Source organism: Symphalangus syndactylus, chromosome 18 (assembly GCF_028878055.3).
Source record: "Symphalangus syndactylus isolate Jambi chromosome 18, NHGRI_mSymSyn1-v2.1_pri, whole genome shotgun sequence".
Lineage (NCBI taxonomy): Eukaryota > Metazoa > Chordata > Mammalia > Primates > Hylobatidae > Symphalangus > Symphalangus syndactylus.
Genome location: NC_072440.2, coordinates 91,810,128 through 91,879,758, shown reverse-complemented (window position 1 = coordinate 91,879,758; position 69,631 = coordinate 91,810,128). Strand labels below are relative to the sequence as shown.

Here is a 69,631-nt window from a genome sequence, read left to right as displayed (position 1 = left end):
CTTTCAAAAGAGGCCATGAATTTGTCTGAACATTCACCAGGAAAGGCTCTGGGGTCTCCAGCAGGAATAGTCCTTTCCTCCTTTGGCCTCCCATAAAACTGCTCCTGTGCCATTTGTGAGCTTTTCTGGGTCCTGGACGCTGGGTTTGGCTGTGTGTCATATTGCCCTCTGGGCTGAAGGTTTGGTGAGTGTGGGGGCTCGTTCTTAGACTCGTTTGTACATCCCTCAGTTCCCATCATGGTTCTGGGCTCCTTGCTGATCAATAATACTTGGTGAATCAAAATAATGAAATATTTGTTGAATGATGAGAGAATGACTCACATTTCTATTTTTAAGACTTGCACTCACGCTCATTTTCCCTATGGCCCTGGCTCCAAGGCCTTGTCCTGAGAAGGTTCTCTAAGGAGGAAGCACATCTTCCATGTCTTGAGCAGTCCCCTCTAGGTGTCATGGACTCATGCCTGGAAGTGGGAGGCAGAGTGGGTGGCTTAACCAGGCACAGGCTAGGTTCTGGGTCATGCACCTGTTAGACCGAGTCTCGCTTTGTTATTCAATCTTCCTATCCTTCCCCAAATCAACTGCCTTTCGGCTCCCACTCCTCTTGTGTGGAAGAAAGCACCAAGGTGGAAGAAAGTACCCAAAGCAGGACTCTGTGATGGCGGCTTCTTATCCCCTCAAATTACCTGTCACACCTTCCCCGAGCTCCTGTCCTACCCCCAGCCCTTTCGTGGGCCCCAGGATGGTAGTGGGGGGTGATCCCAGATGGGCATCTGAGACTTCTCAGGGAATTAATATGTTGGGCTTTCTTGCCCCAAGTCAAGATCATGGTCTCCATAGTTATTTCTCTGCTATAACATCAGGGATGACATAGTAAATGTCATGGTTCTGGCCTTTGGTCTGGAAAAAAATGTTCTGAATCTTGGGGACAAGATTGGTGGATCACCTGAAGTCAGGAGTTTGAGACTAGTCCGGCCAACATGGCAAAAAACCCATCTCTACTAAAAATACAAAAGTTAGCCAGGCATGGGGACACACACACCTGTAATCCCAACTACTTGAGAGGCTCAGGCAGGAGAATCATTTGAACCCGGGAGGTGGAGGTTTTAGTGAATCAAGATCATGCCACTGCACTCCATCCTGGGCGAAAGAGCGAGACTCTGCCTTCAAAAAAATGAATGACGTGGAGTAGAGCCAGCCCCCAGCTAACCCTTTATGGGCATACAGTGTGAGCAAAATTAACCTTTTGTGATATCGTGATGTAATAAGAAATATGTATTTGGTGTTAGTCCCTAGTTCCCTTGTAACTTCCTGAGTGGTACTGGTAGGAGGAGCATCTTTTTCTATTCATAATAAGCCCTTTCAACCATAAGCTTATGCTAATGGGGTGACTCTAGGAGGAGAGGGGCTGGTTGCCAGAGGAAGCAACCATGTGATTAGAGGGTTGGAACTTTCAGCTCTAGGCACCCCACCTCCAGGGAGAGGAGAGGGGATGGGAATTGAGCCTGATCACCAGTGGCCAATGATTGACTCAATCATGTTTACATAATGGAAACTCCATAAAAACCCTAAATGAAGGGGTTTGGAGGGCTTCCAGGCTGGTAATCGCATGGAGGTGCTGGGAGGGTGGTGTATCTGGAGAGGGCAGGGAAGCTCTATGCCTCTTTCCCACCTTGCCCTGTGTACCTCTTCATCTGGACTGTTCATTTGTATCTTTTATAATACACTAGTAATCTTAAGTTAGGAGCTGGGAGTGGTAGTGCGCACCTGTAGTCCCAGCTACTCATGAGGCTGAGGTGGAAGGATCCCTTGAATTCAGGAGTTCGAGACTAGCCTGGGTGATACAGTGAGACCCTGGCTCTGCAAAATTTAAGTAAATAAATAAAAGCACACATAAATCAGGTGTTTTCTTGAGTTCTGTGAGTCATTAAAGCAGATTATCAAACATGAGGAGGGGGCTGCGGAAACCCCTGATTTTTAGCCAAGTTGGTCAGAAGTACCAGAGGCCCGGGACTTGTGTAATTGAGCCTGTAATGTGTGGCGTCTGTGCCTACTCTGTGTGGATAATATCAGAATTGAATTGTAGGACATCCAGTTGGTGTCAGGAGAGTTGGAGAATTGCTTGGTGTGGAAAATCCACACATTTGATGTTGTGAGTGGAGATATACAGGGTTTTCTTTTCTTTCATTGTTTTAAACCACTGAGAGTTGGAGGGTGTTACTGCGGCATAATCTAGTTAGTTCATCCCAACTGTTCATTTCTCCTCTGTTCGGGAGTCTTAGAAGTGCCTAGAGCTGTTGACTATCTGGTGGATGTCAGCTAAGGAGTTAGTGATGGAGCCACACTTGATGGAAGCTCATCCTCTCCCTGGTCTCCTCCCTCACACTTCATCGATTCCTCATCCATCTTCTCTGCCCTTCATCTGGCACCACTCTGCCTTTTTCTTCCTTTCCACAGGCACAGTCTTACATTACCTCTGGGAGAGGAAAAACTAGTTCTACAAATATGCATAAAGGAAATTTTCTATAGTGAGAGCTTTTAAATCATTGTTCCTGCTTAGGCATGGGCTGAAGGAGAAAACACTGCCACCCAGCCCTTGGGGCACCATTGAGAGAGGAGGCAAACACACAGAAAAAACAAGCAGATTACTATTTCCATCCAAGTACTAACCAGGCACGACTCTGCTTAGTTTCCAAGATCAGATGAGATTGGGCACGTTCAGGGTGGTATGGCCATAGGCCAGATTATTACTTCGACCTACAACCCTGGTGCCCACAGATAAACACACACAACAGCCCTTTTAAAATAGAAATGGGTGATATTCTGGATTTTTCTTTTTTTTTTCTTTTTTTTTTTGAGATGGAGTCTCGTTCTGTTGCCAGGTTCTGGTGTGCCATGGCACAATCTCAGCTCACTGCAACCTCTGCCTCCCAGGTTCAAGCGATACCTCTTGCCTCAGCCTCCCGAGTAGCTAGGACTACAGGTGCTTTGCCTATAGAATAGATTTATGTGTGCTTTTATTTATTTACTTAAATTAGAATAGAGATGCTCTTCAATTATTTTTTTAAATTATATAAACTCTAAGATAAAATTTTTGTGAAATGAATCTTCCAGGCCGGGTGCGGTGGTTCACGCCTGTAATCCTAGCACTTTGGGAGGCTAAGGCGGGTGGATCACTTGAGGCCAGGAGTTCTAGACTAGCCTGGCTAACATGGTGAAAGTGCATCTCTACAAAAAATACAAAAACTAGCCGGGCGTGCTGGCACCTGTAGTCCCAGCTACTTGGGAGGCTGAGGCAGGAGAATCGCTTGAACCCAGGAGGTGGAGGTTGTAGGGAGCTGTGATCACGCTTTTGCACTCCAGCCTGGGTGACAGAGCCAGACTCTATCTCAAAACAAAACAAAACAAAACACAACACAACAAAAACAAAGAAAAGAAAAAGCTTCTAACTTAATTTTTTTTTTTCACTGACCCCACAATCTATCATGTAATGAGAAATCGAGTATAAATCATTTGGGAATCACTAAAATAGCTAAATACATTGAAGAAGAAAATAGTATTTAAAACAACATTTTTATTTTAGGTTTAGGGGTACATGTGAGGGTTTGTTCCATAGACAGACACCTATCACGGGGCTTTGGTGTACATATTACATCACCCAGGTATTAAGCTCAGTACCCGATAGTTACCTGTTCTGTTCCTCTCCCTCCTGCCACCCTCCCACCTCAAGTAAGCCCCAGTATCTGTTGTTTCCTTCTCTGTGTCCATAAGTTCCTATCATTTAGCTCCCTAAAAATAGCATTTTGTAACCTGAATATATTCCCTTAGGAAACATCCTTTTTGGGAATAAAGCTTAGGTTTGTGTACCTATGCTTTTTATTTTAGAATAAAAAACGTTATACAATTTTTAAAGGTAGAAAATTATGTGATATAATCTTTTTTAAAGGTCAGAATTTTATTGCTTTGGTCCAAAGGCTTCTTAAGGCCCTTCAGAAAGAAGGCCATACAATGTTATCTTTAAAACATAACACAAAAGCAAAACAGTAAATGATGTGAATTTCTGACTGTAATAGTAAATAGCATCTTTAGAGCTAGTTTCCCATTAGAGGTGATCAGAACAGAATATTACCAATGCCAGGTGACTCTGTTTCAGAGATGAAAAGGCAGAGAAACACTTAGATCATGAGACAAGAACCAGATGGAAAGAGCTACTTGGCAGGGTTAAAAGAAAAACTTTAGACAAATTAGATTTAACAGAATTTAATTGAGCAAGAAAAAGAAAAAAAAATGATTCATGAATCTGGCAGTCCTGAGAAACGGAACAGATTCAGAGAGACTTCAGGGCTGCTGTATGGGCAGATAAATTTATGGCAGAAGAAGAAGAAAAGCAAAGGACAGAAAATACAAGTGAGGGAGAGAAACAGCTGCATTGGTTACAGCACAGTATTCGCCTTATTTGAACATGGTCTGAACAGGTGGCCGCCTGTGATTGACTAATGCATGGCCATTGTGATTGGCTGAGACTTAGCTATTGTTACAGAAGCTCACTCCTAAATTAGGTTTTCAGTTTGTTTAATACTAAGTTAGTTTGCAGTTCATACATAAGAACTTAAGTGGCTGGGTGCAGTGGCTCACGCCTGTAATCCCAGCACTTTGGGAGGCTGAGGCGGGTGGATTATTTGAAGTCAGAAGTTCAAGACCAGCCTGAGCAACATGGTGAAACCCTGTCTCTACTAAAAATACAAAAATTAGCCGGGTATGGTGGTACACACCTGTAATCCCAGCTACTCAAGAGGCTGAGGCAGGAGAATTGCTTGAACCTGGAAGGCGGAGGTTGCAGTGAGCCGAGATCGAGCCATTGTACTCTAGCCTGGGCGACTGAGCGAGACTCTGTCTCAAAAAAAAAAAAAAGAAAAAGAAAACAAAAGAAAACATTTAAGACTTGAGATGTTGCTGTGCACCGGGGGATATATTAGTCAGTTCTCACAGTGCTAATAAGGACATACCCAAGACTGGATAATTTATAAAGGAAAGAAGTTTAATGGACTCACAGCTCCACATGGCTGGGGAGGGATCACAAACATGTAGGAAGATGAAGGAAGAGCAAAGGGACATCTTACATGGTGGCAGGCAAGAAAGCTTGTGCGGGAGAACATGAGACTTGTTCACTATCAATGGAATAGCACGGGAAAAACCTGCCCCTATGATTCAATTACCTCCCGCCAGGTTCCTCTCACAACATGTGGGGATTATAACAATTCAAGGTGAGATTTGGGTGGGAATACAGAGCCAAACCATATCAGGGGACTATTATGACGATCAAGAAAATAATAGGAAAAGACCAGCTGGTTGCTGTGGTATGAGCCTGTAGTCCCAGTTACTTGAGAGGCTGAGGCAGGAGGATCTTTTAAGCCCAGGAGTTTGAATTCAGCCTGGGCAGCATACACAGACACTACCTCTTAAAACAAACAAGCAAACAAACAAGCCCAAAGTATACTCCTCAAAAAATTCTAAGAAATGAACTTAACGAACCTAACCAAATCAAACAGGTCAAAGTTCAGACAATATAGGCAGTTTAACAATATTTGACTCTAATTGGGCATACTCCTTCGTTCAGGATTTGGTGATGATTTTTGCTGTAAAACGGCCTGATTTTAAAAGGCCATTTTTGTTGTTACCTGGTAATAGAAGTCACAATAACCTGGAGACCTAATGGAAGAAATTTATACTTTAGAAAACCTTGGAAAAAGCCAAGCTTGCCATTCACCATTCAGGATGCTTACAAACCAACTGTCACGTCATCTGTTCCTTTCTCTTGAGAGATTTCCTTCATGTATCTGGTGGCAGTATCTAAGAAAACAGATGCTTGGGAGGCTAAGGTGGGAGGATCACTTGAGCCCAGGAGTTCAAGCTTGAAGTGTGCTATGATCATGCCTTTGAATGGCAACTGCACTCCAGCTTGGGAAACATAGCAAGACCCCATCTCTTAAAACAAAAAAAGAATATCGTTTCACTTCTTTTAAATTTTTGGAGACTTGTTTTGTGACCTAACATGTGGTCTATCCTGGAAAATGTCTTGTATTCTCTTACTGAATTGGTTATGTTATTATTATATAGTGACCTAGTCTCTTTCTACAGTTTTTTTATTTAAAGTTTGTTTTTTTCTGATATAATTACTACTGGTTGCTTTTGACTTTTGTTCGCATGGAATATCTTTTTCCATTCCTTCACTTTCAATCTATATGTGTCTATGCAGGTAAAGTGAGTTTTTTTGTAGGCAGCATATAGTTGGATCATTTAAAAAATCTATTCAGCCAGTCTATATCTTTTTTTTTTTTTTTTTTTTTTTTTTGAGACGGAGTCTTGCTCTGTTGCCCAGGCTGGAGTGCAGTGGCGCGATCTCGGCTCACTGCAAGCTCCGCCTCCCGGGTTCACGCCATTCTCCTGCCTCAGCCTCTCCGAGTAGCTGGGACTACAGGCGCCCGCCACCACGCCCGGCTAGTTTTTTTTTTTTGTATTTTTAGTAGAGACGGGGTTTCACTGTGGTCTCGATCTCCTGACCTCGTGATCCGCCTGCCTCGGCCTCCCAAAGTGCTGGGATTACAAGCGTGAGCCACCGCGCCCGGCCCAGTCTATATCTTTTAAGTGGGGAATTTAATGCATTTACATTCAAGGTTGTTATTGATAGGTGAGGATTTATTCTTATCATTTTCTATATTGTTTTCTGATTGTTTTGTATATCCTTTTTTCCTTTCTTCCTCTTATTTTCATTGCAGTTTGGTGATTTTCTATAGTGGTAACAGTTGACTCTAACAGCTGACTCCTTTCTCTTTCTCATTTGTGCATCTCCTCTACCAATGAGTTTTACACACTTTTGTATGTTTTCATGATGGTAGGTATCATTTTTTCATTTCCAGATGTAGGAGTCCTTTAAACATTTATTGTAGGGCCAGCATAGTGGTGATTAATTCCCTTAGTTATTGCTTTTTTGGGAGAGACTATTTCTTCCTCATTTCTGCAGGATAGCTTTGCTGGGTATAGTATTCTTGGTAGGTATTTTTTTTTTTCTACCAGAAAAGAAACTATATCATCCCATTCTCTCCTGACCTACAAGGTTGTCTGCAGAGAAATCTGCTTCAGTCTTGTATATGATGACACTTTTCTCTTACTGTTTTTAGAATTCTTTTGTCTTTGACTTAAGATAGTTTGACTACAATGTACCTTAGAGAGGATCTTTTTGAGTTGAATCTATTTGGGGACCTTTGAGCTTCTTGGGTCTGGATGTTCATATTTGTTCCCAGACTTGGGAAGTTTTCAGCTATTGTTTAATTAAACAAATTTTCTACACCTTTTATCTTCTCCTTCTGGTATTCTAATAAAATGCATATTTGTTCATTTAATGCTATTGTATAAGTCTTGTAGGTTTTCTACATTCTTTTTCATTTTAACTTCTTTTTCTGGATAATTTCAAATGACCTATCTTCAAGTTAAGGGATTCTTTCTTCTGCTTGATCAAGTCTGCTGTTGAAACACTTTATTATATTTTTTTATTTCACTCTTTGAATTCTTTAGCTGCAAGATTTCTGTTTGGTTCTTTTTTATGATTTTCATCTCTTTTTTGAGTTTCTCATGTGTATTGTGAATTGTTTTTCTGATTTCATCGAATCATCTATATTTTCTTGTATCTCATTGAGTTTCCTAAAGATTGTTATTTTGGATTCTTTTATCCCAACAATTTGTTGATTTCCTTTTCATTGGGGTCTGTTGGTAGATTGTCATGCTACTTTAGTGGTGTCATATTTCTGTATCGTTTCATGATTCTTTTGTCCCTACATTGACGTCTGTGCTTCTGGTGGAAAAATCAGCTCTTCCAAACTTCCTAATGTGGCTTTTGTAGAGAAGGACTTTCACTTGCAGTTTTGGGTTTTAGTGTGCCAGTTGGGAAAGGTGTGGTGACTCTAATTCTAGATAGGTGCAGTGGTTTAGCTTCTGTGGAGTTTCTTCAGCTGCGTTCTATGACAGCAATGGCTGTGGGTACCTTAGTAGCCTGTGCTGTAGAAGTTTTTGGCAGCAGCAGTGTAGGTTGTGAATGTCCTTGGTGTCAAGGGCTTTCAGGGTCCTCCTAGTCTAATTTTCTCCACAATGGAGAGACTTAGCTGAGGAGATCACTCTTAGTATCAGGTCTGACATAGTCTACAGGCAGGTGCAGAGTCACTGGGTTCTAGCTGCATGTGCTCTGAGTGGCTGTGGAGTCAGGGTACTAGGCTCAGGGTCTCACAAACCTATTGTGGCACCCAGGTCTTGGGGTGCAGGTTTGTTTTCTGAGGCAGAGTTGGATGTAGATTGCCCGTAGAGTCAGGATATCTGACTTTCAGTAACTCCCTGGCAGCTCAGGTCCAGGCAGGCAAGTTATGCCTGTGATTCTACCCCTGGGGGGAAGGGCATAGCACTGGCCTGACTCCAGGGAAGAAGAGTTGCTCTGGCGGTATGGGCCTGGGGAGTAGAGTAGGGCTGCAATTCAGGAACCAGAGTCAATAAGCTCAGTGACGACTCAGGTTCCAGGGGATGAAGCACCATATAGTAGTGACTCTAGATCCCAGGATGGTGGGGCTTGGCAGTATCCCAGACTCTGTGAGGGCAGGGGCAGTGGCAGCAAGGGCTCCAGAATGGTAAAGCACATCTGTCATTTGGGCTCTGGAGGGGCAGGGAACAACACGGAGATGACTCCACTCCTCAGGGAAAGGACTGTCTCAGCAGCTCAGGCTCTAAGGAACTAGTCTCACTGCAGGAAAACAGGCTACTAAAGTTGTTTGGCCTGTAGAATAGGGTGTCTCTGCTCAGCCACTGATCTGTTTCCCTGGGATGTAGGGTACCACATCAGCTCAGCCCTGGGATATGCAGCTGTTCAGCTTGACCAAGGCACGTACTCTCCAGGGGACTATGTCATTTCAGCTCAAGCCTGGGGTGATGGGAGCATAACTGTTCTGGGAAGCCTAGGCACTGTTTCCCTGAGATGCAGGGCATCACTTCAGCTTAGGTACTGGGGTGTGTGACCACTCCAGGTGGCTAGGGCACCATTTCGTGGGATGTGGGACACTGCTTTAACTTAGGCACTGGGGAGATGTGACTTCTCTATGTGGCCCAGCTACTGTTTGCCCAGGAGGAAGGTTACTGCTTCAATTCTGGCCCAAGGGGCTGGAGGGAGGGGTAGGTGGAACAGCTGCATTTCTACTTAGCTTCCTTGGGAAGAGTATAACAGCTGCCTGCAGCTCAGCATGGGGCTGTTGGGTCAGTGGCCAGGGATAGTTCATTGTCAGCTTAGCCTCAGGGATAAAGGGAAGCCATGGCTACTATCTACCCCTGCAGCATAATACTCCAGCTGTAGTCCCAGTTCCAAGATGGCATAGTGCAGTAGCTGCATGGGCCACACGGGGGCGAGTACAGTATCAGCTCTTTCTCTGGGAGGAAGCACAGCTATGTGAACTCCAGGCAGCTCCTTGAGCTGGGCTTAGCGCCTGTGAGGAATGCAAGGGACTCCAGTGGTGAGGTTTGTAGGTGTCAAAGGTGGTGATGAGGGTTGCTGGGATCCTATGCTTAACTCCTCACCACAGAAAGAAGTTCCTCCTGGTTTTCAGCTGACCCCAGCTGGGAGATGCGGTGGTGGAGGCTTGGCATTTCCTTCCATTCTTTTTTTTTTTTGAGACAGAGTCTCACTCTGTCACCCAGGCTGGAGTGCAGTGGCACGATCTCCGCTCACTGCAGGCTCCGCCTCCTGGGTTCATGCCATTCTCCTGACTCAGCCTCCAGAGTAGCTAGGACTACAGGCGCCTGCCACCACACCTGGCTAATTTTTTGTATTTTTAGTAGGGATGGGGTTTCAGTGTGTTAGCCAGGATGGTCTGGATCTCCTGAGCTCGTGATCAGCCTCTCAAAGTGCTGGGATTACAGGCGTGAGCCACCATGCCTGGCCTCCTTCCATTCTTCATGTGGCCATCTCAAGTTTCTGAGCTCACCGGGGTTTCTACTACTCCTCTGATGCGCTCCAGCACTCTCTCTCAGTTGTTTTCACTAACATGTAGTTGTTTATTTGTTGTTCTGGTCGTCTTCATGAAGGGGACCAGTGCTAGGGGATACTAGTTGGCCATCTTGCTCTGGACTCTGGTTTTTCAGCTGGTAGGATTGTAGAATTACCAGCACTGGTACGTACAATTGTAAGTCCTTGTTTAATTAAATCTTCCACAATCGGTGAGAGCCCTTGAAACGCTTTGGGTTTTAGTGACTATTGGAGTAATTTAGGCAAAGGTTTAGAATAATCTTTTGGATTTTTGTAGGTTCCACATTTTCAATCCTTCCTGTATCAGTTGAGGAAGAGGCCCATAAACATTCATGTATTTTAGAAACATCAGGGGCATTACAGTCCTGATTTTTAATCTTATCAATTTCTTCCCATAGAGAGCATAACAATTCTGGTGCTGAAGAGTCGGGAAACTCTAAGATTATTTCTCTTTCTGACAAGAATGTATACATTCTTTTAGCTTTGGAGAATGTTCCATGTTCTGATGAATAGAATGTATATTCTGCAATTGTTGCGTAGAATGTTCTGTAAATATCTGTTAAGTCCATTTGTTGTAGAGTATAGTATAAGTCCATTGTTTCTTTGTTGACTTTCTGTCTTGATGACCTGTCTAGTGCTGTCAGTGGAGTATTAAAGTCTCTCACTATTGTGTTGCGGTATATCTCATTTCTTAGGTCTAGTAGTAATTGTTTTATAAATTTGGGAGCTTTAGTGTTTGGTGCATGTATATTTAGAATTGTGATATTTTCCTATTGGACTAGTCCTGTTATCATTATATAATGTCCCTCTTTGTCTTTTTTAACTGCTGTTGCTTTAAAGGTTCTTTTGTCTGATATAAGAATAGCTACTCCTACTCGCTGTTGGGGTCCATTTGCATGGAATATCTTTTTCCACTTCTTTACCTTAAGTTTATGTGAGTCTTTATGTGCTAGGTGAGTCTCCCAAAAACAGCAGAAACTTGGTTGGTAAATTCTTATCCATTCTACCATTCTGTATCTTTTAAGTGGAGCATTTAGGCTGTTTACATTCAATGTTAGCATTGGGATGTGAGGTACTATTCTATTCATTGTGCTATTTGTTGCCTGAATACTTCTTTTTTTCATTGTCATTGTTTCACTGTAATTGTTATATAGGTCTGTGAGATTTATGCTTTAAGGAAGTTCTATTTTGGTGTGTTTTGAGGATTTGTTTCAAGATTTAGAGCTCCTTTTAGCAGTTCTTGTAGTGCTGGCTTGATAGTGGCAAATTTTCTCAGCATTTGTTTATCTGGAAAAGACAGTACTTTCCTTTATTTATGTAGCTTAGTTTTGCTGTATATAAAATTCTTGGCTGATAATTGTTTTGTTTAAGGAAGCTAAAAATAGGACCCCAATCCCTTCTAGCTTGTAGGGTTTCTGCTGAGAAATCTGCTATTTATCTGATAGGTTTTCCTTTATAGGTTACCTGGTGCTTTTGCCTCACAGCTCTCAAGATTCTTTCCTTCATATTGACTTTAGATAATCTGATGATTATGTGCCTAGGCAATGGTTTTTTTTTTTTCTTTTTTTTTCTTTTTTTGTAGACATAGTTTTGCTCTTTCACCCAGGTTGGAATGCAGTGGCACAATCTTGGCTCACTCCAACCTCTGCTCCCTGGGTTCAAGCAATTCTCCTGCCTCAGCCTCCCAAGTAGCTGGGATTATAGGTGCCCGCCATCATGCCCAGCTAATTTTTGTATTTTTAGTAGAGACAGAGTTTCACCATGTTGGCCAAGCTGGTCTTGAACTCCTCACCTCAGGTGATCCACCCGCCTCGGCCCCCAAAGTGCTAGGATTACAGGCATGAGCTACTGCGCTTGGCCTAGTGATGATCTTTTTGTGATGAATTTCCCAGGTGTTCTTTGAGCTTCTTGTATTTGGGTGTCTAGATCTCTAGCAAGGCCAGGGGAGTTTTCCTTGATTATTCCCTCAAATATGTTTTCCAGACTTTTAGATTTTTCTTCTTCCTTGGGAACACCAAGAAATTATTCTTAGGTTTGGGCATTTAACATAGTCCCAAACTTCTTGGAGGCTTTGTTCATTTTTTAAAATTCTTTTTTTTTTTTTTTTTTTTTTGTATTTGATGGACTGGGTTAATTTGAAAGCCTAGTCTTTGAGCTCTGAAATTCTTTCTTCTGCTTGCTTAATTCTATTGCTGAGACTTTCTAGTGCATTTTGCATTTCTCTAAGTGTGTCATTGATTTTCAGAAGTTGTGATTGTTTTTTATTTATGCTATCTATTTCATTGAAGAATTTTTATTTTATATCCTGCATCATATTTTTGATTTCTTTAAGTTGGAGTTCACCTTTCTTTGGTGCCTTCTTGATTAGCTTAATAATTAACATTCTGAATTCTTTTTCTGGCAATTCAGATATTTCATCTTGGTTTGGATCCATTGCTGGTGAGCTGGTTTGATCTTTTGGGGGTGCTAAAGAACCTTGTTTTTTCATATTACCAGAATTGTTTTTCTGGTTCCTTTTCATTTGGGTTGACTATGTCAGAGGGAAGATCTGGGACTCAAGGCCTGCTGTTCAGATTCTTTTGTCCCACTGGGTGCCCTCTTGATGCAGTATTCTCCCCCTTCCCCTAGGAATGGGGCTTCCTGAGGGCTGAACTGCAATGATTGCTTTTGCTCTTCTGGTTCTAGCCACCCAGCGGAGCTGCTGGGCTCCGGGCTGGCACTGGGGAGTGTCTGCAGAGTCCTGTGATGTGATCCTCTCTCAGCCATAGATACCAGCATCTGCTCCAGTGGAGGTAGCAGGGCAGTGACGTGGACCCTGTGTAGGTCTTTCATTGTGTTTTTCTTTAGTGCACTGGTTTTGTGTTGGTTGGCCAGGAAGTGGGTCTTTCTTTTTTTTTTTTTTTGAGACGGAGTCTCTCTTTGTCGCCCAGGCTGGAGTGCAGTGGTGCGATCTCGGCTCACTGCGAGCTCCGCCTCCCGGGTTCACACCATTCTCTTGCCTCAGCCTCCTGAGTAGCTGGGACTACAGGCGCCCGCCACTGCGCCTGGCTAATTTTTTGTATTTTTAGTAGAGATGGGGTTTCACCGTGTTAGCCAAGATGGTCTGGATCTCCTGACCTTGTGATCCGCCCACCTCGGCCTCCGGAGGTGGGGCTTTCAAGAGCACGTCAGCTGCAATCGTATAGGAAGGTTGTAAACTTGCCCTAGAGACACATGGTTAAGTATTCAGGTTTCTCAGGCAGTGGGCAGGGCCATAGAGCTCCCAAAGAGATTATGATCTTTGTCTTCTGCTACCAGCTGGGTGGAGAAAGACCACCGGGTGGGGGCAGGGATAGGCATGTCTGAGCTTAGACTCTCCTTGGGTGGGGCATGCTGTGGCTGGTGTGGGAGACGGGGGTGTGGTTCCCAGTCCAGTGGATTTGTATTCCCATGGGGAGTATGTCTGCCTCTGCTGAGTCATACTGGTCGCCAGGGAAGTGGGGGAAAGCCAGCAATCACAGACCTCGCCCCACTCCCATGAAGCCTGCAGTCCTAAAGGCTGGTCTCACTCCCACTGTGGCCCCCCAACAGCATGGAGTCTATTAACAGGCAGCTGGTGACCAGGGCTGAGAACTTGCCCTAGACCACCAGCTTCCCCATTGAGAAAGCAAGCTGACTCACAGTTTTCCGGCGTCTCAGGGGCCCTGCAGCAGTGATCTAGTTCCTTCAAAGGGTCTGTGGATTCTCTGAGCTTTTCTGGTATGTTCCTGCAGTAGTTCTTGGAGAAAAAGTTCACGATGTGAGTCTCCGCACGCTGCTCAGTCAGTCCCAGCGGGAGCTGCAAGCTAGTCCTGCCTTCTATCCGCCATCTTGCCCGCATTCTTTTAGCGTTGAAAGTAAGTCTTGCCCTAGCAAGTTTACTGGAGCAGTATCCCATAGTACAAAAGTATGTTTTTTCTGAAAATGGCCCCAAAGTCAATTGAACGAGTTCAAACATAGGAACCTCTTGAACTTCATTCAAAACCCCTACCAAAAAATATGACGATTTTACTCTGAGGGGTTTGTTGATCTATTAAAGTGGCTTTATGGTAGATAGGAGGCTTTGGCATCCACCAGGATTGTCCAAGATTTCCTTTATTCTAACTCTTGTTTCTCTATGTTTATTTAGAGGTATTATGGGCAGCACTTTATCAGGGGACTCTCTTAGAGGCTGGTCAATTATCATGAGAGCTAAAATCTCTTGGGCTCTCTCTGGCCTAAAGGAAAGAGGCTTATTGGTGGACTGACAGAAAAATGGAGAATTTCTTTTCCAGTGTCTCTTTTCTAGTCATTTGCAATAAAGGCAGATACTTTGGGACCTCTTGTTTTAGGATCTCTTGGTTGAAAAAGCTTCACAGGTTGCAGCTTTTTGAAGGTTGAAGGGACATAGGCTTGTTAATCTTTGGGTTTTTTCTTCCTGTAGAGTCCCTTCAAAATGTTCAGCTACAGCCACCAATTCAGTCATATTTGTCACTTCCCATCTAGGTTTATGTTTTTTAATTAAACTGCTAAGTTCAGGACAAAGTCCGTTTATAAATAGAACAGTTAATGCCGTTTCAGTCTTTGCAGGAAATGCTCCTTGCCATATGTTGAGCCCAGAATGTTTCTGAAATAGTGTTTCTAAGTGAGTTCTATAATCTGAAACTGGTTCATCTTTTTTTTTTTTTTCTTGTCTGCAGGATTGCATCATGGACCAATCAATTTTCGGTGAATGTGATTGGTCCATCATGCAAACCAGCAGACAAAAATGTGCGAAAAATCTTAGAAATTGAATCTAGAAGGGGTTCAGCATTTTTTCATGCTCCTTTTGGCCCTTCCCATGAGGAGGTCTTGGAGGTCTTTAATATCCTCCTCATGTGTGTTCCATTCTGTTGCTGGCATCCATTTGCCAGGTCCCAATATCATGTGAATAAATTGGTAAAGGTCAAGGAGTCCTGGATCCTACTTTCCTAGGAACATTCTAAATTCCTCAATAAATTTTTGAGGATTTCTCCTTGCATCCCGGAAGTCCTTTACAATGGCTCTAAGCTCAATTTTAGATCATGGAGTTAAAGTGATTACAGCAGGAAGGCCTGGCTGATCAGAGGTCTTACTTTGTGAAGACATCTGTTTGCCTTCTCTTTTGTCAATCTTCTTCAGGGTGAAAGGGTAATTTAGCAAGCAAGGTTAGTGGACTCATAATATTTAATTAGGGACGGATAAAGAGAATAAACAGTTGTGGTTAGTTCAGTAAGAGCATAGTCCTTATTTTTTTCAAAGTATCTTACCGGTGGACATTTTAAAAATTAATTTATTATAGGCCATGCATGGTGGCTCATGCCTGTAATCCCAACAATTTGGGAGGCTGAGGCAGGCGTATCACCTGAGGTTGGGAGTTTGAGACCAGCCTGACCAACATGGTGAAACCCTATCTCTACTAAAAATACAAATTTAGCTAGGCATGGTGGCATGCACCTGTAATCCCAGCCCACTCGGGAGGCTGAGGCAGGAGAATTGCTTGAACCCAGGAGGCGGAGGTTGTGGCAAACTGAGATCGCGCCATTGCACTCCATCCAGCCTGGGCAACAAAAGCAAAACTCCGTCTCAAAAAAACAAAAACAAAAATAATTTATTATAATTTATTGTTATTACTATTTATGATTATTTTGAGACAGGGTCTCACTCTGTTGCTCAGACTGGAGTGTAGTGGTGCAATCTTGGCTCACCGAAGCCTCAACCTCCTGGGCTCAAGCAATCTTCCCACCTCAGCCTCCCAAGTAGCTAGGACTAAGGTGTAAACCACTATGCCTGGCTAATTTTGTTTATTGTTTTGTAGAGATGAGGTCTCACTATGTTGCCCAAGCTGGTCTCGAACTCCTCAACTCAAGCAATTTTCCCACCTTGACCTTCCAAATTGCTGGGATTACAGGCATGAGCCACTGTGCTCGGCCTTAGTCCTCTTTCATGATGTCCTTAGTCTGTTGTTTAAGATTTTCACTTGCTTTTTGCAAAGAATCTTTTAGGGATGCAATTTTTGATTTGTTTAGTCTTTTAGATCTTCCCATACTAATTAAAGAATACATACTATTGTTTTTGTGTGGGATGCTGATTCCTTTTTTCTCATATGACTTGCAAATAAATAATTTTAACCAAATTAAAACTTCCCCATTATCTTTTCTAAGTTGTCTCAGTGAGGTTAACCCATTTTTCTGAAAATGCACATGTTCTGCGCCCATAATTTTATACATAAAAGTAGCTGGAGTCTCAGAATGTGGAGTCTCAGACTCTTTGAATTGAGATGAACTCATTACCAAAAAGGTACCCACCTGAGGCCTTCAGCCTCTAACCGAATCTAATCCGGTTGATTATCGAATCCAATCCAATCCCAAACCCAGCCCAGTCCAGAGATTGCTCAAACAAACTTGGAGAGCTGAGAACACAAATTCTTGGATCTTGGAATCTGAGAGAAAATTCAGCCACGACCTCCAGTTACAAACAAGAGATCAATGGGCACAGCTGGCGTTGCAGGTATCTGGTCTGGTTCCCTGGTGTTCCTGGGGGTTGCTGAAGTTTTACTCTGTATTCTCACTTCTGACACCAAATCTGTTAAAAGAAAAACTTTAGACATATTAAATTTAACAGAGTTTAATTGAAAAAAAAAAAGAGGAAAAAAAAACAACCAAAATGATTTCTTAATTTGATAGCCCCCAGAATCAGAAGAGATTCAGAGACTTCAGGGCTGCTACATGGTCAGATGAGATTTATGGACAGAAAAAAGGAAGGTGACATGCAGAAATTGTGAGCTACAGAAACAGCTGGGTTAGTTATAGCTCAGCATTTTCCTCATTGGTACAAGGTCTGAACAGCTGGCTGCCTGCGATTGGCTGAGACTCAGCTATGTTACAGAAGCATACTGCTGAGTTGAGTTTTCAGTTTGTTTAGGTACTAAGTTAGCTTGTTGTTCATAAGTAAGAACTCAAGTATGTGAGTACAGAGGCTTTCTCAGGCCAAATTTAATTTGATTTAACAGAAGTGAGGAGCAACCAGCCTCATTCTCACTGTGACTGGGTGTGGGCATGTCCTGGGCCCTCCCACAGCTCTAGGAATTGCCTGAGAGACAAACGAAGTGGACAAAGTCGCTGACAGACCTGAGTTACTGCCTTGGTCCTGGTGACCCTGCTCCAGGCAGTCCATCTCTGTCTGCTATCCTGGCACCACTCCCAGTGGTTCATTATCTCCCAGAGGGGCCTCTGGAGTGCAAGCCTCAAACAGGGAGACAAAACTGGGAAGACTCCATGCGGCTCCACAGCAACCAGCCAGTTCTAAAGTCAGCGTCCCTGGCTTCCAGCTCCAACACCGGACATTCCCCCATGGCTCCCCTGCCTGGGAATCTGGTGGAGGCTGATTGGGCAGCCCAGGGGATGCCGGTGGGGTGCGGGGAAGAAAGGCTGCAAGAGCAGCTTGGCTGGATCATGGAGGCCCGGGTGAGGCATTCAGACTTACTCTAAGGGCAAGAGAGCGAGAGACTGCAGCTTGGAGAGGACAGCGGTGCTTTGGAAGATGAATCTGGCTCGTTGTGCTGTAAGAAAAGGAGGGAGGAGAGCAGCTCTGTAGGTGACCTGGGGCAGTGGCAATAGGTATGAGGGCCGTGAGGGGTCTGAGACAAGCAGTGAGGGTGCACTACCCAGCCTTCCTGCTTGTGGGTGAGGAGCTGTTGGTGAGGATTCTAAGGGTGTGATCTTTGATGATTAGGTGAATGTGTTATGGCTCACAGGAACAGGGAAGATGGGAGGAGGAGTGGGCTTACAGCAAAGAGTGGCGTTTTATTTTATTCAGCTTGGAAGGCCGTGAGACTTCTCTGTGGAGATAGGTGAGTTTGCCAAATCTGGAGCTCGAGAACCAAGTCAAGGCTGTAGCTGCATATTTAGGAGTAAAGGTAGAAATTGAAGTAATGGGAGGGAATAAGGGTGTTGAAGACGGAAGTTTTTGATGCCAGAAATAAGCTGTTTAAGGAAATGACCAATCTTCTAGAAATCTCCAAGGCTTGTGTTAAAACCATCCCTTACCCCTGCACAGATACCATATGCACGTACCTCTAACATCGCCTGGTTTATGTCATGTGCACCTAACCATTGCCCTGGCAGGTGGGCCTCTGTACAAAGGGAAGTAAATATTTGTTCCTGTAGAACCTTTGGTTTTGGATAATATAAATATTAACTTTGGCCAGGTGCAGTGGCTCGCACCTGTAATCCCAGCACTTTGGGAGGCCAAGGCGGGGAGGATCACCTGATGTCAGAAGTTCGAGATCAGCCTGGCCAATATGGTGAAACCCCGTCTCTACTATCAAAAATAAATAAATAAATAAATAAATAGTAACTTTCTAGTACTTTGGGCACATCTGCTTGTAATGCCCCCGAGGTGACTATGGTAGCAGTCTATCCCAAACTTCTTGGCAATGCCAGTGGCTGGCAATGTGTCACATGCCTGGAATGACCAGAGAATAAGTGTCTGATGATCTGCTCGGTAGTCATTGGAAGCCACCCCCATGAGGTGGTGACAAAAGAGGACTTTGGAAGGCTCTGACAGTGCCTTGGAGCTGGGGCTTCTTGGGTAATTTTTTTTTTTTTTCGAGATGGAGTTTTGCTTTTGTTGTCCAGGCAGGAATGCAATGGCATGATCTCGGTTCATCACAACCTCTGCCTCCCAGATTCAAGCGATTCTCCTGCCTCAGCCTCCTAAGTAGCTGGGATTACAGGCATGTGCCACCATGCCTGGCTAATTTTGTATTTTTAGTAGAGATGGGGTTTCTCCATGTTGGTCAGGCTGATCTCGAACTCCCGACCTCAGGTGATCCACCTGCCTTTGCCTCCCAAAGTGCTGGGATTACAGATGTGAACCACCGTGCCTGGCCTGCTTCTTGAGTATTTTTGTTGTAAGTTTTAATCCCTACAGTGAAAAAGAACAGCTCCCTCTTGTTGGAGTGGCAGGGGGTTGGCAACGCTCCCTTGCCTTTAGAGCAGAAGTCCATCCCCATGAGCTGGAGGCAGTGAAAGGTCAACCCCCAAGTCCATGGGTAGTCCCTCGGCAGCTGGGCGGAAACCAGCGAGGAGGGTGATATTTTGGAATGGCCGACGGCTCTGCAGGTCCCAGGAAGATGAGCTAACCTGCTCACAGTGGGGCCACCAGGTCTGCTGCTTGCCTCGGTGGCTTCAGATGCTCTTTGAGCAGGCTGTGGCTCCCAGAGCTGAATTGGAGTGTAGGACTGACTCCCTTGGACGGACTCACAGAGACTGAAGTGCAAGCCAGGTGCCATATGAGGAATTCCCAGAGAAGTGGAGCTGCCCGAGGGAGGGCACACGCGCTCGGCCTCAGAGGCATTAGTATGCCTTGATGGACTCCTCAGCTGTCCGTTTCTGTCCGTAACCTGGATGTCAGTGTGACTCCTCTCCCCCACCTCCCTGTCTCCCTCCCTTCCTCCTTCCCTCACTTATCCCCCTCTCCCATCTCTCCATCCATCCTTCCCCTCCACCACCCCCAGGTCCAGTGGAGGGTGACAGCTCACAGCCTGGGTCCTCCGTGTCCATGATCTGTTCTTTGTGCCCCCCTCTCCATCTGGGAGCAACACTAGGAGGAAGGTCCTCAGCTCTTCAGGGACATTCCTCTCCTGGAGCCAAGGCCAGCACTGGCAGGGGTCCACGAACCTTGGCTGACTAGTCCTTGTGGTCAGCCTTGCCCTGCGGAGGCACAGAGCCAGAGGCCCTTGCTTCTGACTGGCTGCATTCCCATTGCACATGTGGGAATTGGGAAAGGCTGGGGACCTGCTCAGGCTCGCCTGGATGGCACTTCCCCAGCTCTCTGATGGGTTGTGGGGACACTGCACTTCTGGTCCAGAGAAGTGGGGCCTGGTCCAGGAATTCCCACATCTGGGGCACAATGCTCCCATCCCACACTGGAGAATCAAGAGTGCACTGCACGGAGGAATTTTTAAAGAATTTTCCTAATATGGGAGTGGGACCTTGATCCATGATGGCTCCCAGATACTCAGAGGATACAGCCAACCCCTTGTTGTCAGCACCAACTTCCATCCTTAGAGCTGCCCCCTCTCCTAACCCCCCACTCAGAGTCCTGGCCCTGAGTCTGGCTTCCCGGGGCTGGAAGCCACGTTGATCTCTGAAAACACCATCAGTGCTGGGAACTCAGAGGAGGTTTTGGGTGCTTTAGTTCCATGCATCTGCACCAGAGCTCCCTGGGCCCAGGCCCCACCTGATGGTCCCCATTCTCCCACAGCATGGGGTCTTGGTTCTGAACCTGCCCTGGGGCTGGCCCCTGCCCCTAGCTGCCTCTTTCTGGTCCCCAGCCCTGCACAGGAAGGCCGTCTGCACACCAGATCTTACCTATCATCCATCGGAAAGCTTTCTGATGCTACATGCTCACTGGTTTAAGCTGTTGCTCCCCCCACAGCAGGCATCTCAGCCTCCAGCTGTTTGTCAGCTGCTTCACATGGCTTCCAGCTGCTAAGGCTGAAGAAAGCTGGAGGCTTCAGTGGATGCTTCTGCAGCAAAAAGCTTGCTGGGGAGAAGCAAGCAAACATGAAAGAGCAAGTCCCTTCTCTCCTCCTGACCTCAGTCTCCCAGTGCCCCTTATTGGAAGAACTTGTCAGAACCAGCTGACCTGGGGACATGTAATTTGCACAGATCAAGCCCCAGTGGCACCAACCTGACAAGTGGAGATCTGGAGCTGAGACCGAATAGCTAATGGGCAGCACAACGCCCTGCCCTTCTTTCCTTGCTTGGCAAGCTCTTGCCCCTGCTCCGGGCCTTAGCTCAGGTGTCATTTCTTCCAGGCAGCTCTCTCTGGACCTGTTGTCCCGCTGTGGCTTCCCACAGAGACCTACACATGCTTCTATCCAGCACAGGATAGAAATGATCTCTTCATGCCTCTGTCTCCCTTACTTGGCAATGAGCTTCTGGAGAAAAAGCGACTTTGCCTGCCAACTTTGTAATTCTCAGGGCTTACTGCATAGCTCTGTACATCTTTGCTGAGCCACAGCACCTGCAGTTGTCAGCTCTCCCTGGAAGAAGGTTGAGGAGTAGGTGGAGCAGGATGGTTGTTCTTCAGGCTGTCTCTCATCCTGGGATTCCCAGGCACTGCCCCTTTTTTCTCCGACAATAATAATGATTAACATTTGTTGAACCCCTGGCCGGCACCAGGCACAATTCTTCATACTTCCCATGTATCAACTCATTTAATTTTCACAAACTTATGAACTGAGGTGCAGAGAAGTTAAGCGACTTGCCCAATGTTACACAGTGAGAAAATGGCAGAACCAGAACTTGAATCCAGGTAATCTGGGTTCCAGAGCCTGTGCCCTTAGTCCCTATGTTATTTTGTCCAAGGAGGATAGGAATCAGGAAAATGTGGCAAACTTATAATGCCGATGCCAACAATCAAAATAAGAAGATGGATAAAATATTACCTTGACAATGGATGTCTTCCCAGCACATTCCCCCTCTCTAGGGAAAAACACCTCTCTTATTTTGGGAAAACCCAGCTTCCCAGCTCTCCAATATGGACTTCCAGAAGGAGCTGCATAAGATAGTGTCTCACAGCCATGGGTGGACATGTGACACAATTCAGGGCCCTCCCCGTGGTTGTTCAAGTTGGTAGTGACAGAACAGAGAAGCTCCTCTTAGGAGGTGAAGTTGGCTCCAGGCTTGCGGAAGGAGACTGACTGGCAGATAGATGCAGGGGTGAGAGGGAATGAGAGCGCCTCCTTTCCCTGCCCTGGGTTTGGGCCTCTGAGCTGGTGAATCCCCCTTTTGCATTGCCTCATTTAATGTCAGTTTCTCACATTTGTGACTAAAGAGCCCTAACTAATACCAACTTATAATTTACAAAGTCCTGTCACAGGTCATTGATTCTTATGCCAGCATGAGGGGGCAGGCAGGGGGTCATATCCCCATTTCCAGAAGTGAAAACTGAGGCTTGGAACAGTTAAGTGACTTGCCAAGCAGCAAGTCAGTGGCAGAGCTGGCTGAGAAGCTGGTGCTTGGCCCCTCAGGCCAGGAGTCTATCCTCTCCTCCACTTTGTGTTCTCATGGGCTCTATGGAGAGGGGGTCTGGGTGCCACCACCTGCCTCAGTACTCGTGGCTTGGAGCTTGGACCCGGCTGTGCTTCCTCTCATTCCTCTTGCTTTGTCTTGGAGCCTATGGGGCTGGGGGAAACAGGCGCAGAGCTGGAGATGGCAGATTCTAGTACTACACACTCCACACCCCCACTTCCCATCCATGAAGCCCACAGGGAAAGAGAGGTTCCTGCAGCAGCTACAAGAACACCTCCCCCCCATACCAGCAACCAGGAAATCCCCCGGACAAACTGTGTGCCCAGACTGTGGCGGCCACCCACCCCGCACCTCACCCACTCCTGGCACCTCCAGGGCCTGTAGGGAAGCTCCCTGCCCCCAAACCGGCTTTGGGGCTCGCTGTCTGGCCTGGGCCCGAGCTTCGTGGGGGAAGTGGGTGTAGGGGCCTCCTCTGGCCTGGGGGCTGGGAAACCTAAGGCACCTCTGCCTCCACAGCTGGTCTCCAGCTTGGGGTTGCCAGAGGCCAGTCAGCTCCTCTTCTGAATCTGGATTAGAATCTTCTCGACCCTGGCAGGAAGAGCAGGAAGTCTGTGGTTGGAGGGCGTTTCCTGTTTACTGCTGGTGTCAGCGTTGGTCTGAGAGGTCCACCCTTCTGTGGTTAAGTGAGGCCGGACATCTCCCACCCTCCCTTCAGGCCGACTCACATCCCTCACCTGGTCCTCATGAGAAGGTCTCTGCTTCCTCTGGCCCAGGGGAGCAGGTTACCATCTTCGGGTTTGCTCTCCTCCCCTTGCCTGGGCTGAAAGTAGTCTTTCTAATGACAGCAGCAGTGGCCTGCCCTGTTGCCAAATTTAGCAAAAAAAGAAGAAGAAGAGAGAAAAAAGAGAAAGAGGATGCAGGTTAAATTTGAATTTCAGATAAATAGCAAATAATGTTTTAGTGTTAGTAGTTCCTGTGTATTATCTGCGGATCCTAAACGAAGCTCGAGCCCAGGGAGATGAAGTGGCTTTTGGGATCTGATGACAGGCAACACAGGATTCCAGCCACTCAGCCGAGGACTCTACGCCCCCCACAGTCGGCCAGCCAGTCGAGCTTGGCCACTGTGGCTGGCTGTGTCTATCCTGCTGTGACTCCTGTCCTGTGATCATAGGTGCTCCGCCTGTAGGTTGTGAGATGGGGGGATAATGATTTAACCCCACGTCAAAGAGAGGCAGCCACTCCCAAGCAGTGATTTTCAAAGTTTGGTCAAACAGCAGCAGCAGCAGCAGCAGCATCTGTGATAATTAATTTTATGAGTCAACCTGACTGGGCAATGGGGTGCTTGGATATCTGGCCAAATGTTATTCTAGGTGTGTCTGTGAAGATGTTTCCGGTGATGTTAACATTTTTTTTTTTTAAGAGAGCTCACTGCAACCTCCACTTCCCAGGTTCAAGCGATTCTCGTGCCTCAGCCTGCCGAGTAGCTGGGACTACAGACGCACACTACCATGCTCAGCTAATTTTTTGTATTTTTAGTAGAGAAGGGTTTCACCATGTTACCCAGGCTGGTCTTGAACTCCTGGCCTCAGGCAGTCTGCCTCCTCAGCCTTCCAAAGTGCTGGGATCATAGGCGTGAGCCACCACGCCTGGCTGATGTTAACATTTGAATTGGCAGGCTGAATAAAAATTGTCCTCCCCAGTGTGGGTGGGCGCCATCCAATCAGTTGAAGGCCTGAATAGAACAAAGAGCTGACCCTGCTGCAAGTAAGGGAGAATGCCTCCTGCTTGACTGCTTTTGAGCTGGGACATCATTTTTTTTTTAAGTTCTCAGACTCAAACTGAAACATTAGCTCCTCCTAGGTCTTCAGCCTGCAGACTTCTAGACTAGAACTACACCCGTAGCTCTCCTGGGTCTCCATCTTCCTGACTGCAGATTTAGGATTTGTCAGCCTCCATAATTGTGAGCCAATTTTTTTCTGGAAAGCCTGACTTTCCAAGGAAATATATATATACATATTTTTGAGGCAAGGTCTCACGCTGTTGCCCAGGATGGAGTGCAGTGGTGCCATCATGGCTCACTACAACCCTGACTTTCTGGGCTTAGGTGATTCTCTCACCTCAGCCTCCTGAGTGGCTGGGCCTACAGGCACACACCACTATGCCCAGCTAATTTTTGTGTATTTTTTTGTAGAGATGGGGTTTTGCCGTGTTGTCCAGGCTGGTCTTAAACTCCTGGGCTCAAGTGATCCTCCCGCCTCAGCCTCCCAAAGTGCTGGGATTACAGTCATGAAACACTGCACCGGGCTCAATTTCTTATAACTAATCTTTTTACACACACACACACGCATCTATTCGTTGTGCTCCTCTGGTGATGCTGACCATGGCGTCACCTTGGACCTTGTGAGAAAAGTGCATTTTCTTGGGCCCTGATCAGACCTACTGGATCAGAAACCCTGGGAGCGAGGCCCAGAATCTGAATTTGAGAAAACCCTGCAGGTGATTCTGCTAAAAGCTAAGTTTGCTGCTTTTAAAATGAACATTAGAGAAAAGGGAGTTCAAAGTCCTTGACTTAGTTCTCTTATCTTTTATTGGAATATTTTTGGGTTTCATTGAGCACCTAATTTGGTTTCATCTACTATAAGTGGCTGTCAAACACTTGGTCTTCTAAATAGCCTGGATTTTGGGGTGAGGGGGAGTGTAGAGGGAGATGAGGGTTGAGGCAGAGTCTTGAGGATTGTCCAGGCCACACCATCCACTTCCATGTGCTAAGGGATGACTGCTATGGTTTGGCTCTGTGTCCACACCCAAATCTCACCTTGAGCTGTAATAATCCCCATGTGTCAAGGGTGGAACCAGGTGGAGATAATTCAGTCATGGGGGTGGTTTTCCCCATGCTGTTCTCATGATAGCGAGTTCTCACGGGATCTGATGGTTTTACAAGGGGCATCCCCCCTTAGCTCAGCACTCATGCTCCCTCCTGCTGCCCTGTGAAGAGGTGCGTTCCACTGTGACTGTATAAGTTTTCTGAGGCCTCCGCAGCCAGCCATGTGGAACTGTGAGTCAATGAAAACTCTTTTCTTTATAAATTACCAAGTCTCAGGTATTTCTTCCTAGTAGCATGATAACTGACTAATACAATGACCTTGGTTTAATCAGGCAACTTTTAGAGCCTGATATCTTCCTCTAGTCACCCAGGCTGGAGCTGGCTGTTAATCTACTTGGGCACCTGCTACCATGCTCTCCTCCACTCTACCCGACTTTCCCTGTTTCTAAAACATTTTACTGCTCTGCCCAAGGCTCCTGGTTTTCTTGCTGGTTCTGTCTCCCACTGTATAGCATTCATAAACAAGTCTCTACCTCTCTAGGCCTCAGTTTCCTCATCTGGAAGACAAAAAGCTTAAGCCTGGGCTTCCAGGGAAATTGCAAGGATGGAATACGAATTGGGCGGGGGGGTGAGTGGTTGTTAAAATTATATATTTACTCCCTTTTTGTGGCCATGGACATCTGGAAATCATGTGTCACCAGAAGGGTGGGACAGGCTGAGCAGACTGTGCCAGGCCCATCCACTGGACGACATGAAAGGGCTCTGGGGCAGGGCCCGGCTGCAGCTGCCAGCACCTCTGCCTCTTGGGGCATGTGATCCTTTAGACCTATGGACGGGGAGGTGTCAGTGATGGGAAAAGCTGCCATGTGAAGTTTGCTGCCAGTCCCAATGGAGAATCACAGTGCAGGCCCTTGGGTACTGGAGAGAAGCCATGGCCTCTGCAGTGGAGAACTAAATGCCTCTTGAACAACTGGCATGCTTCTGGGCCCTACAATAGACTGATCACCTGAGCATGGGACACCAAGTGACCATGAAGCTGAACTGCCCATTGTGAACTGAGTCATATCAGAACCACCAAATCAGAGTGGAGCAGGCTCAGCTACAGGCCGTAGTGAAACAGAAGAGGCACGCCTGGAACTGGGCATGAACAGGACTGGAGGGCACAAGCAAGCAGGCTCCCTTAGCTCATGCCCATGGCCATGTGGGGCATCAGAAACATCCAGCTGAAGGAGGAGGAAAGAGCCCAAGCTGCTTTATGAATAGGTTCACTGAGTAGGTGATGTACACTCAAAATGGATGGCTGCTGCATTGCAGCCTCTAACTAACAATATAGTTTAGTGCATACAGGAAGGTGCTATTCATTCATTCATTCTCTCGTTTATATATTACTTTCTTTCCTTCATTCCCTCCCTCATAAAGCACATGCAGTTTGGACCTGATCCCTCCTATGTTGTCGGGTGGGACCTGACACTTTTATTCAAGTCTTCTTTCTAGCCACCCTTTCCAGCGGCATTTAAAATGCTTATATGGGGTTGGGCATGGTGGCTCATGCCTGTAATCCCAGCACTTTGGGAAGTCGGGGCAAGATGACTGCTTGGGGCCGGGAGTCCAACACCAGCCTGGGCAACATGGCGAGACCCTGCCTCTACAAAAATTTTAAAAATTAGCTGGGTGTGGTGACGTGCAACTGTGGTCCCAGCTACTTGGGAGGCTGGGACCACAGCCTCCTGGCAGGAGGGTCACTTGAGCCGGGGAGTTTGAGGCTGCAGTGAGCTATAATCACACCACTGCACTCCAGTCTGGGTGGCAGAGTGAGACCCTGTCTCAAAAACAAATTCTTATGTGTCATTCGTTTTATAAGAAAACAAAACTCTACTCCACCACATCCTCTATCTATTGCCCATCTCTCTTCTCTTTGCAGCCAAACTGAAGAGCACTGACATTCCTCCCCCAGAACTCCTCAATGGATCTCCTCCAATCAGGCCTCCACCCCGTCCTCCCTCTAAATGGTCCCTGCCTCCCCTCTCGGTCATGCCTCCATTCTCTCCATCCTCACTGCAGCCAGCCTACTGCAGGCCAGCCCTACTCTTGCACAGATATTTGCTACGGCCTCCTAGCTTATCTTCCTGTGACAATTTTTGTTTCTTGGGTCCATCCCCGTGAGACAACCAGGGTGATTTCTTGGAAGCATAAATCTCAGTATTTCACAGGCTGTATTAGTCTCCTAGGGCTGCCATAACAAAGTATCTGAGATTGGGTGGCTTAAACAACAGAAATTTATTTTCTTACAACCTGGAGGCTAGAAGTCCATGATCAAGGTGCCAGCAGGTTGGTTTATCCTATGGCTTTTCTTCTTGGCTTGCAGAAGGCCATTTTCTTGCTATGTCCTCACACGGCTTTGCCTCTGTGCCACGGCTGTCCTGGTGTCTATTCCTCTTGTTATGAGAACACCAGTCTTATTGAGTTAGGGCCCCAACCTACGACCTCATTTAACTTTAATTATCTCCTTAAAGGCTCTGTCTCCAAATACAGTCACACTGGGAGATAGAGCTTCAACATATAAATTTGGGGGCACACAGTTCAGTCCATAACACATGCCTTCACATTTCTGTTACTCTCAGGATAGAACAAAACCATTTATTTACATGGTCCATAAAGCCCTGCACGACCTGGCGCTTGGCTGTTTTCTGATCTCATCTGGACAATTCTCGCCTTTCTTCTGTTTAATTCTCAGTTCCTCAGACATACAGGCTTCTTGCCTCTCTAGGACCCTACTACATAATGTTTCTCTTGCCTGAAGTATTCCCTTTTATCTCCCTCCGCACTCCCTCAGCTTGCATAATGCCTATTTATTCTTCAAAATCTAGCTCACATATCTTCCTTGGGAAGTTTCCCATGGCATGAGGTCAGAGCACCCACTTACATTTCCTCTGCACACCTGTTTTGTTCACTGCTGTGTGCCAGGCACCGAGCACAATGCACTGTATACACGAAGTGCCTAATAAATAAGTATCCAAAGAATTCACAAAGGTTGAAGGTAGATGCCTTGTTGGACTTCTAATAAAGAGGAGGACCAGCAGTCCTGTGAACCACCTTCTAGCCAGGAAAGCCAGGCTGATGAGAGTTATATCATCCTGATCTATTTAGGAAATTGCATAGAAGACTCTAGCTAAAATCTCAAGGGTAAATGTTAAAGTTCCATCTCTGCCCAAATTGCTCAACCATGGGAGATTGTTTTCAAAGATGGCAGAAGCAATTCATCCCATGCTTCTTTGCAATGTGTCTTTCCTGCTCCTTCCAACAAGAGGGGACATCCACTTGTCTTCTCCTTAAATCTGGACTGGACTTGTGACTTGCTTGGGCCAATAGAATTTGGTGGAAGTGATGCTATTTAGTATGTGAGTTTTAGGCCCCGCCTTCATCTGCTTCTGCTCGATTGGAATACTGACCTGAGACCATCGTGTAAGGCAGCTGGGTTTACTTCTTGGAGGGTGAGAGGCCACGGGCAGTGGCATCACAGTGACCCAGCCAACAGCCAGCACCAACTTCTAGACATGGGAGTGAGACCTTATGGGGCCTTCCTGCTCAGCCAACCTCCAGCTGAAACTAACCACACAACAGTGCCCGGGAGAGACCAACAGAGGAACCCACAGAATTAAGAGAATAAGAAATCTTTGCTAGGTGGTTGATTACCCAGAAAAGGCTAATGGCCATTCGTCTCCTGAATTCCCCAAGATAAACCTATCTTCCCTCCTCTAAACAGTCACGCCCTCTCCCCCGCTCTCGCTGTCACTCAGTGTGACTCATCAGAACCCTCCAAATTGCCACTGTTTCCAACTGTAGGTCCAAAAGGAACACAGACGAGATAGATGATTCACAGCAGGGTCTGCAGGTGTGACTCTGCAGGGTCTGGATATAAGACACTGTCATGGACCACATTCTTGCTGAAACATGGCCACACTCACTCACTTAGGACATGGGGCTCCCAAAGTGGAAGCTGGAGGCAGTCACTGTGCTCATCTCATATCTCTTGGCTACAGTTTCTAAACTTGAAATGCAATCCAGAATTCTTGTCATATGAAAAGTTCCTTCCTAGGAGGCTGCCTTGACAACCAAGCTCTGGAATGGGCTGGGTAAGGAGAATGTTCAGGGAATTTTGTGTTCTGCTCTGTAGCTCCCCTTTGCCACCTCTTTGGGAGAGGTTTTTTTTTTTTTGTATATATTTACATTTCTTTTCCAAATATTTTTTGAGCTGGAATGATGTGCCTTCTGAATGCAACGTGGAACTGAACTTGAACCCAAAGCGATCCGACCTTATTTGTGTTATTTGGGTACATGCCAGGCAGAAGGTATCTATCTGACCACCCCTGATTTAGTCAGGGTTCTCCAGACCAGAGAGAGAGAGAGAGAGAGAGGTTTTTTTTTTTTTTTTTTTTTTTTTTTTTTTGAGACTGAGTTTTGCTCTGTCACCAGGCTGGAGTACAGTGGCGTGGTCTTGGCTCACTGCAACCTCCGACTCCCTGGTTCAAGTGATTCTCCTGCCTCAGCGCCCCTAGTAGCTGGGATTACAGGCACGCACCACCATGTCCAGCTAATTTTTGTATTTTTAGTACAGACAGGGTTTCACCGTGTTGGCCAGGATGGTCTCTATCTCCTCACCTTGTGATCCGCCCGCCTCGACCTCCCAAAGTGCTAGGATTACAGGCATGAGCCACCATGCCCGGCCGAGGGAGGTTTATTTTAAGGAATTGGTTCATGATTGTGGGGGCTAGCAAGTTCAGAACCTGCAGGGCAGATTGGCAAGCTGGAAATTCCAAGCTGTTATTGCAGCCTTGAGCCCGAATTCTGCAGCTGGAAGCTCAGGCAGGTTGTCTATGTAGCAGTTTCGGGAAGAATCACCCCTTCTTCTTAGGGAAACCTGAGTCTTTACTCTCAAGACCTTCAACTAATTAGAAGAAGCCCACCCTCATTATAGAACATAATCTGCTTTACTCAAAGTATTTGAGTAATTTAAATGTTAATCAAATCTAAAAAATACTTTCATAGCAATATCTAGGCTGGTGTTTGATTAAACAACTGGGTACCATAGCCTAACAAAGTTGACATAAAAATTAACCAGCATTGCTGGGCGCAGTGGCTCACACCTGTAATCCCATCACTTTGGGAGGCTGAGGTGGGTGGATCACCTGAGGTCAGGAGTTCCAGACCAGCCTGGCCAACATGGTGAAATCCCGTCTCTACTGAAAATACAAAAAATTAGCCAGGTGTGGTGGCAGGTGTCTGTAATCCCAGCTACCCGGGAGGTGGAGGCAGGAGAATTGCTTGAACCTGGGAGGCAGAAGTTGCAGTGTGCTGAGATCGCACCATTGCACTTCCGCCTGGGCAGCAGAGTGAGACACTGTCTCAAAAAAAAAAAAAATTAATCAGCACAGGCACCCAAGAAAAATCCTAGGCATCGATTCCTCTTGGTTGTCAATGTTCTACATGGGTTGTCACAACTCATTGCTGGGGTAATTAGCGTGTCCTGTGTGATGCCACTGGGAGAAAACTCAGGATTCTCGAGAAGAGCAATTTCCCTTGCACTTGACTTTCCCCAGACTTCACCTGTGTGCCTTTCCCTTTGCTGATTTTGCTTTGATCCTTTTGTTGTAATAAATCATAGCTGTGAGTACAGCTACATGCTGAGTTCTATGCATCCTTTTAGCAAATATGCAAAATGAGGGGTGGTCTTGCAGAGTCCAGATTTACCTCCAGGTGAGCCTCCCCAGTTCCAGTAACTGCCACCTTATACCCCACATTCCCACCGTACTGAGCTGCCTAGTACCTGGATGTGCATGCCTCCATATCTAGAATGCCCTCTTTTCTCTTAGATGGCTAACTTCCATGCAGCCATCAGGAACTCAGCTTGCTTTGGTTATCCATTGCCGTGGAACAAGCGATCCCAAAACATAGTGGTTAAGACAGCAACAATTAATTATTTCTTATGATTCTGTAGGTTGACTCTGGCAGTTCTTCCTCCCATGGGGTTGGCTGGGGTTTTAGAGTGGAGGGTTCAAATGGCCCCACCCACAGAGTTGGTGGCAGCTGGTGCTGGCCACCTGCTGATAGCTTAGCTGAGGCTATGAGTCGGGGCCCAATTCTCCTCAATATGGGTTTCTCCACATGGCTAAATGAGTCTCCTGAAACCATGGTGGGTATTCTCCAGGAAGAAGAATTTCAAAAGAGCAAGCCCCATGTGCAAGTACTTATCAAGCTTCAGCTTGCATATCCATGCAATGAATGCTGATGTTCCATTGGCTAAGCTAGTTACATGGTCAAGCTCAAGATCATCATGGGAAAGAACTATGCAAGGAGATGAACACTGGTGGGTGCAGCTCATAGAGGGCCACCAGCGTGCAATGTACCACATAGTACAAGCCTTCACTGACTTCCTTAAGCCCCTTCCCAGTGCGTACTCATTACAATGCTTGCCACACTCAGTTGAAATAGTTTAATTGTTGAGTATTGTGCTTCTATTTATGGACTGGAGCTCCATATTTATGGACTGGAGCTCTTCTGAGAGCAGGGTCTGTACCTAATTTCTTCCAGTATCTCATTCCTGACCCAGACTGTGTTTGCAGAATGAGTGCTTGAATCAGAGCAGCAACTATCATCATCCACCTTGTATTTGCCAGGTTCAAGCCCTGTCTCTGCCTCATTTAGGCTTAGGACGTTCAATAGCTGTGAGATGCCAACTATACACAGTCCCTGAGCTCCTTAAAGCACGGCAGCTGGTCCCATACCTAGGTCCCTGCTATACAGAAGGCACCTACCAGGCATTAGTGGAATGAATAAAAGAATGAGTGAACTTTCTAGGCATATCGTTGAGATTTCCAAGCTATAAGACCATTTGATCCAGCAATCTCGCCACTGGGTATCTACCCAAAGGAAAGTTACCTGCACTCTTAAGTTTTTCACAGCATTGTTCACAATAGCAAAGATGTGGAATCAACCTAAGTGTCATCAGTGGATGGTGGGATAAAGAAAAGGTGGTCTACACACACAATGGAATACAACTCACCCATTAAAATGAAAAAAAAAAAAAACCATGTCTTTTGAAGCAACATACATAGAACTAGAGGCCATTATTTTAAGTGAAACAACTCAGAAAGCCAAGTACTGCATGTTCCCATTTATAAATGGGAGCTAAATAATGTGTACATATAGACATAGACTGTGGAATAATAGACATTGGAGACTTGGAAGGGTGGGGGCGGGTGAGGGATACAAAATTGCTTAGTGGGCACAATGTACATTATTCAGATGATGGTTACACTAAAAGCCCAGACCTCCCCACTACACACACAATATATCCATGTAACAAAACTGCATCCATACCCCTTAAAGTTACACAAATTTAAAAAATGCATCAACTCCTTTCTTAAACATACATTGTGATGAAGCTGAGCAGAAATCACACAACCCTACAGTTCACAAATAAAGCAAGTCTATCAAAGAGCTGTCAACAAAAGAGATTTTCAGTCCTCTCCTTTCCAGTTGAGGACCCTGAGGAAGGAGAGTTGCCCTTGCTGTGCCACGTTCTGCTGAGCAGGCCTGCTGGAGCAGAAGCACAAGGTCCTCCCACGAATGCGTCTCTGCTCCCCTATCTCCTGGTTCTGGGCAGTGGCTCCTAATATAGGTTCTGTCTCATGCTATAAATAGCTACAGACACATCTTCAGTGGTAACGCACTGGAGTGTGGAAATCAATTGTGAATTAAACTCCTCCCTATTGCAATATTCTGACATCATAAGAGAACACAAGTGAATCATCCCTGTGTAAATATACTTTGATTAGATCATTTGCTTTCAAGGCTAAAAAAAGGGAGAACAAACTGGGTGTTCTGTTCCCCTCTGGATAGGCACTGGGGGTAAGATTTTCCACCCCTCTGTGGGGTAACCCCCCTCAGCTGGAATGACAGCTTCTTACTTAAGACCACATTCCTGTAGTTTCCATTCTTTGAAATATTTCATCCTTTGGACCTCAGTTTAAGCAACTAAAATAAAAGAAGGTCTTGAATAATAAAACTAAACAAAAGAATGTGTTTGCTTTATTAAAGGGTTTTTTTTTCACTTTATGAAAGGACTGACAGTATTATTTTCAGCAGGTGAGATCCCCCTTGATCTGTTCAAAATGAAAATGAAATTCATCTGGTTCAGGAGCTATGAACTGGTTCTGTTAGCCAAATCTAGCCTGCGCTGCCTGTGCATTTCCTCTGCTTTTCTTTCTCTCTCTCTTTCTTCTTATATTTTGTTTAAAGAAATAGAGACAGGGTCTGGCTATGTTGTCCAGAATCGATCTCGAACTCCTGGGCTCAAGCGATCCTCTCACCTCGGTCTCTCAAGGTGTTGGGATTATAGTCATGAGCCACAGTCCCTGGCCGCCTATGTATTGTTTGAACAACACAGTAGTTGATTTTTAAATCCTGAGCTTCTATAGCTGCATTATGGCATGTTCTCTAGTTCTCCACAAATGCTGCCACTACTTGATGTCTCACACACAGTTGTTACCTGCAGGATCCCTGGGTTTTACCTCTCATTTTACAAATGGGGAAACTGAGACCTAGAAAGGATGGTTTGCTCAAGGCCATGGAGCTAGGACATGCCAGGGCTAAAAAACAAGTCTCCAGCTCCCTGGCACAAGTCTCCCTCCCTTCTGCTCACTGCATCTCCACACCACTTTCTTGTAGCTTTCGTTAAATTAATAAATGTGCAATTTCAGCATACACCACTCAACTGGCAAGCATTTGCAGGGGTGGATTTTGTAGCGACAGCACTTACCCAATGGGAAGTTGTTGCAACCTTCCTCTTTCCTTTCTGTCCTCCCATTTCTCAGGGTTGAAGGAACCTCACACTTTGCTGTCATTAGGTAAACCTCATGCATGGGCAAGGAGCATCGTTTTTCTACTTCTGCCCATCACAGCTTCTCCTTTCTAGCAAACGGCACAAGCAGAATCTTTCTCCATATAAAATCCACACAGTAAATGTTTCAGGTGGTACCAATGGGCTTGTCTTTCGTTTCGAATTTTTTTTTTTTGACACAAGACCTCACTCTGTAGCTCAGGCTGGAGTGTGGTGGCGTGATCATGACTCGTTGCAGCCTCAACCTCCTGGGCTCAAGTGATCCTCCCACCTTAGCCTCTCAAGTAGCTGGGACCGCAGGTGCATGCCACCATGCCCAGCTTATTTATTTATTTATTTATAGAGATGGAGTCCCTGTGTTGCCCAGGCTGGTCTCAAACTCCCGGGCTCAAGCAGTCCTCCTACCTTTGCCTCCCAAAGTGCTGGAATTACAGGCATGAGCCACTGCACCCAGCAAAGTTTTTCTTTCTGGAAAAATCCTACTTGTTATTCAAGGCCCTGTTCAAATGTTGTGTCCAGTGGGAAGCCAACTCCACTATTCATTTACATATTTTTAACATCATGTAGCACAGCGTGGGGTGTGCGGTGTGTGGGCCTGCTTGCCACACCTTTCCCTCCTTCAGCTCCCCTTGTCTATTCTGTCCCCTCCATCTGTGTTTACTGACTTGAATTGAGAGGATTGAGGCTCTTAGGAGACCTCCTGAAAACAATCCACACCCACCACTTTTCTACCAAAATTGAACAAGGACTAGATTTTGATTTTCTTTTTTGGAAAGGAAAATAGGTCACCATGAGAAAAGGCCCAAACAGCCTCTCTAGTTCAAGAAAATGCTGTCTGGTGTTGGGGATAAGTTGGAGAGCTTTGGGGAGGGAGTTGCTATAGCGGAGGAGCTGAAAAGGACAGAGGTGGCAGGTATAGAAAGCAGTCAGTCAATGCAAGAGGGCAGTCTCCAAATTGCTCCAAACCTCAGCGTTCATCTGTATCTGAACCTCTCCGAAACCCAGTGATGAGCTTAGGACAAATGAAAAGAAGTCTTACCAGCAGAAAGATGAACGAATTTTAGGGGACTCATGCCAGCAGTGACTCTCCCTTGGGAGGATGGTGGCTGAAGGAGGAGCCAGGGGTCTGAACTTGTAGACATTTTAGCCCAGTGCTGTCCAATAGAAATACAATGTGACTCAAGTGCGTAATTTTAAGTTTTCTTTTTTTTTTTTTTTTTGAGACAGAGTCTTGCTCTGTCACCCAGGCTGGGTGGCGCAATCTCGGCTCACTGCAAGCTCCGCCTCCCGGTTCACGCCATTTTCCTGCCTCAGCCTCTCGGAGTAGCTGGGACTGCAGGCGCCCGCCACCACGCCCGGCTAATTTTTTGTATTTTTAGTAGAGACGGGGTTTCACCGTGGTTTCCATCTCCTGACCTCGTGATCCGCCCGCCTCGGCCTCCCAAAGTGCTGAGATTACAAGTGTGAGCCACCGTGCCCGGCCAATTTTAAGTTTTCTAGTTGACACATTAAAAAGCTAAAAAGGTGGCTGGGTGTGGTGGCTCACACCTGTAATCCCAGCACTGTGGGAGGCAGAGGTGGGCAGATCACTTGGGGTCAGGAGTTCGAGACCAGCCTGGCCATCATGGCAAAACCTTGTCTCTATTAAAAATACAAAAATTAGCCGGGCGTGGTGACACATGCCTGTAATCCCAGCTACTCGGGAGGCTGAGGCATGAGAATCGCATGAACCTGAGAGGCGGAAGCTGCCGTGAGTTGAAATCACACCATTGCTCTCCAGCCTGGGTGGCAGAATGAGACTCTGTCTCAAGAAAAAAAAATAATAAAATCTAAAAAGATGAAATTAATTTGAATAATATGTTCAACATATTGAATCTCATACATTTAAAAAAATCCACTATATCCAAAGTATTACCACCTCAACATGTTATTAATATAAACATGTAAAAATAAACTATTGTACATGTTTTTCAATCTAAGTCTTTAAATTCTAGTGTTTAGCTTATAGTTACAGCACATCTCCATTTGGACACTAAATTTTTATCAAAAAGAATCTGCATTTAGATTTCATAAAATTTTCAGTTGAAAAAGCAGATTTACATACCCAAGTTGTTTCAAACATACCTAAAAGTTTCCATCAGATTGAATCAAATAACAGTTTTTAAATGTAATTAAAATTAAATAATATCAAAAGCCTAGTTCTTCAGTGGCATTAGTGACAAGTCAAGTACTTAATAGCCACATGTGGTTACTGGCTACTGTATCCACTGTAGTTTTAGAGTGATCAGGAGCGGTCCTACTGCTCATTGCCTGTTCCCCTTGGCCTTGCTCTGGGCTGGACAAGTTGGGGGTTTGATCACAGTTCAATGCCCATGTGCCTAAGTTTAACAGTCTAGCTATGGCGGTTCTCTTTTGAGCGCAGCCTTCTCTTTCTTAGCTCTGGGACACACTGAGGGGAAGAGAAGGATATTTTATCTGCTGTTGCTCCTAGCTGGAGACCCCACCCAGAAAACAGCTTGAGTGCCCCGCAGCCACGTAACTCCTGACTGAATGGGCTCCAAATGGGCCAGACGGGACTGCCTCAGTTCTTCCACGTGAAATAATATAGCTAGTGTAACTTTTCCTATTTTTTTTTTTTTTTTTTGAGACGGAGTCTCGCTCTGTCGCCCAGGCTGGAGTGCAGTTGCGCGATCTCGGCTCACTTGCAAGCTCCGCCTCCCGGGTTCACGCCATTCTCCTGCCTCAGCCTCCCGAGTAGCTGGGATTACAGACGTCCGCCACCATGCCCGGCTAATTTTTTGTATTTTTAGTAGAGACAGCGTTTCACCATGTTAGCCAGGATGGTCTCGATCTCCTGAGCTCAAGATCCGCCCGCCTCAGCCTCCCAAAGTGCTGGGATTACAGGCGTGAGCCACCGCGCCCGGCCAACTTTATCATTTTTAAAGCTCATTGCATAGAGATGGAAGACTGACAATTTTCCTAGAGACATTAAACTACTCCTAAATTAGGAAATATTTTTAAATTAAATGCCTGTCAGGAATGTCTATTGCATTGCTGGTTCCTAGTACATGAATTATTATTACTTCTAACTATACCAGAGTATCCAACAACGGCTTTCTTAACTGGGGCAAAAATGGAATGATTTTTGTGGCTAAAGTTGTTTTAAATTTCTGTACATTATAATTAAGGAAAAGTGAAGTCCATTAGTCTGTAAGTTAGTGAAGATCCACAGACTTTATCTTTCTCTTCTAATTTCTTTCAGAAGTTACTATTTAGGAAGGAATTTTTTTTTCACTGAATGGCATTTTCGTTAATATTTTTGTAAAGTGTATATGAAAAAGTTATGTGTGTATAAATACATATGAAGAATTTCTAAGAATCTACTTGTAAAACATTATTCAGAATTTTATACGCTCTGAAATATTTTAAAATAAAAATATCCATAAAATGCATACTTTTTGACTAAAGGTTTTCTACTTTTTTTTTGTTTTGTTTTAGGAAAAGACCCCATAAAGATTGCCACAAGGTGGCACTAAAATCTAATGAAAATTCCAACTCTGCTCTGGTCTTTGAGGAGCGTAGAATGATTTACAGGAGACACTTGGCAAACAAACAAAACCAAATAAATTAGGTTAAAGATTAGAGATAGATTAATATCCTCCTTTTGTCTGAAATACAACTTCCCTGTCTCACAGGTGTGGATATATTATGTCATAAGATGAATATGTTAATAAAGTTAATTGTTAACATGACTTGTTCTTGGCTGGTGGCGGTGGTGGCTCATGCCTGTAATCCCAGCACTTGGGGAGGTCTAAGTGGGTGGATCACTTGAAGTCAGGAATTTGAGACCAGCCTGGCCAACACGGGAAAACCCTGTCTACTAAAAATACAAAAATTAGCCAGGCATGGTGGCACACGCCTGTAATCCCAGCTACTCGGGGGTCTGAGGGAGGAGAATTGCTTGAACCCAGGAGGCCGAGGTTACAGTGAGCCGAGATCATACCACTGCACTCCAGCCTGGGTGACAGAGTAGGATTCTGTCTCAAAAAATAAGATAAAATAAAATGACTTGTTCTCATAGAAGAATCAAATTTTATCCCTGTCTCAGGGAAGTGTATTATGAAGGGCAAGGGGCAGGGAGGGGCTTGTCCGGCATATCACCTAGTTGGGAAAAGTTTATCCTGTGTGTGGGGCAGTCTTGGAAGCCGCCAGTCCCTGCAGAGCTTGTCAAAGTATTCTGGACCAAAAAAAAAAAAAAAAAAAAAACCATGCAAAGAGGTTACTGCAGAACACAGATCTTTCTATTTGTTTACTTTGGCATTTTTACCAACTGCATAGTTTTAGAAATTATTGCAATATTGAGATTTGAGCTTGGAACACCTCGTATAATATTCCTGGAAATCAGAACACGAATGAGTTCAATCCGTTTTCCGGATTCTTTGTTTTTTAAAGAAAAAAACACATGGCCGGGCGCAGTGGCTCACGCTTGTAATCCCAGCACTTTGGGAGGCCGAGGCAGGCGGATCACGAGGTCAGGAGATCGAGACCACGGTGAAACCCCGTCTCTACTAAAAATACAAAAAATTAGCCGGGCGTGGTGGCGGGCGCCTGTAGTCCCAGCTACTCGGAGAGGCTGAGGCAGGAGAACGCCGTGAACCCGGGAGGCGGAGCTTGCAGTGAGCCGAGATTGCGCCACTGCACTCCAGCCTGGGAGACAGAGCAAGACTCCGTCTCAAAAAAAAAGAAAAAAAGAAAAAAACACATGGTACAAAGCTTTGTTTCATATTTCTTAGTATTTGAAGTTTAAGGACATAGCCAAGTTTCCCAAGCTATATTAAGACCAAGGAAAGCGGCGTTAACAATACAGCTATAAAAGGTTTTGACTAAAAGAAGAAAAATTTGTGTAAATAAGGTTTTTCTAATAGTCAAAAAAAAAAAAGCTTCCAGATTGCATCCCTAAATCAATGAACAGAAAAACTATTTATTTGCTGACAAATCAGTTTCCTAGATCTGAAAATCAAAAACAACCCTCCCCCCCGCCCCCAAAAAAAGGCTGGTTAGCCGGTTGTTGTAGTGATAGGAATCCAGTCTGAGGGAAGCACAGCACTTTCAGTCGTCTAAATAAGACGTTCCCTCTAGGAAGGGCTCTAGGCTTAGCAGCACTACTGCCTTATTTGATCTGATTTCATCTGTGGAGCCATATGGGGACCTAGCTCCTAACATATGAATTACATGTGAAAACACCGGGGGTCAGTCACAGTTGGCTGCATAGGTTTGCTTAAATGATTTTCTTTTTCATGTTAATTTTTTTTCTTTTGAGCCAGGGTCTCATTCTGTCACCCAAGCTGGAGTGGGGTGTTGCGATCATAGTTCACTGCAGCCTTGCCCTCCTGGGCTCAAGCAATCCTCCCACCTCAGCCTCCTGAGTAGCTGAGATAATAGGCGCAGGCCACTCTCCTCTCCACCCCATCCCATTTTATTTTTCTCAGGGACAGGGACGGGGTTTTGTCATGTTGCCCAGGCTGGTCTTGAACTCCTGAGCTCAAGCAATCCTCCAGCCTGGGCCTCCCAGGCCCAGGGATCACAGGCGTGAGGTACTGCGCCCGGCCTGGTTAGATTACTGTTAAAGCGAAGTGTGGAACTGAGGTAAGAAACCCTCAGAAAGTTCCACCTGCGTTTCTGAGCATTCGGGTTAATTCTCCACAGTCATTCACTGATTCTTGTAAATGCCAGGCATTGTGCTGGATCTTCAAGATGCGGAGATAAGACAGAATCCTGGCCCTCCAACAACTGACAGAGAGAGAGAGACAGAGACGGAGACAGGAGGCAACCACCTCCCGGTCACGTGGTGGGTCCCTCCTTTGCTGAAAAAACAGTCTGCATATATTTCCTATGCAATGGATGGACGGAGCCCAGCCCATGCAGTTAATACTTCAGCACTCATGAGCCCCAGCATATGCAGCTCCTAGAGTTTGCCCTACTCTTTCCCACCTTCCTGCTTGTGTTCAGGCTGTGTCTCCTTCCCGGGAGACCTCCCCGACTCCCCTTTCCCCCTAACCCCTTCTTCCTTTTATCTGTAGAAATCGGTTGACTTAGGTCTTGCCGGATCACCGGTACTGTCATCTCATGCAGGATCTACAGGATAAATGAGTTCAGTCCTGGTGTGCATTAGGAGGCTACGGATCTGGCGCCCCAATAGAGGGGACACCCCCTAACCCGCTGTGCCCCATTTGCTAGCCCCTTACCCGCCCCTCTTCTCCAGCCTCAAGCCTTTTCGTGTGCTCAGGACTCTTGCGGTGGTTGGATTCTATTGAACCCGGAATATTGTACATTCTACTGTACAATACTGTATATTCTATTGTACAATTTATCTCAGACAGTTCTCTGTTTTAAGAACCGGCATCAGACTTGATAGTGAAAAGAGGGGCCGAAGCGGCTTCTTCCTGCCCGGTAACTTCCTCCAAGTGTTCCAGCCTCGACCTTCCTTTTCCATTGTCAAGCTTGGGCCACCCCGCACCTCTTCCCTTAATCTTCACCTAGAGACCTAAGCTGGGGGTTGGGAAGGGTAGGGACGGCGGGACTTGGAAGAGCCAGTTTGCAGCCAGCCGGTCGCCTCTCGGGTCCAAACCCGAGGCTGTCCCAGGGCGAGTACCCGGGTGGGGCCCTAGACCACAGGAGGGGCCGCCTCCAAAGAAAAGAGAAAACACTCTTGTTTGGAAACAAAAGTTTGTGTGTGTTTATTTAAAAACAAAACCACGTTAAAAGAGCTGCCCCTCCCCCACAGGTCCGACCACCCGCCGGGAGTTTGCCAGGAAGAGGGGCAATTCTGAATGGGAGTCGCCAACGCCCCACTGAGTGCCGCCTGTCTTGGAACCGCTCGCCCAGACCCTGTAGGCTCCAGACAGCCAGCTCCGGGACCTCGCGCACAGACGCTGCGGCGAAGGAGGGGACCCGGGTACCGCCAGAGCCCCGCAGCGCCAGCAGCGGCGCAGACTCCCCTGTCGTTGCCTCTCCCAGCCGGGCGGCCTGGGCCGTCAATCAAGCTGGCCCTGCCCCGCCCCCGGGCTACAGGGCGCGGCCAATCAGAGCCAAGCTCCGCAGCGATGAGCTCAGCCGGCTCGTTTCCCATTGGACGGCTATATTAAGAAAGTGGCCGGACTCTTTAAATAGCGGGCGCTAGGGCCGCAGCCCTCGTCTGCCACCGCAGTCTGGCTGGAGTTATTCTCTTATATGTTCGGTGAGGCCCGGAGAGACCCAGGAGGGAGCTAGACCGAGTCCACCGCCCGAGTTCGCCGCCTGAGCCCGCGTTACGCACAAAGCCGCAGATCCCCGGCCTGGGGTGAGCAGAGCGACCACCGCCCGGGAGCAGCGCGGCGAGAGGCACGGTGCGCCCTATGCCCCCGCGCCCCTACCGCCCCCGCCGCGGCAGCCGAAGCGCAGCGAGAGAACTCGCCACCGCGGGGCCTGGGTGCAGCTAGCGACCCTCTCACCCCCTGCGCTCAGCCCGAGGTGAGCAGTGAGCGACGAGCGGGAGGGCAGCGAGGCGTTCGCGGGCCCCCTCTTGCTGCCCGGGCCCGGCCCGCTCATGGCGGCCATCCGCAAGAAGCTGGTGGTGGTGGGCGATGGCGCGTGTGGCAAGACGTGCCTGCTGATCGTGTTCAGTAAGGACGAGTTCCCCGAGGTGTACGTGCCCACCGTCTTCGAGAACTATGTGGCCGACATCGAGGTGGACGGCAAGCAGGTGGAGCTGGCGCTGTGGGACACGGCGGGCCAGGAGGACTACGACCGCCTGCGGCCGCTCTCCTACCCGGACACCGACGTCATCCTCATGTGCTTCTCGGTGGACAGCCCGGACTCGCTGGAGAACATCCCCGAGAAGTGGGTCCCCGAGGTGAAGCACTTCTGCCCCAACGTGCCCATCATCCTGGTGGCCAACAAAAAAGACCTGCGCAGCGACGAGCATGTCCGCACAGAGCTGGCCCGCATGAAGCAGGAACCCGTGCGCACGGATGACGGCCGCGCCATGGCCGTGCGCATCCAAGCCTACGACTACCTCGAGTGCTCGGCCAAGACCAAGGAAGGCGTGCGCGAGGTCTTCGAGACGGCCACGCGCGCCGCGTTGCAGAAGCGCTACGGCTCCCAGAATGGCTGCATCAACTGCTGCAAGGTGCTATGAGGGCCGCGCCCGTCGCGCCTGCCCCTGCCGGCGCGGCTCCCCCTCCTGGACCTGTCCCCCACGAGCCCGGAGAAGGGGAGACCCGTGTGCCATAAGGATCTCACCGGACTGCCAGGCATCTGTCTGCTGACGCCTCTGGCTCGCGCCAGGACTTGGCGTGGGCACCGGGCTCCCCCTTCCCAGTGTCTGTGTGCGTCCAGCTGTGTTGCACAGGCCTGGGCTCCCCACTGAGTGCCAAGGGTCCCCAGAGCATGCTTTTCTGAAGAGCCAGGCTTCAGCGTGTGTGGCTGGCTGTTCGACTCTCTTCGCCCCATTTTCACCCCACCCCCGCCTCTGATCCCCGGGGGCGAGATTGGCGCGGGAGTGCGGCCGCGCCCCATCAGATGTTCGCCCTTCACCAGCGGGAGCCTGATATCCCTTGTCTGTAACATAGACCCCGGGTACTGCGGGAGGGGAGGGCTAGGGAGGATGGGGGGATGTTATATAAATATATATATAATTTTATTTTCGGAGCTAAGATGGTTATTTAATGGTGGTGATGGGTGAGCGCTCTGGCCCAGGCTGGGCTAGACTCCCGTCCAAGCATGAACAGGACTTGGCCATCTTTCCGACCCCTGGGGAAGACATTTGCAACTGACTTGGGGAGGACACAGCTTCCAGCACAGCCTCTCCTGCGGTCCAGCGCCCTGCGAACCCTTCACCAGTCACCGAAGGGAGGAGGGAGGGTGCGCTGTGGGGTTGTTTTTGCCATAAGCGAACTTCGTGCCTGTCCTACAAGTGAAAATTGTTCAGTCCAAGAAACTGATGTTATTTGATTTATTTAAAGGCTAAAATTTGTTTTTTTTGCACAATTGTTTCATTGTTTGACACGTAATGCACTCGTCATTTGCATACGACAGTAGCATTCTGACCACACTTGTACGCTGTAACCTCATCTACTTCTGATGTTTTTAAAAAATGACTTTTAACAAGGAGAGGGAAAAGAAACCCACTAAATTTTGCTTTGTTTTCTTGAAGAAAGTGGCAACACTGTTTTGTGATTTTATTTGTGCAGGTCATGCACACAGTTTTGATAAAGGGCGGTAACAAATATTGGGGCCTATTTTTTTTTTTCACAAGGCATTCTCTAAAGCTATGTGAAATTTTCTCTGCACCTCGGTACAGAGAATACACCTGCCCCTGTATATCCTTTCTTCCCCTCCCCTCCCTCCTAGTGGTACTTCTACTAAATTGTTGTCTTGTTTTTTATTTTTTAAATAAACTGACAAATGACAAAATGGTGAGCTGATGTTTACATAAAAGTTCTATAAGCTGTGTATACAGTTTTTTATGTAAAATATTAAAAGACTATGATGATGACATTTATAAAATGGCTCTTGTGGTTTAATAGTGTGTAAAAATACCATTGTGAATTTGGGACAAGGGAGACATTCTCCTAGGCGAGATCCTTTCTTGCCAACTCCATTTCCTTTATAGCAAATGTAGTAAATGAGGACAAAGTCCCTTTGGGAGCGTGTGGGGGTTGGGGATTGGGTGACCAAGGGAGACCAGGTTGTTCCCGTCACATTCCTAGAGGAAGATGAGTGGATACCCCGACACCCAGTGCAAAAACTTTTGACCTATTATATACTCGGTTCAATTAGATGAGACCGAAGATCTTGATTTCATTCATCTGTGTGTCTTAAAAACACCTGTGTCTAAGTCTGTTATGGGGCTTTGCTTATTCTTTGAGTCTTGGAAAGTTATTTGTGCATTTTAAATTTAGAAAATTTTTTTATTAATCGTTGGTGTGGGATCAGGCTATCGGGAAGCCTGTTGACCGGGTTCCCTTCAGGCCATCAAGGGGTTTACACAATACCCCAGGAGATTATAGGTTGTTATCTTTGGGGCTGGAGCTTCCAGAAGTGGGGGAGCTCAGATAAAGAGGGGATTTTTCGAAATTATCAAACTTTGATCCCAAGATGTCCTTTATAAGTAACCTAGAATGATTTATTCTAAGAGAAGGGCCATATTGTGGAAATGACATTGGATGTTTTGGTAGTTCTTAAAGTTGGGGTTGCCACTTTTTGAGATTCAGTCATGATGAGCTCTAATTGTAGACGCTTAGCTTTGTCGTAATGGTTCTTAGAACGAGATGGGCTGATTTATAGTTGGAGACCACATTAAAATCCTGCTGCAGGCATGATGGCTCAAACGTGCCAGCTCTCAGCAGCTTCCAGGGAAGGTAGCTGAGAGTGCCAACTGCCTGAGAAGTGTGGTTTTCATTTTTTTTGAATCAGCATTTTCTGGGTTTCTAGCACTTAGTTGCCACCTTCTTCCCCCTCTTCCCCATTCCCGGGACAAAGGTGCAGAAGGTCTCCTTTGAAGTTGTTTGTTTCAAAACTTGAGGCTTCTGTTTCCTGGTCTTACCCCAGACTCCAAGAGCTTTTGTTGAGTGAAGAAAACCTGGTTGGTGGTGACCTTTCACCCACTTAAATGCTGGCAGTAACTGGACCTCCTGCTCAGCTGGGTGGGTGCATTGACCAACAGAAGGGGATTGTCTGGGCTCCTCCAGGAGCAGAGGGGAGAGGGGTCTATCCAGGCTGCCTGCTTTGAGCAACTGCCTAACTCCTTCCTCAGTCCCTCGGCCCCACTCACCTCCAGCCTGCATCTCCTTTTTCATTTTAAAGACAAAACTTGCCATCGACAAACAGCATGTTTATTTGCAGGTTTTACAGCTAGCAAATCCTTTGGTACCAGGGAGTGCAGGACCCAGTGGGGGAAGAGCTCAGGCTTGGGCTGAATGCCCAGGACTCAGCTTTGCAACCAGCCAAGAGCCTGGAGGCCCAACTCCCTGAAAGGGTCTTTTCTGGGTTGCTCTCATCTGCGTGGTACCCATAACTGTCTGTGTTGTATATTATGGGCAGAGAAACACTGAGATGACGCATGGCAGCCTGAGTTACGCTTGTTTGAAAATGCATGGCATTTCATAATCCTGCCGGAACACACTCTTCTTGCTGCATTAGGATCCAACTGGAAAACATAAAGATGAATTGCTGTAGGCTGGAAAGTCAATTAGGAAAAAGAGGTAAAACATCTGGTGCTACTCTAAGAATATGAAAATTCATTTCGCACATTTAAAATAAATGTGCTGAGTTGCTTTAATTGCCTGTTGAACTGTTTGGTGGAAAATACTGGGAAGTTGCATTGATCCTGGGCATTTTGCAGTAAGGGGCATTGTCTTGAGTTCTCCTTTAATCTTAATCTTAAATCAATCTGGATTGTATTTCTAAGATCTTTTTCACATGAGTTTCAGTAGACTTAGAACTTCAGTTTTCAAAGTCAAGTGTGCATTAGGATTACACGGAGGGCTGGTTAAAATACAGATGGCTGGGCCTAACCCCAGAGTTTCTGATCCAGTAGGTCTGGGCTAGGGCTTAAGAATTTGAATTTCTAGCAAGGTCCTAAGTGATGACAAGCTGAAGGTCGGGACCACACTTTGAGAACTACTGGCTTCGAATAAGGGAGAGTGCTTGTCAATATACAGAGGAGGGAAGTGGTTTCCTATGAAAATAGGTTAAATTCCACAGACTTATGGTGCTGTGCCCCCACAGTCTTGACTTCCTTATGCAACGGAGTACAGAGCTTCTAGAGAGCTTTCCAAGATAAGCCACACATAACTCCTATCTTCGCTTCCCTACATTCTTGTGCAAAAATGGGTTTAATGCCTTTCTAGAGATTCATTTCTGCCATTTCTTTCTTTCTTTCTTTTTAAGAGACAGGGACTTGCTCTGTTGCCCAGGCTGGAGTGCAGTGGTGCCATCATAGCTCACTGAAGCCTCAACCTCCTGGGCTCAAGCAATCCTCCCACCTCAGCCTCCCGAGCAGCTGGGACTACAGGTGTGCCCAGCTAATTTTTAAATTTTTTTTGTAGAGACAAAGTCTTGCTATGTTGCCCAGGATGGTCTCGAACTCCAGGGCTCAAGCAGTCCTGTCATCTCCTCCTCCGAAAGTGTTGGGATTACAGGTATGAGCCACCAGGTCCCAGCCTATTTATGCCATTCCTGAATTCAGAATGCAACAGCACTCTAATTTAATCAGCGTTGGCACCTACTTTGTGAACTCTGATGAGGTGGGAAAACAAAAGCAATAAAACACAGTCCTCCCCCTCCAGGAGCTCATTCACAGCCTGGTGGCCCCCTGGCAGTTGCAAGAAGGCATCCACCAAGACCACGATTATAGCATGATGTAATGGAGGCATTAGGCAAGGGCATGACAGGAGCCTAGGGCACAGGTACCTATTTTTGCCCGGGAAGATGGGGAAGGTGTCACGGAGGAGGAATCATCTGAGCTGAATCTTAAGCAGGAGTGGGTGATGTGTAGATGGAAAAAATCCTGGGGATGGGGTGGGGAGGGAGATAATTGGGCCATTAGCACATCGAGGATACATACAGCTTCTTTATGTTACTGTAGGGCCTCGCCTCTGGGAATAAAGCTGTCTTGGGTGAGAACTACTTTCTACTTTTAGTCCCTCTAGCGTATATTTCTTCAGTCGGGAAAAGTGGTATTACCTAGCCAAGTAAAACACAGCCCCTCCTCTTCCCTCCCTGTTCACAACACAAGGAGCATCTATCTGGCAGGCCAGGAGAGGGGGTTGGTGATGAAGATTTCATTGTTTCCTCTGTGCCTTCCAGGGATGTGTTGCAGACACAGGACTAGCTTTGTGATCCCTATGCTCCAGAGAAACCTCCACCCTGGCCTCAAGGAGGCTGTGAAACCAAAAGGGACCTTGGTTGCCAGCTTGCTGGGTCCTTACTTACTTGGTCCATCTTCTGGCTGGAAGGAGCACCTGGGCTCTCAGAGTGCCCCCTGACTCTCTGCAGCTCCTTTTCTGGCCCAAGAGGTAAGAGTCTGGAGGACTCCAGTTCAGTTTCTTCCTGTTTATTCTTTTATCATTGACTATAAGATTGCGAGCCTAGCACAACGCTAAGAGCTTGAGATACAGCAGCTAAACAGACAGCCACCGTCCTTACCCTTTTGGAGTTTTTAGCCTAGTGGTGTGCCTAAACAAGTCATAATCATGATAATGATGAGAGGGTATTACACAGGGCATGACTACCAGAAGGTGGGCTCATTGGAAGCCATTTTAGAAGCAGCTGACCACAGTCTCTCTGGGGCGGGCACCATTATCCTCACTTTACTGATGAGGAAACTGAGCCACAGAGGAGTCGAGCAACTTGCCCATGGTCACAAAACTTACACAGGTTTGAACACAGGCAGTCTGGCTCCAGGACAACAATCCTACATGTATGGTGGGATTCCAGTTTGAGAAAGATCACCCTGACTGCAGTGTGGAGGATGGATTGGAGCAGGGAAACTGGAGGCAGGAAGATCAGTGAGGAAGACTTTGCCCTGGTTCCAGCAGAGATGAGAAGGCCTGAACCCAGGTGCAGATACGGGGAGGAGATGGCAGGTTGGAAAGACATTTAGGAGAAAGAAGGTGTGGGAACCTGAGTGGGAGGCACCAGGGTGACGCCCAGTACTCTGATTTGGATGACTTTGAGGATGCTGATGCCATTATTTAAGATAAGAATAAGCAAAAGATGAGTAGATTTGTGGGGAGGGTACCACAAGGACATATTGAGTTTGGTTTTGTAGATTCTGAGTGCAAGGTATCTCTGCAAATAGTCACTGTCTTTCTCAACCTCCTTCCCTCCCCACCACCCCCCCATCACAATATGTGTACTTTCTCTACAGAATTAGACTACTATGTACTGTTCGGCAGGCAGAAAGGCCACAATCTATGGATGAAAGAAGTCCCCCTGCAGGGAGAGGACTTTGTCAGAACAACCTTCCTAGGAAGAAGAAAATCCTAGGATGGGAACTGTGGTCTTAGAAAGCGGACCTTACACAGTGGCTCACACCTGTAATCCCAGCACTTCAGGAGGCTGAAGTGGGAGGATTGCTTGAGGCCAGGAGTCCAAGACTAGCCTGGGCAACATTGTGAGTTCTCATCTCTACCAAAATAAAAAATAAAAAAAGTATCTGGGCATGGCAGCATGTACCTGTAGTCTCAGCTACTAGGGAGGCTGAAGCAGGAGGATCGCTTGAGCCTAGGAGTTGGGAGTCTGTGGTGAGATATGAGAGCACCACTGTACTCCAGCCTGGGCAACAGAGTGAGACCCTGTCTCAAAAAAAAGGAAAAAAAAAAAAACGAGAAACAGCAGAGAAAGGGGGCCTCCTTCCCCTCTCTGTCTGTTTTATTGAGAGAGTCTCACTCTGTCACTCAGGCCGGAGTACAGTGGTACGATTTTTGGCTCACTGCAGCCTCAACCTCAACCTGGGTTTAAGCTATCCTCCCACTTTAGCCTCCCGCGTAGCTGGGACTACAGGTACATGCCACCATACCCAGCTAGTTTTTTTTTTTTTAATGTTCTATAGAGATGAGGTCTCAGTATTTTGACCAGGCTGGTCTCAAACTCCTGGGCTTAAGTGATCCTCCCACCTCGGTCTCCCAAAGTGCTGGGTTTACAGGCATGAGCCACTGCTCCCGGCCTCCCTCTCTGAGAACATGCTCTAGGTGTGTTGAAGTATTTCTGGGTGGGGATAAGATGGGGAGCGGAGGTGACTTCTTTCTACATAGGTGACCAGGGTAGGCAGAGAGAGTCTATGAGGGCCGTCCAGGCCAGTGTATACTCTAGGAGAAAACATATCCAATATCTAGCTGTAAGTTCCACCTGATGGATAATTAATTTTCTTCTCTAGGAACCTTCAAGAAAGTTCTGCTAAAAGCTGTAGCCTGTCTTTAGTGCTGCTGTGTATTATCCCTGCCTAGGCAGGTGGGAAGGGGAAATGGTTTCCTGAGGGTTTCCAGCATGGAGATTTCAGCTGGGATCAGAGCAGGTATCCCCAGGATAAAGGCACTCAGATGAGTCTTGGCTGGGTTGTTCAACCATCCTCTTTGTAAGGAGATTCTTTTCCTCATTGCCAGCCAGAAGCCAGGATGCCTATGTGACACTGTCTGGCCCAGTTGGATGGATTTCTGGGTCAGCTGAAGAAAGAGGGAGTTTCCAGGGTACAGGTGGTAACTGAAGGCTTGGAGAAGGGATGGGGTGACCTGGGAAGTCAGTGGAGTTGGAAGGGACTGTGAGCTAGCTTAGAAGCTCCACAACAAGCGTGGGGCCATGTGCGCTCATTCACTGCTGTGCCCCTAATGCCCTATACAGTGCTTGACATCTCCTAGGACCTCAAATAGTAGTTGAATGAATGAGTTAATTAAATAAATTACAGAAATTTAGGAAGCATCAACTTTTAAGAGACCTGAGGAAGTGACAAAAGTTTGGAACAGCTGCCATAAGCAATGAGAGGAAGATGAGCTAAAGAATGGCTGTGCTGTGAGCACAGGGAAGTTAAGAAAGTTCTCCTTGGCCGGGTGTGGTGGCTCATACCTGTAATCCCAGCACTTTGGGAGGCCGAGGCAGGCAGGTCACTTGAGGTCAAGAGTTGGAGACCAGCCTGGCCAACATGGTGAAACCCCGTCTGTATTAAAAATACAAAAATTAGCTGGGTATGATGGCTCACACCTGTAATCCCAGCTGTCCAGGAGGCTGAGCCACGAGAATCGCTTGAACATGGGAGACAGGAGGCAGAGGTTGCAGTGAGCCAAGATTCTGCCATTGCCCTCCAGCCTGGGCAACAGAGCAAAACCAGAAAAAAAAAAAAAAGAAAGAGAGAGAGAGGGAGGGAGGGAAGGAGGGAAGAAAGGAAGGAAGGAAGGAAGAAGAAAAGAAAAGAAAAGGGAAAGAAAGCTCATTCTCCTTGAAGGCCAGGCTTTGGGCACTGGCAGCACCCATGGAGAAAAGGGCTTCTCTGTACCCCCATCTCCACAGTGTGCTTCGGCCCAACAAGGTCCTGGGGGAAGTACTCCTGGTAATCCTGAGAATCGGATAGCAGGAGTGCATTTCCAGGGCTGCAGGCCACCCTCCACAGGGCCACCAGGGTGGCTGGTGTGCTCAGTGCTGGTCACCATGGGCTGACCTTCAAGTGTTGGAGGAAGCTGGGAAGTTTTGGATCCTGGATTGAGAAACTGGCCTGTGTTTTTAACTCTAGGAGTCATGATCTGAACGTGAAATTCCAAGGGCTACAAAAACAGACCATGGGCTTTTATGACTCTGGGTGACCTCTATCCTCTGGCTGTCATTTGGGGATATTTTTCTTCTCCTTTCAATCCTGAAAAGGAAAGAAACAAATGTTACAAGAAGCAAGTTACTCATCACTTTGTTAAGGATTGATTCCATTTAATTCCAGAGCTTGTTTGACCCTTGGATAAACAATTGAAACCTTCTGGAGGTACCTAAAAGGAATGCAAGAATGCATTTGCCATTTAATGGTAGAAAAATTTTAAATGGGATTCTGACAGTATAAAAAATAGTATTTATATAAGTGCTTAAAAAATCACTTGTAAAATATACACTCTTCACTAATGGCCAAATATGGGAAACTCTGATGTTTGGTCACATAACCAGGCTGATTTTGCAAATGGGAAGATCCATCTATCCCCCTTTACTTAGGTTGAGCAATCTTCTGGCTACAAATTTCCTCCAAAGATGTCTAGAATCATAGGCCAAATGGAGATCCAGACTAAATGCATAAGATAACACCAACATAAGTTAGCCAGCTTGGGTTCTCTGAGGTGGGTTTAGCCGTGCCAAGGGAGAATTGTTCAAAGTTTTAACTTTGTGGGTAATGGTAGAAGTTACGGATTATATAGTTGGTTACTTGCCAAATCTGCAAGAACAAATAAAGATGAAATGCAATGAATGTATAAACAGCTCAAAGGGAAAAAGTGCTAACCAGGCTTAGAAAGCCAAGAGTTTCCTAGCAGGCCGATATGACCTAATCTCTTTCCATGACATACTGACCAGCTGGTGAGTAATTTCACCAGTAAACTAAGAAGTCAGAATGTCAAGCACGACCATGAAGGGGGTAACTGGAGGCAGAAGCAGCTGGGCCCCAGATTCACCCTGGGCCTCTGCAACCCTCTCATCCCCAGCTAGGTAATAGAAGAGATCAAAGTTCATGAAATTTGCTGGGGACCTCAAAAAAGAGGCTTAGAAGTGGGGTAAGAGGGGGTTGTCTTCCTTTCTGTCATAACACATATCCCATTGTAATTTTAGTTTATTTGCTTTTTTTTAGAGACTTGCTCTGTTGCACAGGCTGGAGTGTAGTGGTGTGGTCATAGCTCACTACAACCTTGAACTCCTGGGCTCAAGGGATCCTCCTGCCTCAGTCTCCTGAGTAGCTGGGACTATAGGTGGGTGCCACCACGCCTGGCTAATTTTTACATTTTCTGTGGAGATGGGGGTCTTGATATATTGCCCAGGCTGGAACCCATCATATCATTTCATCTCCTGCTGCTGCAGGACAGGCAGTGTGGTTTAGCTGGAAAATCAAGGACCACAGACAGAAACCCAGTCTCTGTCTGTCACTATCTGCGCATTCTTGGGCCGACTCCTCCGCCCTCTACTGCCTCAGGTTCTTTACTTATAAAATGATTTTGAAGATTAAACAAGATCAAACCAAATACTCGGCAGAGTGCCCAGCTTATTCTAAGTCCTCAATAAATCTCGATTCCTTCCCTTGGGTGGATTCATCAGAGTACCTTAAGCACAAAGCAGGAATGGAATAAATTTTGTTGACTACATGAGTATGGAACAATAACAACTCTTGTTTATTGAGGATTTTTTCAGTTGTAAGCTCCCCAGGGCATCATATCATACACATTTTTGCAGCCTCAGCATCTAGATCAGGGCCTGTCACATGACAGGTTCTTTGTAACTACTAAGTTATCGAATTTGACTTTAAAGGGGCCTTGATAATAGACTGGGTGTGGCAGTTCACACCTGTAATCCTAGCACTTTGGGAGGCCAAGGCAGGTGAATCACTTGAGCCCAGGAGTTCAAGACCAGCCTGGGCAACATGGTGGAACCCAGTGTCTACAAAAAATAGAAAAAAAAAATTAGAGGGGCTGGCAAGATGGCCGAATAGGAACAGCTCTAGTCTGCAGCTCCCAATGAGATCAATGCAGAAGGAGGGTGATTTCAGCATTTCCAACTGAGGTACCCGGCTCATCTCATTGGCACTGGCTAGACAATGGGTGCAGCCCATGGAGGGTGAGCAGAAGCAGGGTGGGGCATCACCTCATCCTGGAAGCACAAGGGGTCAGGGAACTCCCTCCCCTAGCCAAGGGAAGCTTTGAGGGACTTTGCCATGAGAAATGGTGCATTCAGGCCCAGATACTATGCTTTTCCTATGGTCTTTACAACCCACAGACCAGGAGATTCTCTTGGATGCCTATACCACCAAGGCCCTGGGTTTCAAGCACAAAACTGGGCGGCCATTTGGGCAGACACTGAGCTAGCTGCAGGAGTTTTTTTTTTCATACCTCAGTGACACCTGGAATGCCAGTGAGACAGAACCATTCACTGCCGTGGAAAGGGGACTGACAACAGGGAGCCAAGTGGTCTAGCTCAGTGGATCCCACCCCCACAGATCCCAGAAAGCTAAGATCTACTGGCTTGAGATTCTCACTGCCAGCACAGCAGTCTGAAGTTGACCTGAGATGCTTGAGTTTCGTGGGGGGAGGAGAGTCTGCCATTACTGAGGCTTGAGTAGTCAGTTTTCTCCTCACAGTGTAACAAAGCCACTGGGAAGTTTGAACTGGGTGAAACCCACAACAGCTCGGCAAAGCCACTGTAGCCAGACTGCCTCTCTAGATTCCTCCTCTCTGGGCAGGGCATCTCTGAAAGAAAGGTGGCAGCCCTAGTCAGGGGCTTATAGATAAAACTCCTATCTCCCTGGGACAGAGCACCTGGGGGAAGGGGCGGCTGTGGGCACAGCTTCAGCAGACTTAAACATTCTTGCCTGCTGGCTCTGAAGAGAGGAGTGGATCTCCCATCACAGCACTCGAGCTCTGTTAAGAGACAGACTGCCTCCTCAGGTAGATCCCTGATCCCCGTGCCTTCTGACTGGGAGACACCTCCCAGCAAGGGTTGACAGAAACCTCATACAGGAGAGCTCCAGCTGGCATCTGGTGGGTACCCCTCTGGGACAAAACTTCCAGAGGAAGGAACAGGCAGCAATCTTTGCTGTTCTGCAGTCTCTGCTGGTGACACCCAGGCAAACAGGGTCTGGAGTGGACCTCCAGAAAACTCCAGCAGACTTACAGCAGAGGGGCCTGACCATTAGAAGGAAAACTAACAAACAGAAAGGAATAACATCAACATCAACAAAAAGGACGTCCACACAGAAACCCCATCTGAAGGTCACCGACGTCAATGACCAAAGGTAGATAAATCCAAGAAGATGAGGAAAAGCCAGCACAAAAAGGCTAAGAATTCCAAAAACCAGAATGCCTCTTCTCTTCCAAAGGATCACAACTCCTCACCAGCAAGGGAACAAAACTGGATGGAGAATGAGTTTGATGAATTGACAGAAGTAGGCTTCAGAAGGTGGGTAATAACAAACTCCTCTGAGCTAAAGCATCATGTACTAACCCAATGCAAGGAAGCTAAGAACTTTGAAAAAAGGTTAGAGGAATTGCTAACAAGAATAACCGGTTTAGAGAAGAATATAAATGACCTGGTGGAGCTGAAAAACACAGCATGAGAACTTCGTGAAGCACACAAAAGTATCAATAGCTGAATTGATCAAGTGGAAGAAAGGATATCAGAGATTGAAGATGAACTTAGTGAAATAAAGTGTGAAGACAAGATTACAGAAAAAAGAATGAAAAAGAATGAACAAAGCCTCCAAGAAATATGAGGCTATGTGGAAAGACCAAACCTACATTTGGTTGTTGTATCTGAAAGTGACAGGGAGAATGGAACGAAGCTGGAAAACACTCTTTAGGATATTATCCAGGAGAACTTCCCCAACCTAGCAAGGCAGGCCAACATTCAAATTCAGGAAATACAGAGAACACCACAAAGATACTCCTCAAAAAGAGCAACCCCAAGACACATAACTGTCAGATTCACCAAGGTTGAAACGAAGGAAAAAATGTTAAGGGCAGCCAGAAAGAAAGGCCAGGTTACCCACAAAGGGAAGCCCATCAGACTAACAGCAGATCTCTCTGCATACACCCTACAAGCCAGAAGACAGTGGAGGTCAATATTCAACATTCTTAAAGCAAAGAATTTTCAACCCAGAATTACATATCCAGCAAAACTAAGCTTCATAAGCAAAGGAGAAGTAAAATCATTTACAGACAAGCAAATGCTAAGAGATTTTGTCACCACCAGGCCTGCCTTACAAGAGCTCCTGAAGGATGCACTAAATATAGAAAGGAAAAACCGGTACCAGCCACTGCAAAGACATACCAAATTGTAAAGACCATTGACACTATGAAGAAACTGCATCAACTAATGGGCAAAATAACCAGTTAGCATCATAATGACAGGATCAAATTCACACAAAACAATATTAACCTTAAATGTAAATGGGCTAAATGCCCCAATTAAAAGACACAGACTGGCAAATTGGATAAAGAGTCAAGACCCATTGGTGTGCTGTATGCAGGAGACCCATCTCACGTGCAAAGACACACATAGGCTCAAAATAAAGGGATAGAGGAACATTTACCAAGAAAATGGAAAGCAAAAAAAAAAGCAAGGGTTGCAATCCTAGTCTCTGATAAAACAGACTTTAAACCAACAAAGACAAAAAAAGTAAAAGAAGGGCATTACGTAATGGTAAAGGGATCAATGCAACAAGAGAGCTAACTATCCTAAATATATATGCACCCAATACAGAAGCACCCAGATTCATAAAGCAAGTTCTTAGAGACCTACAAAGAGACTCAGACTGCCACGCAATAATAGTGGGAGACTTTAACACCCCACTGTCAATATTAGGCAGATTGACAAGACAGAAAATTAACAAGGATATTCAGGACTTGAACTCAACTCTGGACCAAGTGGACCTAATAGACATCTACAGAACTCTCCACCCCAAATCAACAGAATATACATTCTTCTTAGCACCATATCGCACTTATTCTAAAATTGACCACATAATTGGAAGTAAAACACTCCTTAGCAAATGCAAAAGAACAGAAATCATAACAAACAGTCTCTCAGACCATGGTGCAATCAAATTAGAACTCAGGATTAAGAAACTCACTCAAAACCACAGAACTACATGGAAACTGAACAACCTGCTGCTGAATGATTACTGGGTACCTAACAAAATGAAGACAGAAATAAATAAGTCATTTGAAACCAATGAGAACAAAGACACAATGTACCAGAATCTCCGGGACACAGCTAAAGCAGTGTTTAGAGGGAAATTTATAGCACTAAATGCCCACAGGAGAAAGTGGGAAAGATCTAAAATCAACACCCTAACATCACAATGAAAAGAACTAGAGAAGCAAGAGCAAACAAATTCAAAAGCTATCAGAAGACAAAAAATAACTAAGATCAGAGCAGAACTGAAGGAGATAGAGACACAAAAAACCCTTCAAAAAATCAATGAATGCAGGAGCTGGTTTTTTGAAAAGATTAGAAAATAGACTGCTGGCCAGACTAATAAAGAAGAAAAGAGAGAAGAATCAAATAAACACACAAAAAAATGATAAAGGGGATATCACCACTGACCCCACAGAAATACAAACTACCATCAGAGAATACTATAAACACCTATATGCAAATAAACTAGAAAATCTAGAAGAGATGGATAAATTCCTGGACACATACACCCTCCCAAGATTAAACCAGGAAGAAGTTGAATCCCTGAATAGACCAATAACAAGTTCTGAAATTGAGGTGGTAATTAATAGCCTACCAACCAAAAAAGCCCAGGACCAGAGAGATTCACAGCCAAATTCTAACAAAGGTACAAAGAGGAGCTGGTACCATTCCTTCTGAAACTATTCCAAACAACAGAAAAAGAGGGAATCCCCCCAACTCATTTTATGAGCCCAGCATCATCCTGATGTCAAAACCTGGCAGAGACAGAACCCAAAAAGAAAATTTCAGGCCAATATCCATGATGAGCATCGATGTGAAAATCCTCAATAAAATACTGGCAAACTGAATCCAGCAGCACATCAAAAAGCTTGTCCACCATGATCAAGTCGGCTTCATCCCTGGGATGCAAGGCTGGTTCAACATATGCAAAACAATAATAGTAATCCATCACATAAACAGAACCAATGGCAAAAACCACGTGATTTTCTCAATAGATGCAGAAAAGGCCTTCAATAAAATTCAACACCCCTTCGTGCTATAAACACTCAATAAACTAGGTACTGATGGAATGTATCTCAAAACAATAAGAGCTATTTATTATAAACCCACAGCCAATATCATACTGAATGGGAAAAAGCTGGAAGCATTCCCTTTGAAAACCAGCACAAGACAAGGATGCCCTCTCTCACCACTCCTATTCAACATAGTATTGGAAGTTTTGGCCAGGACAATCAGGCAAGAGAAAAAATAAAGGATATTCAAATAGGAAGAGAGGAAGTCAAATTGTCTCTTATTTGCAGATGATATGATTGTATATTTGGAAAAGCCCATAGTCTCAGCCCCAAATCTCCTTAAGCTGATAAGCAACTCCAGCCAAGTCTCAGAATATAAAATCAATGTGCAAAAATCACAAGCATTCCTATACACCAATAATAGACAGCCAAATCATGAGTGAACTCCCATTCACAATTGTTACAAAGAGAATAAAATACCTAGGAATACAACTTACAAGGCATGTGAGGGACCTATTCAAGGAGAACTACAAACCACTGCTCAAGGAAGTAAGAGAGGACACAAACAAATGGAAAAACATTCCATGCTCACGGATAGGAAGAATCAATATTGTGAAAATGGCCATACTGCTCAAAGTAATTTAAAGATTCGATCCTATCCCCATCAAGCTACCATTGACTTTCTTCACGGAATTAGAAAAAAACTACTTTAAATTTCATATGTAACCAAAAAAGAGCCCATAGAGCTAAGACAATCCTAAGCAAAAAGAACAAAGCTGGAGGCATCATGTTACATGACTTCAAACTATACTACAAGGCTATAGTAACCAAAAGAGCATGGTACTGGTATCAAGACAGATATATAAACCAAAGGAATAGAACAGAGGCCTCAGAAATAATGCCAGACATCTACAACTGTCTGATCTTTGACAAACCTGACAAAAACAAGCAATGGGGAAAGGATTCCTGATTTAATAAACGGTGTTGAGAAAACTGGCTAGCCATATGCAGAAAACTGAAACTGGACCCCTTCCTTATACCTTATACAAAAATTAACTCAAGATGGACTTAAATGTAAGACCTAAAACCGTAAAAACCCTAGAAGAAAACCTAGGCAATACCATTCAGGACATAGGCATGGGAAAAGACCTCATGAGTAAAACACCAAAAGCAATGGCAACAAAAGCCAAAATTGACAAGTGGGATCTAATTAAACTAAAGAGCTTCTGCACAGCAAAATAAACTATCATCAGAGTGAATAGACAACCTACAGAATGGGAGAAAATTTTTGCAATCTATTCATCTGACAAAGGGCTAATATCCAGAATCTGTAAGGAACTTAAACAGTTATAAGAAAAAAACAACCCCATCAAAAAGTGGTTGAAGGATATGAAGAGACATTTCTCAAAAGAAGACATTTATGTGGCCAACAAACATATGAAAAAAAGCTCATCATCACTAGTCATCAGAGAAATGCAAATCAAAACCACAATGAGATACCATCTCATGCCAGTTAGAATGGCGATCATTAAAAAGTCAGGAAACAACAGATGCTGGAGAGGATGTGGAGGAATAGGAAACTTTTACACTGTTGGTGGGAGTGTAAATTAGTTCAACCTTTCTGGAAGACAGTGTGGCTATTCCTCAAAGATCTAGAACCAGAAATACCATTTGACCCAACAATCCCATTAGTGGGTATATACCTAAAGTATTATAAATCATTCTACTATAAAGACACATGCACATGTATGTTTATTGTGGCACTATTCACAATAGCAAAGACTTGGAACCAACCCAAATGCCCATCAATGATAGACTAGATAAAGAAAATGTGGTGCATATACACCATGGAATACTATGCAGCCATAAAAAGAGTGAGTTCATGTCCTTTGCAAAGACATGAATTAAGCTGGAAACCATCATTCTCAACAAACTAACAGAGGAACAGAAAACCAAATACTGCATGTTCTCACTCATAAGTGGGAGTTGAACAATGAGAACACATGGACACAGGGTGGAGAACATCACACATTGGGGCCTGTTGGGGGGTGGGAGGCTAGGGGAGGGTTAGCATTAGGAGAAATACCTAATATAGATGACGGGTTGATGAGTGCAGCAAACCACCGTGGTACGTGTATACCTATGTAACAAACCTGCACATCCTGCACATGTATCCCAGAACTTAAAGTATAATAATGATAATAATAATAATAAACCTTTAAAAAACAAGTCAATGTGTTCTGGATTGGCTAAGAAGAAACATAGTCAAAGAAGAAAAAAAAAAAAAGAAAGATCCCTGAATTGGAAGAATCAACGATTCACAAACATTGGTCCAGACATCGATAGCCAAATCATATCCCCTCAGCTATTTCTGCATATCTAAAATACAAATTCTCAAGCCCCACCTTCCATAGATTCTAACTCAGGTTTTTGGAGGCTCTTGGAATTTGTGTGTTTATTTAATCTGCTCAAATAAATCTGATGCACAGTAGAATTTGGAAACCAATCTTCTAGACAATGTCTTCCAACATTACTAATATTGACCAATTCAAGAATCTCTGGGCTATTTCTTCATAAACAAAATGAATAACATTTTTGAGCCCCTGAATTTGAGTATGGAAGATAACCAATATGTAAACATTCATCAAGCAATAAATATTCATGAGGAACCGACAATATATAATGTGCTACCTTAGGCACTGAAATGAAATCCTAACAGTGGATATGTGGCTGAAATTAAATTTTCTGATAAAAAAAATTAGCTGGGAGTGCAGGAGTGGTAGCACATGCCTGTAGTTCCAGCTACTTTAGAGGCTGAGGTGGGAGGATTATTTGAGCTTGGGAGGTCAAGGCTGCAGTGAGCTGTGATTGTGTTACTGCATTTCAGCCTGGATAACAGAGTGAGACCCAATCTCAAAATATAAAAATTTAAAAAATGAAAATAAAGGGCCATTGATAAACTGGAGATTCTGAGAATTGCATTGGATGAATTTGGCAGGTGAGTGCATCCAGGGAGACAGGGACACCATTCAGGTTCCAAAAGAAGTGGTGGCGGAACCTGACTCCCTTAAGTGCGGAAGGAAAGCTACAGGGGTCTGGGGACCAGCAGGCTTTCTTCCTAGGGGTATGGTGCCCACAAGTCCTCAGCAGAGGCTGAACTGGTACCATACCAGTCTGTTGACCCAATGTCTTATATGAGGAGCAGGCTGGCCAGGCCACAAAGCCACAGACAGCCTGCCCAGCCTCACTTTGCTGACATAGCCACAGACGGAAGGAGAGTCAGTAACTTATCCAGGTGAAGTGAATGGCAGGAAAAATGCTGATTACCCATAAATGATCAAGAAATGCATGCTAAAAAGATCCAGCCATTAGTTCTGTGTGTGCAAGACCCACTCTTACTAGGCCCAGGACTCGGCTGCTGCATTTGTGACCCGAGAAAGCAAGTCCCCTGCCCCTTACGTGGCTCAGCAAAACCATGGGACTCCACCATGAAATGGGAAAAGAAAGGAGTGAGGAGACTCGCTCATAGGACCACAGCACCTGGGAGAGTACAAGCCCAGCGCTCTATTTATGCAGTTTACCAAATCTGCTGCAAGGGAGCTGGTAATCGCTTTAAGTCTGGGCAAACTGGTTCTCCTGGCACAGAGCTAGAAGCCAAGCTTAATTAGATTGCAGGATTAGACTGGAGGAGAGGCTTTTGTTCAGGGTTGGCTCCAATTTTGTTTTTTTACTTTCTTGTAAAATGAGAGCAGAAAATTATATTGTCAGGGGCAGAAGCCTAGGGCAGGGGTGCAGTGTGGAAATTTTCATTCAAGGCAAATCCCTCTGTGTTCACTCTCCTCGCATTTCAGCATTTTCGGGAAGCCAGCCTTGAGCTTGAGTTCCTGGTCATGCTTGACCTTAACGGGATCTGGGCAGTGTCTTGGGGGAGGACCAGCTGCTGAATGGAGACTTGGCTGTTCCTGTCTCACTTTGCAGGTCTTTTTCCCAAGGGACTGAGAAATAGATGCCTGAATTGGCTTGACAGTGTCAAATGCCAAGTTCTGAGGTGTCTGGGCCAGAGGTTGGGTCTGTGGCCTGGTGATCTCCAGGCCTGGGGAGGTCGCACTCTGGCAGTCCATGGTAGAAGGTGAGGTCAAGTCGCTCACATGCTCACCTTGTTTGGAAGCAGCAAGTCTGATTTCAGAGCTCAGGCTGAAAACAAGCATCTAGAACGGATCCCTGAACCGGCTTCTGACTCATCCTCTTCAAATTACACTAAGATTTGTCAGGCCCCTCCTTCATCTTTAGGCCAAGTGTTAAAATGCCATGTGAGTTCAAGGAGGTGGGCTTGAGCTGCGTCTGCCTTTGCTTCCTGGAGGGCGGTGGACTAACCCAGCAGATCCTGGTGGTGCAGAAATTGGAGAGCTTGCGGCCACTGAAAAGGGGTTCAGGCCCCAGTGAAAGGACATTTTTGGCTCCCTGTCCAGGACAGACAGGCTACAGAGCTACACACGGGATTTGATCCAGCCGCCATCTAGATGCCTGTGCCCTGGCAATTAGTCTGGTTCCTGCTACCTGTCATCAGTCCTGCCACCTGCCTGGGTGTGTGTAGTGGGTGCAGGGTGCTAGGGTTTCATGTGCCCACTGGGAAGGCAGGTTTGTGGTGGGAGCAGCAGGATGGGCTCAGAGCTCAGCACTGAGGGGACCTGTGTGCTCTTCCCTGAGGAGGGTCCAAGGCTCCCTCTTGGAGAGACTTCCTGCTTCTTCTTACACACAGTCTTTGTGACTTTAAGAAATAAAGCCCATCTTGGTCTAACTCATCCTCTTGGGCCTCTGCAGCTGTGGGCTCAGAGCTGGTGGGAGGAGGGTGAGGAGATACACCCTCCCTCACCTGCTTCCCAAAATGAAGGTGTCAGGCCCACCCTGTCTTTCCCTTGTGTCTCTCCTTTCTCAGCTTCGCCAGCCTTTTATAGGAAAGCTAGCTGGGGACTTACGCATGGAAAATCACTCTAGGCTCTCTGGTCAATTCCATGCACCGTGGGCTGTCCACCTCCTGTGTACCAGGCTCGCCTGTGTGAGTAGGTACTGGGGCATGGCAGGGCCCCCAGCGAAATTCCTCATCCCTGGGAGCTTTCTGTGGTGATGCCTCCTCCAATGTCTGGGGTTGTTGGTAAACAGGATGGGGGCAGGGCTGCCACAATTAGAATCCTCCAGTATTTTTTTTCTCAGGAATAAACATGGTGTTTAAAGGGCAACAGTCTCTCCATTTCTCATAGGTAATGGCTGCTTTTCTGGGCCTTTGGGGCCCCGGCAGGTGTTACTACTTCAGGCCTTGGGGAAGCTGTCGCTTTCTGGGGAAGCCTTCCCTTGACATCTCAGGACTGGGGTGGATAATCCAGCATCGTGTGTGCTCCCCAGCACCTTGATCTACACGTCCATCATATTCCGAAAGCCACGCACTGGACTCTGAGCTCCTGAAGGCAAGGCCTGTACCCAGCATGCTGGCTGTGCCTTGGAAGGACGGGCAGTGAACACTTGGTGAAAGAATGAGTTGATTAGTCAAGTCTGTGTGGGCCTCAAAGGCAGAACTGACAGGGAAGTTCAAGAGACAGATTTTGGCTCTAAAGAAGGAAGAGCATTATCGCAATTGGGATATTCCGAAAGCTCACAAATCAGAGTCCGTTAGCTACCTGTCGTTGATCATGTTCATACCACACCTGGATGACCTGGACTCAGATGTTCTGGAGGGAATTCAAGTATCAGATGGGCAGGGTGCTCATGGCAAGACCTGCTGAAGGGCCTTCCAGGTGCTGGGGAGAACAGGCCCTTCTACAGGGGGAGGAAGGGGGCCTGGAGCTAGCTACTGGGCACTCCTTGCAGAGGCCCCTACAAGGAGCCAGGCCTGTGCTTTGCCCCCACCAAGACTTCAAAGTGGAACTCAAGTGTCATCTGCCTTTCCTGACCTCCTTTATCTCCCTCTTCTGCTCAAAACACGCTGTTCCTTTCTTTGTTCCCGTTCTAGTCCTCTTTAATGCAGTCATTAATTAATTACGTGTCTCTCATCTGAAACAGGACCCCCTGGAGTACGAGGACTGTGTCTTATAATTATTTGCATCCCCAACATCTAGACCTGGGCCTGGCACAAGTGCTAAATAAACATTTGTTGAACAGATTAAATAGGGAACTTTCCTATAAGACAAATAGCCTAAGGCCCTGCTATGGAGGTGAAGCTAACTTATGTGAACAAAACTCCAAGAACAATTTGGTGTTAAAGTGTCCAACTCTCTGGGGATACAGGTTGATTCATGAAGGAGCTAACTCAGGTCTGCTGGCCTGCAAGCTGTCTCAGAAAGGTTTTGCGGGGACACTGAAAACAGATGCTTCTTCCCCTGCTGGCAGGTAAGCGCCAGGTGGCCCCGACCTTTGTTCACTGTGGTATCCCAAGCAGTTTGAATAGTGCCTGGCATGAGATGGGCACTCGATAAATATATGTGGAATGGAAGTACTTTAGTTGCTGTAGTTTTGTTTCTTTCGTTTTTATTTTTTTCAAAGCAGATTCAAAATGGTATGCATTATTAACTTGTCCTCAAACCATTAAAGCAAACTCTAGTGGGAAGGACTTACACAGACTCAGAAAACCCCACAGACAGGGCTGGCATCATAGGCATGAGAGGAGGGCCCCACACTTAGTATAACTCAATGCTGTTGCCATCCTGAAATGCCTAATAATTCTTGAACAAGGAGCACCGCATTTTCATTTTGTACGGGGTCGGCACGTTATGCTGCTGGTTCTGCCCACCCACACCGTGGGCAAAAATAAAGGCTCTTGGCTCTGCTCACTCACCTGGCAAATTGAGTTGCTGTGCGGGGCTGTGGGTGGCTCACTGGGGCTTCTGGGGCTCCTGGGCAGCCGCTCAGGATTTGCGGTGCTGTCGCCCCTTTCTTACCTGGCCCTAATCTGCATCTGCTTCAGTTGCTGGGCTCTGGATCTGAAGTGACCTCAGGGAGTGGCCAGTGGCCACTGCCAGCTACCTGCCACTTCTTGTCTCTGTGTGCTGCTGTCTTTAGCATGGGAAGGTATGTTTATGGCATCTTTTGTAAATAGTGGCCTCAAAAGAATGGTTCTCATGGGAACCCTCCACCTGCCTTTTCCAGGAACTTGGGGCATCTATCTCCCTGGCTTGGTTGGTGGGCATCAAGTGCCCACTTCTCCTACCCCCCATAGTACCCTTTGCTGATGCCAGTTATTTTCCAACTCTTCAGTGCTAAACTCAAGAATTCTTCTACCTCAGAATGAGTTACAACTAGAGCGTTGTATTAGCCTGTTTTCATACTGCTATAAAGAACTGCCCAAGGCTGGGTAATTTATAAAGGAAAGAGGTTTGATTGACTCAATGTTTAGCATGGCTGGGGAGGCCTCAGGAAACTTACCATCATGGGAAAGGGAAAGCAAGGCACTTTCTTCACCAGGCAGCAGGAAGAAGTGCCGAGGGAAGCGAGAAAGAGCCCCTTATAAAACCATCAGATCGGCCGGGCGCGGTGGCTCACGCTTGTAATCCCAGCACTTTGGGAGGCCGAGGCTGGCGGATCACGAGGTCAGGAGATCGAGACCACGGTGAAACCCCGTCTCTACTAAAAATACAAAAAAAAATTAGCCAGGTGTGGTGTGGTGGCGGGCGCCTGTAGTCCCAGCTACTCGGAGAGGCTGAGGCAGGAGAATGGCGTGAACCCGGGAGGCGGAGCTTGCAGTGAGCCGAGATTGCGCCACTGCACTCCAGCCTGGGCGACAGAGCGAGACTCCATCTCAAAAAAAAAAAAAATAAATAAATAAAAATAAAAATAAAAATAAAGCCATCAGATCTCCCGAGAACTACTCACTATCACAAGAACAGCATGGGGGAAACTGCCCCATGATTAAATTACCTCCACCTGGTCTCTCCCTTGACACGTGGGGATTATGGGGATTATTATTACAATTCAAGATGACACTTAGGTGGGGACATGAAGCCTAACCATATCAAGCATCTTCTCAGGACCAGGGGCATTTTTCTGTCTCTCTGGTTCAAGAACTTTGTTCTTGGTGGGCTGGGGCCCTCCTTCAGTATCCAAGACCCTGTTCATTTCTCTTAAGGAGGCCACTGAGTTTTCATGCCTGCAGGATCCCTGGTGCCAGAGACTCACAGGGGGATATCTTTGCATCTCAGGGGTCTGTACTCGACCTATGTCTGGCAGGATGGGCTGGTCATTGGTAGAGTCACCCTCAATTCTGAGTAAAGCCACTTCCCTCTGCCTCTGAAACACAACAGAGTGGCCAGGCTTTGGGAAGGTGTGTTAGTCCATTTCTATGTCACTATAAAGGAATACCCGAGGCTGGGTAATTTATAAAGAAAAGGCCCTTACCTGGCTCATGATTCTGCAGGCTATACAGGAAGCATGGTGCCAGCATCTGATTCTTGTGAGGACCCAAGGAAACTTCCAATCATGGTAGTATCACATAGTGAGAGCCGGAACAAGAGAGCGAGAAGGTGGAGGTCCCAGACTCTTAAACAACCACATCCTAAGTGAACTCAGTGAGAGCTCACTTATCACCAAGGGGATGGTGTCAAACCATTCACAAGGGATCTGCCCCCATAATCCAATCACCTCCCACCAGGCTCCACCTCCAACGCTGGCAATCACATTTCAACATGAAATTTGGAGGGAACACACATGCAAACTATATCAGAAGGGGCCTCGAAAGCCACGCCCAGGCTGCTCAGCTCTCATAAAACTATTGCTGCTCTTGGGTGGAGCCCAGAGTGGAGCTCAGGATGCAGCCAGTGGAGTTCAAAATCTTTTTGAAAGGCTGCATCTGTGAGCTTCCGGGTGTAACTCAGGGTGTCCGATTAAGTCACGCATGTGCCCCTGGACCCTTCTGGCAGACATTAGCTCTCACTAATAGGACAAGCACTCATCAGGTTTTTAAAGGTGGCCCAGAGTCATTCTTAACCTTTGCCACTGCTTTTTAAAAAACTAAAAATATGTATCCAATTGAACAAATAGAAAACATAGATTGGAAAGGTAGATGTTTTACAATTTCAAAGTCAATGTCATTATTAGAATTGATTTTCTTTGCTGTAAGATATTATTGATTTTAATTTTCATAAACTGCCAGAAGGAAGCAGGACATCCAAGATTATTTGGTCCAAACCTCTCATTTTAAAGATGGAAACTGAGGCCCATCGAGGCTGGGTGGTTGTTCAAGGTCACACAGCTCATCAGGAGCAAGAGTAAGAATCCAGGTCACCCTCCTGGACCCCTGCTATCTCTCTCCCATAAAGTTCTTAAGAGATTTTAGTAATTAAGTAAACATTCATTCAGATTAAAGATGTGAGGACTAACTGGAATGGGACATGGCACGTTTTCAGGACACTGGCAGGACAACCTCAGTAGGTTTTATGGGTTTTTGTTCTTTCATTTTTTGTCCATCCATCACCACCTCTTTATGGAGCAACCACCCTATGCCACACCCTGTGCTTAAAACTAGGAATTCCAAGTTGAATCAGAGGTGGTTTGTGTTCTGAAAGGAGTGTGTGTGTGTGTGTGTGGGGGTGTGTATGTTATGTGTGTGTGTGTATGTGTATGTGTGTGTGTGTGTGTGTGTGTCCCAAACAAGAGGCCCTCTCTATAGTGTCCTTTACTAGATATGGCTTAGCCTTGGCTTCAACACTTCCAGTTGGCAATCTGCGTTGAGAGCTCTGGTCCACTGACTTGGAAAGCCCACAGGAGTCGGAGGTCCCAGTGTCCCATTGGGGAGGGATGTCTTTCTCTGCTTTATTTCAAGCAGGGCTGAGGGCTGATTCCCTGGAGCTGAGCACACAGACACCACACAGAACCAGTCCCAGGAGCACAGAATGCCGGTGCTGGATTATGTGATCTTTATTTGTCAGATAAGAAAATTGAGACCCAGAGCAGTTTAACCAGTTGCTTAACTAACTGATCCAGATGACAAGTGGATTCTTTAAACCATCTAAACTTCTGGTTTATTCAGGAACTGAAAAATGGGAAGGGGTTCCCCTTAGAAATGACTTTACCCGAAATACCTAAGACATCTTGGAAAGGCATCAAGGTGGCCGTGGTCTCATCATATCTTCATAGAATCTCCTGAAGTCATGGCTATTATGGAGGGTTCCAAGTGACTGGAAGCCAAATCCAACTGTCCCAAATGCCAGTTCCTCCCTTTGCCAAATGGCTTTGGCACCCAGCGGAGGCTGAGCCAGGTGTTGGACCCTTGCTGTCCCCATTTCCAGCCCGAGGAGCCTCTGGGAGCCTGCAGGGTGGTAGGGAGGGTGAAGGGGATGTTCAAAGCCTGTGGCTACTACAAGATCTTTTAATTTATGCACGGGATGATTGTTCTCCCTTCAAAGCCCAAGATAAAAGGATAAAAGCTACTCAGGAATGCCCTGCAGGCACACGAGGCTTTGATGCTGCTGGGAAGGCCGGGACCCTCCACTCAATAAGTAATTCAGCCCATCCACAGACTCAGAACCAAGGCCTTCTTGAGTGGGAGAGACCTCAAAGTTGACTGAGCCCAGCGTCCCACGGAAGGGTACTTCCCAGAGTAGTTCTGCCAAGGTGCCGCCCTGGCCCCAGTTCCACACCTTCAGGAACAGGGCCTGTGTGCGCTCAGGAGAGCACCATCTCCAGCCTTGGATAAGGCTGCCTTCCTGTAGGGAGAGGCCGCCCCACTGTTCTATCTGTTGAGGGGCCCCAGCTCTGCCATCTGGAGTCTCACCCTGCTCTCCTCTGACTGTGGACGTTTAAGTCTAATATCTGCTGGGCTCCAGGCCAGCCACCCTTGGGTCAGCACTTGGCTGTCCCTGCCAGAAGTGACTGTGAAGCCCTCACCCTCCTCTGTCCAGTGGGGCTCCTGAAGGAGCAAGCTCCAGAGCTGGAACGCCAGGACCCCCAAACTCCAACTGTAGACTGACCAATGCCAAGCCAAGTAGGGCTGCCATCTCCCTGGCCTTTTGGGATTTCCTATCTTCTGCCTTGGAAACTCAACCATAGGCACGTCTTCTTACCCCGGGCTTGAGGAGCTACCCCAGCTCTATTCCTCTTTGAGTCCTCCCATCTCAACATGAATTCTAGCTGGGAGCAAACATTTTCTAGGTGTTTGATTGTTTGTTTTGAGACAAAGTCTCGCTCTGCTGCCCAGGCTGGAGTGCAGTGGCACGATCTTGGCTCACTGCAACTTCTGCCTCCTGGGTTCAAGTGATTCTCCTTTCTCAGCCTCCCGAGTAACTGGGATTACGGGCATGCACCACCATGCCTGGCTAATTTTTTGTATTTTTAGTAGAGATGGGATTTCACCATCTTGACCAGGGTGGTCTCAGACTCCTGACTTCAAGTGATCTGCCCACCTCGGCCTCCCAAAGTGCTGGGATTACAGGTGTGAGCCACCATGCTGGGCCCTCTAGGTGTTTTGAAAATAGCTACAGGACACAAACCACTGGGCTGCTTGCTGCCCTGGATTTGGGGGGCTCGAGCTTGGGGATCCATGGTCATGGGCCCTGTAGGCTCCGCCCACCCTCTCGGGGCTGTAGGTCTCAGAAGCCCGTGTTCAGGTAAGCAGTCACAGGAAGTGGAGATCTGGAAGCTGGAGCAGGAGTCCAAGCTCCACTGTCTTGTCGGATTTGACCATTAACTGCTAATCCTCAGGCTTGTGTCTGGGCAATAGACTGAGGCCAGAGCAAGGCCGGTCACAGCACAGCTCGGGGAGCACTCAGGGCAGAGTGTGACCCTGAAGTCCCAGAGGTGACCTCGGGAGGACTGGGCAGTGTTTGCCTGGACTGTTCCTTAATGAGCTCACCCAGGCACATGGTCTTTCCCTTTCACACACTCACCCACATTTATATTCTGCAGAGTGATCCTGGCGAAAATGATTCTTTCATTGCCTGCCTAACTGGACAAGCAAAGCCCCCAGGGGTTATTTGGACAACAGTATAAAAGATCTTAAGAATGTGACCTGACCCAAAGAGCCCAGGGGGAATAATGGAAGCTTCTGCCAGGTCTTTGGGGATTAAGTGACGGGTATGGGGCGGGTGGATGACTCTGTAATGGTCCTATTTCTTATGCGCCAATAGGGACACAGCCTTAAAACAGGAAGAAGAACAAAGAGGAATGAACCTGCTCTGCAGTGGGCTGGGGAGCAGGGCAGGCTGTGCACGCCTCAGAAAGCACTATTTCCTCTTCCTTCACTATAAATCATGACTCTGGGAATTAAAGTTTGCGCTTTGAGGGATGTGTGTGTGCTTATGTGTATATAAATTGTGTGCCTTCATGTGTGGATTTGTGTCCCTTTATATGTGTGTGTGTTTGAGCAGATCATTATCTATTTGATGACCTGAGAGAACGAGGACTGTGGGTCTCAGAAGCCCATGTTCAGGTAGGCAGTCGCAGGAAGCAGGGATCCGCAGCTGGGGCAGGAGTCCCAGCTCCACTGTCTTGTCGGATTTGACCATTAACCACTAGTTCTCAGCGTTGTATCTGGGCAAGAGGCTGAGGCTGGGGCAAGGCCAGTCACAGTGCAGCTGGGGGAGCACTCAGGGCAGAGTGTGACCCTGAAGTCCCAGACGTGACCTCAGGAGGACTGTATACTGGTAGGAGACCTAGAAAAAGAACTAAATGTCCTATCCCTAATCCCAAGCCCAACTTGACTAGTGTCCCTAAACCCAAGCCCAACTTGACTTATTCTGCTGATCACCCCTGCCTTCCCCCGAGGCCAAAAATGGCATTGGACTAGAGAAAACAAAATGATTCAGACTTTGGGAAATAGACTACTCTGGGCTCTGTTGTCTTCCAGATTGCCTGACTGGGGAAGAAAATGGAAAAGGGTGGAGCACCCTAGGGTCAGACCATTTGCTCAGGGAGGTGGCTTGGAGTTTCACACTGAAGAGATGAGAATGTGGAGCTGCTCTAAGGGAATGTCATACAATGAGGACGAGCTCTGTTCGGCCCTGGGGCTGTGTGAAGAAGAAAAGCTGACCAAAACTCAGCCGCTCCCTCAGCTGGGGTGACGATGCTACCCCAACCTGGGACCCTCCTTAGTAGCATCTAACCTGTCTTGCTCTCAGCCACTTTCAGCCCAAGGCTGTAGTCCAGGCTGTAATCTTCGTGGCAACTTCATAAGGACCTTCATCCATAAGGACATGTATGGATGAAGCCCTTTGGGCCGTGCTGGAGATCTGGATATCTGCAGCCTCAGATGGGCCGTGGATGGTCAGGGCCAGAGAAAGAGCAATTTCAGTCACTCTGCAGCCTGAAGAGTTGGTTTCCAGGGCTTCTTGATGAATTTATTTCCCAATTTCTATCCCATCTCCTAGAACTGAAGCTGGCGCTGAGAAGATACTCCACAAA

The 69,631-nt window shown here is 46.4% G+C and overlaps 1 protein-coding gene and 1 long non-coding RNA gene across 4 annotated transcripts; one reads left to right on the top strand and one right to left on the bottom strand.

Annotated features, from left to right (window-relative positions):
- Positions 1–16,380: 16,380 nt before the first annotated feature.
- Positions 16,381–22,938, bottom strand: LOC134733470 (uncharacterized). Its single transcript, XR_010116939.1, has 4 exons — positions 22,845–22,938; positions 17,856–17,964; positions 17,552–17,627; positions 16,381–16,651 (listed from the first exon to the last, which is right to left on the bottom strand). It is a non-coding gene; the product is annotated as an uncharacterized lncRNA (long non-coding RNA).
- Positions 22,939–25,073: 2,135 nt separating this feature from the next.
- On the top strand, positions 25,074–43,379 carry RHOB (ras homolog family member B). 3 transcript variants are annotated; one of them, XM_063622771.1, is made up of 2 exons: positions 25,074–25,165; positions 40,618–43,379. In XM_063622771.1, the coding sequence occupies exon 2, from the start codon at positions 41,419–41,421 to the stop codon at positions 42,007–42,009; it is 591 nt and encodes a 196-aa protein (XP_063478841.1). In that variant the 5' UTR covers positions 25,074–25,165; positions 40,618–41,418; the 3' UTR covers positions 42,010–43,379. The 3 variants fall into 3 exon arrangements, with proteins under 3 accessions (XP_063478841.1, XP_055109197.1, XP_055109198.1); XM_055253222.2 differs by lacking the exon at positions 25,074–25,165 and having other exon boundaries at positions 41,016–41,547; positions 41,608–43,379; XM_055253223.2 differs by lacking the exon at positions 25,074–25,165 and having other exon boundaries at positions 41,016–41,574; positions 41,827–43,379.
- Positions 43,380–69,631: the final 26,252 nt, after the last annotated feature.

Coding starts and splice junctions, on each gene's coding strand:
- RHOB (XM_063622771.1), top strand. CDS start 41,419: ATGGCGGCCATCCGCAAGAAGCTGGTGGTGGTGGGCGATGGCGCGTGT.